Source organism: Schistocerca nitens, chromosome 2, assembly GCF_023898315.1.
Source record: "Schistocerca nitens isolate TAMUIC-IGC-003100 chromosome 2, iqSchNite1.1, whole genome shotgun sequence".
Lineage (NCBI taxonomy): Eukaryota > Metazoa > Arthropoda > Insecta > Orthoptera > Acrididae > Schistocerca > Schistocerca nitens.
Genome location: NC_064615.1, coordinates 54146871 through 54218959, shown reverse-complemented (window position 1 = coordinate 54218959; position 72089 = coordinate 54146871). Strand labels below are relative to the sequence as shown.

General features: G+C 44.4%; 1 protein-coding gene across 1 annotated transcript; it reads right to left on the bottom strand.

Moving 5' to 3' along the window:
* Nucleotides 1-21849: 21849 nt before the first annotated feature.
* Nucleotides 21850-68921, bottom strand: LOC126234832 (neuropeptide CCHamide-1 receptor-like). The gene is made up of 3 exons (XM_049943574.1): nucleotides 68343-68921; nucleotides 54566-54840; nucleotides 21850-22231 (listed from the first exon to the last, which is right to left on the bottom strand). The coding sequence occupies exons 1-3, from the start codon at nucleotides 68919-68921 to the stop codon at nucleotides 21850-21852; spliced, it is 1236 nt and encodes a 411-aa protein (XP_049799531.1).
* Nucleotides 68922-72089: the final 3168 nt, after the last annotated feature.

Sequence of the window (72089 nt, the reverse complement as noted above, 5' to 3'; positions counted from 1 at the left end):
AACGTTCTTTGCAAGCTTCTCGAACGGATGGTGAGCCGGCGCTTGATTTGGGAACTGGAGTCTCGGGGCCTTCTGGCTCCGTCTCAGGGTGGGTTCCGTAAAGGCCGCTCCGCCACCGACAATCTAATGAGTCTGGAGTCGGCCATCCGTACCGCCTTTGCCCGCCATCAGCACCTGGTTGCTGTCTTTTTCGACATGCGAAAGGCGTACGATACGACATGGCGTCATCACATACTTTCTACGCTTCATGGATGGAGACTTCGGGGCCCTCTGCCGCTCTTTATCCGAAATTTTCTGTCGTATCGTACCTTCCGCGTGCAAGTCGCGGCCTCTCATAGTTCCTCCCGAGTCCAGGAGAACGGGGCACCACAGGGATCTGTCCTCAGTGTCTACCAGTTTTTAATTGCAATAAACGGGTTCGCTGCAGCGGTGGGAAATTCTGTCTCCGCTTCCCTGTATGCTGACGACTTCTGCCTTTACTACAGCTCTACTGGCATTGCAGCTGTTGAAGGTCAGCTACAGGGCGCTATCCGCAAGGCGCAGTCTTGGTCTGTAGCGCATGGTTTTCAGTTTTCGGCTGCCAAGACCCGCGTTATGCATTTCTGCCGGCGCCGAACGGTCCATCCTGAGCCGCGGCTTTATCTTGCCGACGAACTCCTTGCTGTGGTGGAGACCCACAGGTTTTTGGGTGTAGTTTTTGATGCCCGGCTGACTTGGCTGCCTCATATTCGGCAGCTTAAACAGGCGTGTTGGCGGCATCTAAATGCTCTGAGATGCTTGAGCCACACCCGCTGGGGCGCCGACCGATCTACCATGTTACGGCTCTACCAGGCGTTAATCCAGTCCCGTCTGGATTATGGGAGCCTGGCTTATGGCTCAGCATCCCCATCTGCGTTGCAGGTGCTGGACCCAATACTCCACAGCGGGATACGCCTTGCCACTGGTGCTTTCCGTACCAGCCCTGTGGACAGCATACTAGTGGAGGCAGGTGTCCCTCCACTGCGGTTACGGCGCCAACGTTTGCTGGCCGATTATGCTGCACATGTTTTCAGCTTGCCCGGGCATCCTAACTATCGGCTACTATTCCCAGAGTCGCACGTCCATCTTCCAGAACGTCGACCCAGGGCTGGCAGTACGATCGCGGTCCGAGAGCTTCTCTCTGGGCTTGAGGCCTTATTTCTTCCGCCTCCTTTCAGGGCACCTCTGCGTACACCCCCATGGTGTGTGCCTCGCCCTCGCCTTCAGCTGAAATTGGCACAGGGCCCGAAGGACTCAGTCCCTCCGGAGGCCTTCCGCCACCGCTTTCTTTCCCTCCTTGCAATGTATCAGGGCTCTGGCATTGCGTACACTGACGGCTCGATGGTTGCTGGTCGTGCCGGTTATGCGCTTACTCTAGGGGACCATTCCGAACAACGTTCATTGCCGGCTGGCTGCAGCGTTTACACTGCTGAGCTGGTCGCCATCTTTCGTGCCCTAGAGTATATCCGCTCCTGCTCAGGAGAGTCCTTCGTGATCTGTAGCGATTCCCTGAGCGGTTTACGAGCTCTCCACCAGGGTTTCCCTCGTTCTCGTCTGGTGATGGCTATCCAGTTGTCCCTGCATACTCTTGCCCGTTGCGGCCGCTCTGTGGTCTATGTGTGGACCCCCGGTCGTGTCGGTATGCCGGGCAATGAATATGTTGACCGCCTGGCGAAAGAGGCCATCAGTAAACCATCTATGGACATTGGCCTCCCAGAGACTGACTTGCGAGCAGTCCTCCGCCGAAAAGTTTTTGCGCTTTGGGACGCTGAATGGCGCGATCGGATCACGCCCAATAAACTCCGTGCCATTAAGGAGACGACGACTGTGTGGCGGTCATCCATGCGAGCCAACCGCAGGGACTCAGTCGTCCTTTGTCGGCTCCGCATTGGCCACTCTTGGCTGACACACAGTTACTTACTGCGTCGGGAGGACCCTCCTCTGTGTCGCTGCGTGGCGGCTTTGACAGTGGCTCACATTTTGTTGGCCTGCCCCCTTTTAGCTGTGGTCAGGCAGACATTTGCGCTGCCTGATATGCTCCCTGCACTTTTAACTGATGACCCTGCTATGGCTGGCTTAGTTTTACGTTTTATTCGGGCAGGGGGTTTTTAATTTGAGTGTTTATGTTTTATTTTATTGTTTTGTGTTGATTCTGGCCTTTGGCCTACGGTTTTAAACTGAGTTTTTAATGTGTTCTCGGTGGTTGGCTTTTCCTTTTTTATTCTATGGTCGGCCAACCACCGCCACACTCCGTGCTATTTTAATTTGGTATGTCTGTTCTTTGTCTGAGTTTTTCTTGTCCTGTGTTGTCTGTTGTCTCTATTATCCGTTTTTTACTCTGTGTGGTAGTTTTAAAGTTTTGGAACAAGGGACCGACGACCGTTGCAGTCTGGTCCCTTTAATCCCACAAACCAAACCAACCAACGATGGTTGGACCTTTGACTTTTTCGGTGGTGGTGTATTCACATATTTCCGCTGTATGCTTTTTTCCTTTGTTCCGACTTCATAGAGACACTCCCAGCACTCGTACATTAGGATTAGGTGGCTAAAGGATTCATCTGGATTAATCTAATAGAGCTGGAGCTTTTCCGCTGCTGCCTCTTTTAGGGGCCAATGAATAAATCTTCAGGAAAATATTTTTCTACAGAGTTTCCTCTACACTAGAGCGAATTGAGGTTGTGTAAGATATCTATGATTATCTACCGATCATAAGTAAGCATATTTTTATCGAAGTGGTGCGTCCTGCGACAGTTCAATCCCTAGACTGTGGAGAGCAGCGGGATGTTTTTCCCATATTGTTCGGTAATTTTTCTCTTCCTTGATTATGGTACTGTCTTTTGATATCAGGGATATAATTTTCAATGAGGTCAAGTAAAGTCAAACGAAACCATCTGCAGCACCTTCTTACAACCGTAGGCAGATTCACTGTTTCTGAAAAGCATGGTTTATTGTATTATTAATAAATGTAAATATTTGTCATAGTTATTATACTTACTGTGTGGTCAATACTGCTCCGTCGACAACTATTAACTATAGATGAAATAATAAATAAATAAATGAATAAATCGAACAATAACTTTATCAGTCGAATTTAGGATCGACTGCCACGTCAGTAAGGAATCAAACTTATAAACACAACAAACTGAGGCTAAATTATTATCTGTATAGTAAGTGTTACAGAAGGTTCATAAGAAACAAGGTATAAAGGAAATTGGAGCTGGCTTTTGTTTTCAATTTGTCGATAAAGTACTGTACTTATCTATTAGAAACATTTATTAACCAAATTCACAACACACACTGTGGCACATTCATGCACATAAAACATTTACAGATTTTATAACATACAACAATCACGTAATTATATCTGGGCTTTTTTTGCCCTTGAATAATGAAGCTTTTCTTTTCCCCTTTGTTCTCTGGTTTCTGGAAACCAGTGTCTCTTATTATACAAGATATAACACGTTGAGAACTACAGATCTGGTAAAGATCATCACAATAAAAGTCTACAGAGATATTACACAAGTGACTGTGGCCTGGATGGAGATCGAGCCAAGACATAGACCTGGAACTATATACTGTATCAAGTGTAAAGGCTAACATTGCTGACAAAATGCGTCTCAAAAGTGTTTACGACATTGCATCAAAGATTTTAATTATGGAATACACAATGATGCAGCATAGTCTACCAACAAATAATTACTATACGAAAGATTTAATGTCGTTTCTAACATTAGAAATACAATTTCCTTGTAGATTGATCAAGGAAAAAGGACGGAGAAAGTCAACAGAACCGCCGATTAAAATATGAGCTGTTATTTCGGAATGATGTAATTCACAATTTTTACACTGATGATTAGACTTATTCAACACTCATATCATGTGAAAAGCAAGGCAAAAAATCTATACTAGAGTGTGTAAGACATGCAATCAAAAAAATGCATGAAAAACTTTAGAGACTATCGGTGCACATCAAAACAAGGGAAAAAGCGTCAGGTAACCGTACATCCGAAAATGATACGTTTCTAAATATTAAAAACATTATATTACTAATTAAAGTCAACACCCAGAATATTCTGATCAACACATACAGACATTAGACAAAAGAAGTATGCGGTTTATACATGGTGGGCCTTCAGTATATTTCAGTTCCTGCACAGGATGCTATTATCATAACATTTGGATGTGTAGGGGAAGACTATTTCTACGTCTCGTCTGTCACAAGAGCTCCAGTACCTTCCATTATAGTCGTTAGGAACATCTGTCAGGAGTCGTTCACGCAAGACGCGGTTCATGTGCAGATATGCAACGTTTGAAAACCTAAGAAAGCTTTTTAAGTCTTTGAGATGCTTCGAAAAGGCTATACAGTTCAGAAGAAAGAACATTTTGGATGAAAATCTGTTAGTTGTAGCCACAGTTAATAATTTCTATGAAGTAACAATTGGCAACTGATAATATGTACTTGTGATATGGTCTTGCATTACTAACCCTAACTCCTCCTTGCTTCAGTTTGTGAAATCCGATCCCAAATTGAGTCCAAGTGTTTTTTAGACACCCTCTGCATACACTTTTCTGTATATATGATGCGGTAAGATATACTTACTTCACGAACTTTTCTAAGCGGTACGTGCCCGTAATGTCCCTTGTTGTTTGTTTCTAGCTTGTAAAGCAGCATGTTCTAATTTAGAGGAATGATCACAGTACACAAGACCAAGCACTCTGTATCAATGCGAAGACTTTCCGATACTTTGTGACTCAGATACGAAGATGTTGAATGTGTTTCTATGGAACCACAATAAGTAAAAGAACTGTACTCGAAGAATGACATCTCTTATACACCTGGTGCTCGGCATGTTCTTGATATTGTAAATACGTCATATTATTAATTAACTGTTTGACAGAAATTGCTTTTTGGTAGTATTTGTTAATGAATTAATTAATAATATGGAAAAGTAGCAAGTTTCACACTTTATATATATATATATATATATATATATATATATATATATATATATATAATGAAGTTTTATAATTAACAACAAATATTAAGAAATCAGATTTCCAGAACAGCAATGCCATCACACAAATATCTATCGTTATCACCTGGATCACACGGACTACTGATGAATCAGACAACTTAAGTTGGTAGACAAATTTGTTGGTCGGAGTAATACACGGCTGAGCAAAATTAAATAAAGAAGCAGCGGAAGAATATTAGATTTCAGGAACGGAGAGACGATTCTAGGTTAGTAATAAAAAAGAAGAAAAAATCGATACCTTCATACTGTATGTGGATTCACGAAACCCAAGCGTAGAATGTGTGCGTTGTGCAGAAACATAAGTGCTATGCGCAGCATCTATAAATTTGAAATGACAGTAAGAATAATGGAAAAGTAGTAGAGATACATTCGCTCTCTAAGAAAGCAAGGCAGAGTTGTGACTTACCAGGATTGTTTCCTAAATTATATCTATGAAAAGGTTTATTTATTTGCACAAAATAAGTTTTGGTATTAAGAATTAATTGAAACTGCAGAATTTTTTTCCTGGAAACGTATTTCTGGAATTGCATAGAAGTAAAATGCAGACAGTGAAAACTTGGAGAAGCTAATGGAAGTATTTGAAGGCATTGTTACAGAATAATGCCATTATTAAGTGGACATGTAAATACGAATTGAGGATGTATTAAAACAAACAGAAGAGGGATTGTTCTTACTACAAGAAGAGCAGATCGGAAGAACACGTGCTAACGCTCCAGAGATAAACTTTGAATTGAAAGGAGAAGCAAGGAATAAAAATTGTAGAGAAGACAGAGAGTAGAATATGTAAAATTAACCATCAAGTACTTTGGGCGAAGTACTTGTACAGAATTGTAAAAGTTAGTAGAAGACCGGTTGAAATGAAGGACAATATCGACAATCGCAAGAATAAACAGAAAAAGTCGAGGAAAGGCTAAAAACTTCTGATCCTCTTCGTCCTTCTGCCTCGTTCATTCGAAAGTCACAGCCACTATCCGTAGAAAGCAATTCAACATTCGATGCGCAGTGATCAGCGAGTTCATCTGGGAAATTCTGAAAGATCAACGATATTGAGTGGGACAATAGTACATGGTTTCTCGTTCTGGATAGAAAACAATGGAAAACACAAGAGCTAGATGACTACTGAGGTACTTGCTCGTGAATGAGAACGACATGATGAAAGATAACATATTGTGAATCACTCAATGAACTATGTTTATCTTGTGGAAAAGAGAAAAAGGATGTTTTGCATTTACTGTAGTGATCATTAGAGACAAAGCAGAAGTTCAGAAACGCACAACGATGTGGGATAAAACATGAAAAGTATGCCAATAATCGTCTCGCATGTTTAGCGAAACCACGGTAAGCCTAAATCTGGATGGCCAGGAAAGGATTTACATCGTCATCTTCCGAATTCTCATTCAATGTCGTAGCTAGCTACCGCTGTGGCTCGCTCGAGCCGGCCTGTGGACACGTAGAAAAACAGTGGACCAGAGCGCTAGTTAAGAATTTGCTTCCTTGAAAATCGATTTATAGTCTTTCTCTTCATGGGAATACTTCGACTCCAACCCACACAGCTGATAACGTTAGGATAACATTAAAACTGACGTTTTTCGGATACACACCATTACGAAAATGAAGATACCTCATCATACATCATCATCATAGCTTTCAAAGAAACTTTTCTTCGTGAAGTTCCCGTCAGTCCTGCCAGGGTCCATCAATTCCGTTGTGACCCTACAGTACGTTGAACTGCGCAATGTTACTGGTCAATATTCGTCCCATCGTCGCAGAATCCAGAAATTTGTTCCATTTTCCGTCCAATAAACCAAGACCAAGCTGCACAAAATCTGTACACATTTCCATTTCAACTGAGCCACCGCAATTTTACATTAAACTGTGAGTCAGTTGTCACCAAAGACACATGAAACTTTTAAACATACTGTGACTGAATTGAACAGAAAATGAGTGGTCTGGTGTGAAAGTTGGTACCGGTAAAGTATGTAAGGAAGAATCCAAGCTGGCTGAAGTCGTAACATTTACTATGTAATCAACGAAATTCCTTGCAGAGTTCAGCACACTGTGTGGCCACGACGGAGGTAGTGCCCCATAAGAGGATTGCCAAAGTAAGTAAACCAAGAGGGATATTCATATTTGCCACGTTATTGGTTGACAGCATGTGAACACTTTACTTTTCACTATATAATATATAAAGGGATCGGCAGAAGAAAGTTCTAACCCTCAATACGGTAAGGATTAGTCTGGTAACAAGTTCAAATGTTCAAAAGTGTGTGAAATCTTATGGGACTTAACTGCTAAGGTCATCAGTCCCTAAGCTTACACACTACTTAACCTAAATTATCGCAAGGACAAACACACACACCCATGCCCGAGGGAGGACTCGAACCTCCGCCGGGTCCAGCCGCACAGTCCATGACTGCAGCGCCTGAGACCGCTCGGCTAATCCCGCGCGGCTGGTAACAAGTAATTCTACATGCACAGCTAGAAGGAACTCTCCTCTATAAACAGTTTTTTATTATTATATTTATGTTCCTGTATTCGAGTTTAACCTAGTGTATAATATGCAATACGTCCAAATACTCTAGTATGGTTCAGTACTTTCTGCTGCCTATTCCTTCAGTTTATTTCAGTCAGTGCTCACAAATTATTGAATGTCTAGACAAATTTCAGTTATCTAGTCATTAGCAAAAGCCCATAAGTATTTCTCGACCGATGCCTATGTCAAAACTTGCTAGGAAGCAACACTTCCTTGAGGCTCCTGCTAAAGGACGCTTATAGGAACAAATAATTTTCATCATATGTACCTCCGAAGCTGTATAATATATGTTAATAAGAGACCACCACTCCTTTGTACCAGGTTCGTTTATTACACCACAACCAACTAAACAATTCTATCATGACATCTGCTTATTTCTATCACTTTGAGAGAATTAGTTAAGAAGACTATTGGTGAAGTTTCAACATTAGTTCCATATCATATGAGCGTGTTTTAATAGCTTTTAGTCTAATATGTGTCTGCAGGTCATCTGAAGGAGTCCATTTGGAAAGAACCTGAGATCTAGCGGTGGTGGTTTTTATTAACATTACTTAACATAATGGAAGCTGATTCCAAGCACGTTTTGGCGTCACTATCGACCAGGTAATATTCATGGGCTCCTGATAACGTATAGACAGTTAAACAGGTATGTCCACGAAACACGCCCGGGTTCCCGGGTTCGATTCCCGGCGCGGTCAGGGATTTTCTCTGCCTCGTGATGACTGGGTGTTGTGTGATGTCCTTAGGTTAGTTAGGTTTAAATTGTTCTAAGTTCTAGGGGACTGATGACCATAGATGTTAAGTCCCATAGTGCTCAGAGCCATTTGAACCATTCCACTAAACAGTTTTGTGAGGATTCACAAAAACAAACTTCGTAGTAATATGATAAGTTAATATGAAAATTGTTTCGAGTATGAATTGATCTATGTGTTTCATTGGATGAGGTATTCTGATTGTTGTGATGGTGCGTGTACACAGAAAATGAAAGTTGCTCTTCCGAAAAATGTCAGTTTATTTTGATTATGTTTTAAAAGGATTAACTTTATGAATTTGGTTGAGCGGAAATACTCTCTTAAAATGTTAAATTAGAAATGCGACCTCGTTTGTGTCTGTTTACGGAAAAATGAAAATGATATCCCCGCTCTGCACAAAAATTTGCTGATTTGGTAATAGATGTTCGAAATCTGTGGAACAAATTTCCGAAACAAATATTCTCGTTTTTATCGCTCTGGCAACTAGAAATGTAACGCTGGAATATTTTCAAAAAAATTGTGCTGAGAATCGTGCGCGCACACCGTAATTGCCGATACGTGTACGTTTGACAAGTGTATCGCTGTCTACCATATAATAACAGGGACTTGCCGTTTGCTATTTGGGCTCGGCAGGCGTCGCGAGGTAGAAGGGAAGACGCAGTGAAAGACTTTGACGGCAGAAAAGCGGCACGCCCCTTGTGGTTAGTCTGGCCCGCAGCGCTCGAGTGCCGGGCCTCCTTTTAAGCCGTCACGCACACACAGCGCGGCCGGCTTTCAGACGGCATGACAGCTCCTCGCCGCGCCGGCTACGCGAGTGCAGGGGCCCGCGGCTGTTGTCGCAACCGCCACGCGGGCTCCGCCGCTGCGTTTATTCAATCGTCTGCGGGCGGGCGTGGGCGTTTACGGGCGAGAGCCGAGCGCCGGCCGGCTTTCTGTGGAACAAAGGCGCCCGTCCATGCGCTGGCCACGTCACGGTGCTTTTCCTCGAGCCACTTCCGCCCAGTTCACAATCGGGGTGTTGTTGGTGCACGGCAGGCTGCAGGGCGAAGGCGTCGTCGCGTATGATGTTCAACGGCTGTAAAATTCAGAGCTCGACACTTGCTACTTGCTCATGACATTAATTATATAGGGAGCATGGCAGAACCTCTGCGTAAATGAAAGGTGGCAAAAATCGGGTAACATTCGAGCGTGAAGTCAAATACGGTAATACTCCATCCGCAGACGGACTGCAAGCACTACTATGGTGGCCTCAATGTTTTATTTTTTCCTATATATTTATTTATTTTTATAGCGGTCGGACATTATCCTGTTACTAGTAAACCTACCCAACGGATAAACTTCGATGATGATCAGTTTTGAATATGTATAGTGAAGAGCAAAATAAGAGACACATACTTTCTTATACATGGCCATACGGCTCTTAAGTGGGTGCAATAGCACCTTGAAAAAATTGTGTTTAATTGTCCTGAATGAAATTCTATGGTTTTTAAAGTACGTCACAACTGTGCATCCATATTTGTAGGAAAAGTAATTTTTTCGAAATCCCCTCATATTCAGCAAATTTTGTGACCCAAACAGTTCTACACTTCATTATAACACAGATTTGCAATAACGTCACAATAATGATTTACAAACTATTTCTTAGCAAGACGTGGAATCCTGTATTATCTCGCATCAAAACTGAACGTTCTTTGGTGCGGCCTTGATTGCGATATATCGTTGCCAGCAGTGTTTCACTAAGGGCGGCGCCACCTCCCTGTTTTAGAAGGCAGAAACCGTGATGCCCCGTGTACTGAACGGTGGCCTATATAGGACGTCGATTTGCAACCTGGCGTCAGTTCTCAGCGGGACTCATCACCAGAAGCAGCATTTTCCTGAAGATGAGGACCAGTTGGATCGCCGAAATATCGAGTCAAGTTGATTTTAGGATCCGGCAGCAAACCCGAAGAGACTTTCAAGACTTATTACGCCGGGAAAGCCTACGTAATCATATTTCAAATATAACGTAATTAAATCCATAAAGCCTGCAACTTGAAAAAAGGCATAAATTGTAAAAAGAAAACACAAATACAACAAAAGATATTTTATTCAGTTAAAAGAAAAAATAAATATCGAACAATATAGGTAGAATATACATTTCGAACATGTTTATATGGGCAAGACTTATTGAACCCAACATAACAAATGGCGTTGAAGCAGACATATCCTGCTCACATACAATGATATAAAGATGTTTATAGCTTATGTCTGACAAATGCGTCTTTAGAATATCACTTCATCATATACGACTGAATCTCCTACTAATGCTATTAGTTAAATGCCTAAATGAAACCAAAATAGTGTTGGAGGACGGGACTACTCTCTGTCCATCCGAACAGGCCTTGGAAGGCCCAACGGTACCGACCGGCCGCCGTGTCATCCTCAGCCCACAGGCGTCACTGGATGCGGATATGGAGGGGCCTGTGGTCAGCACGCCGCTCTCCCGGCCGTATGTCAGTTTCCGAGACCGGGACCGCTACTTCTCAATCAAGTAGCTCCTCAGTTTGCCTCAAAAGGGCTGAGTGCACCGCACATGCCAACAGCGCTCGGAAGTCCAGATGGTCACCCATCAAAGTGCTAGCCCAGCCTGACAGCGCTTAACTTCCGTTATCTGACGGGAACCGGTGTTATCACTGTGGCAAGCCGGTTGACCAGGGCGGGGGGTGGAGGGATTTCGAAAAAAAAATGACTTTCTCGACAAATATGGGTGCACCGTTGTAACGTACTTAAAAACTGCTATACTTTTATTTGAAGTTCATTTTCATATCTGTTACTGTTTCAACGATTATTTGTCAGAAAAATTACACGCAATTTTTTTCAAGGGGGTGTTTCATCCCCTTAACGGCCGTATAGACCTGTATAAGAAATTAAGTGCCTCTTATTATCATCTACGCTACAACGTATTCAAAGCCGATCAAAATTGAAGTGTACCCCTCGGGTATTCGTAAACCAAAATTTAAACAAGTTCGTTGAAAAGCGACTAAAAGCCCAATTTACACGAGAGGCACAAGTGTTATCGCCCATGTCACCATGTAAAACCGAATCTGTTCGTTTTATTTATACAGTGGAGTACAAAACTTAGGGGCGGAAGTAACTTTCACACGCAAAGTGTCACCGCAAAGTAACATAGCTCGATGAAACATGAACTTTACATGGAAAGAATTGCTACAGTGTCGTACAGCGGTAACTGAAATACGCACTGAGACGAACAGAAAAGACATTCTTATTCAAAGACAATAATTACACGGAAGTCACTGCATTTCATGATGGACCTCTATAAAGAGGGGATATAGTCTGTGATCACCACAGACGACCGTGTGTGCTCTGCAATGTGCGCCTACGGTGGCCACGAGTTGTTCTTGTCCTACAGCGTTCCATTCCTCCACCTGCGCAGTTAATAACTGGTCGATGTCCTTTGGTACATGTGGACGTGCTGCAAAACGTCTTCCCAACGCATGCTAACAGTGCTCGATGGGATTTTAATTATGGGATGGGGGATGGGGGACGGGAGATGGGGGACGGGAGATGGGGGATGGAGACATGGGATGGGGGATGGGGGACAGGGGACGTGATATGGGGGATGGGATATGGGGGAGTGGAGATGTTGGAGGGGGGATGGGGGTCGGGGGAGGGGGGGTGACAGTCCATTCGCCAAATATTCTCTTGTTCCAAGAGCAGTTCCAACTGCGCAATTCGTTGCGGTCAATATTATCATTTATAAAAACCGGTTAAGAGCTTGTTGGACTCACTCTTTGAGTGTGCTCTACAAAGTTAATTACATATATATAGAATAATAACTTCGTGTGGCTCAATAGCCTAGTTGAAGTCTTCCTAATGGACGCCACTTTGGTAAACTGCGTTCCCTAACCTAAGCAAGGTATCCAACCGGTGAAAGAGGACCTACAGTTTAACATGGAATCCAAACCATATGTTGTTTGTGGCGACTCCCCACATCGTTGAAAGGTGAAGGCTACGTCAAAACTAAGACTGAAAAATCGGTGGTCTGACTGAGATTTACTTTTGAATACATTATTGGAGTGACAGTGATCAATGTGTTACAAATATTTACTGTCAAAAACAGTCATGATCACAATTTATTCATCACGGTGACCGGTTTCGACCACTACTGTAGTCATCTTCAGACCTACAAGTCGTATATAAAGCTTTAATTAGAGGGCTGCGTACATTAAGGAAAATACGAGGGCTATTCCGAAAGTAAGGTCCGATCGGTCACGAAATGGAAACGACTATGAAAATCCGATAAAGCTTTGCACAGATGTGTTGGGTAGTGTCTCTAGTATAACCCCAGTTAGCATCACGTCGCTCTTCTCATTTCTGAGCTCGCAGTGAGTGCGTAAAGATGTCTAGAAAATAGTGTCTGCCGCCAAGTACGGGGGCCTGGTGAGAAATTTCCCCTGAAGCTATGCAGCTAACATTACATAACTGTCGTGCTGTTTCGTCTTCAAGACAATTCTCAGCCGCATTCTGCAGGGGCAATGAAGATGCTCCTGCATCGTTTTCAAATGGAAATGTGAGATTACCCACAATACAGCCCGTAATTGTCTCCCTCTGAGTTTCAGCTCAGGTCACATGAACCGCTGGTTATGAAGACAACATTTCGGCACAAGACAACGAGCCGTAGGCCAGCGTAGAGAATTGGCGGAGAGCACTGGCGGCTGCCTTCTATAGCGAGGGTATGGGAAAGTTGGTACAACGCTACGATACACGTCTAAGTCGGGTCGGCGACTATGGAGATAAGTAGCTGCAAGGTGTATCTAACTGTTGCAAATAAAACATTTTTGATTTTTACCGTGGTTTCCATTTCGCGACCTATCGGACCTTACTTTCGGAATAGCCCTCGTACATAAAGTTATAAAGCTATAAAACGATGAATTACCAATGAGTAAGAACCTCCTTCTGCTGGAGAATCACTACTGGAGAAACCAGTATATACAATGAAGGCTCGGTCCACTTCTGACGGAGTGATGTCATTACTAACGATTTATAGCTTTACAACTTTATGTATTTTCCTTAACGTATTTAGCCCTCTAATTAAAACTTTGTATACGACTTGTAGGTCTGAAGATGACCACAGTAGTGGTCGAAACCGGTCACCGTGATAAATAAATTGTGATCAAGACTGCTTTTGATAGTAAAAGACTGAGATTTGATCCCGCGACCTCGGTTTCCAGGCGCGCGCACCCTTTACTGTTAGACCACCAGCCCGAATTGTGTGCGTATAGTTTATCCATGGTTTCTGATGAGTGAGTTTGCGATTGTGAGAATATGTGACACGTATGGTCATATCTTTTTCATTGTATTGACTTAGAAACTTCAGTTATTTGCAGTGCCAAGGGACCATAGACTGTACATAAGATAAATTTCAGCTTCATACCTCTACCTATGATTGTCATACAGACAAACAGACAGAGAAGAAGACAGATGGACAAGAAAGAGAACCTACAAAGATACCGTTTTTAGCGACTGAGGTGTGGAAGCTAAAAATGAAGTCAAAGCCGAATGCACCAGTGAAAGACGCACATAGGGAAGAATACAGTGTCACAATAACGTTGACGAATGAGAGTACCGTGTTGATCAGAGCGTATACTCAGAAAGTAGTTTCGTACTTAAAAAAAGCTCAGAAAGAGAACTGTTTACAGGTATGCACTAAACGCTCTGGTAGTGACGTCATTAGGTCTAAGGTGTGTTTTGAAGCGTGAAGTGTGAAACAACATTTGTATCGCTGAAGACTGAACCAGCATTATTCAGAAGCTTCCAACGTACTTTTCACCAGATAGGCATGCAGCTAATATTTATTGTCGAGAGAGATGTAAAATAATGGAGAAGACAGAAATGATAAACACACGGAGGTAGATATTTTTAACCGCACACGATATGGCTTAAAGATTAACAGAGCAAAGACGAAGGTAATGAATAGCAAATGAAATCAGGATAACAACTTACTTAATATAGTAACGGCAGAAGTGAAAGAATTTTCCTATCTACGTAGCAACATTACAGAGAATGGGAGTAGCGTGGAAGATAACGGGAGGAGGTTGCCACAGGTACAGAAATCCTTAATTAGTGAAAGAGTTCTACTGGTGTCAGATACTGGCATGCAAATAAGCAAGAAATTCCGAAAAAGGCTCTGGGAGAGGGAAAGTTAACGGTATATCTATTAAGGTATCAATGAGCAGTTAATATGGCGCTGTAAAGAACAGCACAGGCGAAAATAAGAGGCAGAACAAAGCATATTATACAAAAGAATTATACAAGATGTTGGGATTACTAGTTCCGGAAAGAAAGCAAGATCAACACAAGATAGGGATAGATGGAAGGCAGCATCAAAACAGCCGAAAGGCTGAGGAAATAAAAAAAAAAAAAGAAACCGTATGGAAGCTGGAGTAGGCATACGGCCCGTAATACTTGCGTAAGTTTTCAGCTTGAAGAAGTTCGAACCTTAGATCGTTTTTACGTCTACTTACGCAAATTATTGCCTTGCGTGCTTCACCGACACATGTAGCCATACCACACATGAGTCGTACTGTAGAGAGAGCAGAACAACATATGATTCCTGAAGAGAGGTAGCAAAGTTTTTAGTATTTACAGGAGCAACAGCCTAGATAATCGACCGATCAGGCTTTTTAACACTAGCCAACATGGCTTTGCTCTGTTGGTACTGCGGACGGCTGAAAGCAAGGGGAAGGTACAGCCGTTATATTTCAGGAGGAGATGCAGTGCTACTGTGTGATATAATGACGATGGCACGCTTCTAGGTAAAGTAGTCCCCCATACGGATCTTTCAGCGAGGAGTATTGGGAAGGTCGTCATCAAAAACAACAAATGTGACGTTCTACGGACAGAAATGTGGAATGCGAGATCCTTTATTTATGCTGGTAGAACTGAGAACTTGAAAAGAGAATTTGGTAGGTTGGAGGTAGATGTAATGGGAAAGAGTGAAGTATGGGGGTGGGTACGATTTACCATCTGGTGACTACAGGGTTACCAAAACAATAACTAATAAGGAGTATAAATGTAAAAGAAAATAAGAATTCAGAGGAACTACTTTGAACAGCATTGAGAACGTGGCATCGTAGCCAAGGAAGATATACCGCAGTACTAAGAGTATATTTACATACTAGCCTTGCAGATGACGAGACTGAAAAAAATGTACGACGAAGTGAAAGGAAAGTAGGATAAAAAAGAAGAAGCGCTGGAGTATGATACAGATTTAGAAACCATAATTTAAACTGAAAAACATTTCTAGTCCCGAAAGTACTCTGAACATAATTTATTAGTTTTGGGATGCATATTCAAGTTGAAGAAATTGGAGAAAGGGAGGAAACTAAGGCTACTGGATTTGGATAAGTAATAAAACTAGAGATCGTTGAGAGTGGCGAAGGAAGCATTGGAAGAAACGGACAGAAATATCGAGAAGGAATGCAACGAAAAAAGAATGGCTGTCTTTTAGAGATGAAGTAGTGAAGGTAGGAAAGAAACAAGTAAGCACGAAGATAAGGGTTAGCAGGAATCGTTGGATAACATATGACATATTAAATGTCATTGATGAAATGGGAGATTGTAAAAATGCAACGATCGAATCTGGCAAAAACGAAAGCATGCTTCTAAGAAGCTAGGTTGCCAGAAGATGCATGTGGCACAGAAGGAATGGCAGAGGAGAAATTCAATTCAGTAAAAGCATACATAGCGGGTAGATGCCACGAACAGGAAAACTTCGAGAAAAGAGAAGCTGCTGTATGATCATCAAGACATCAGACACTATGGCATGTCAATACGAAGAAAAGAACGGAAGACTGAAATGTGGAAGGAACATGCAGAACGACTATATAAAAGAACGGAAGTTGGGGACTATATAATGTAAAGGAAGTTTACGCAGAGGAGATGGTGGATACCATACTACGAGAAGAATTCGACAACACTGAGAGACCTATGTAGAAAGTAACCACCTGGAGTAGACAACATTGCCTCAGAATTATTGATATCCCACGAAGAAGCTACAACAACGAAACAGTTCCACCTACTATATAGGATACACGAGACTTGAGAAGTGCCCTCAGACTTCTGGGTAGGTATTACAGAAGTATCAGCTTAGAAAGTCATACTACACTAAATCATCCATAGACGGAGGGAATTATTGAGAGAAGCCGATCTGGGGAAGGGGTAGCTTGGTAAGACTCATTCTGAGGCACAGAAGTATAGGTTATTTGAAGGTGAAGAAAAACTGCAGAAAGGGGAACTGGGAGGTTAAAAATCGTAGAGGGAGACCATGACGCATCTATAGCAAGCACGTTGAAATGGAGACAGGCTGCAGTAATTACGCAGAGGTGAGCGATATAAGGAAGATAGATCAGCGTTGAGAGCTGCATAAAACCAGTCTTTGGATTGAAGACCACAATAAGTAGAAGAAAAGGAGTACATGCAAGTGATGATGTAGAAACCGTCCGTCAGTAGCACACAAAGCAGAAGCAAAACGCGTTGTCATAAAATTATAAACAAAATATTACAAAGAAAAAATGAATTTTAACTGATTCGCTCGTTTTTTTATTCTTCTTGTAATTCCTACGTGCAGAAGCGAGTCAAAAATCTTTTGAAAGTCATTTTTTAACAAGTTCTCCAAACATTAATACCATGTGGCTCAAGAGTTGTTGCAGGTCATTAAACTGGACACCACTTCGGCAACATGCATATCACAAATATACCTAGTAGTCCTACCGGGAAAAAGGGACTTGAAGATTAACGCGGAAGTCGAGCCGTGAGTCGTTAGTAGCGGATCTTCACGAATCTTCACGAATCTTCACATTATTTAGAGATGATGGCTAGGTTAAGGCAGAATGAAATATTCTGGGATTCGATACCACGGTTTTAGGGTGTCCAGGCACCTTTATCACTAGAACATCAGACCAGACTATATACAAGTGCAATGTACGCAAAAGAGCAATTTGCAAACCAGCAAACAGAAAAGCTAAAATATGGGTACGAATCGCAAATTTGATACGTATTCTGTTCACAAATGTGTAAAATCAAGTGAAACAGATACTTTATCATTTAAACTTCTAATCAGAAGGGTATCTATCTACAGTACGAGATATCCCTCCAAACCACAGTCACAAGAAGGAAAATTCAGACACACGTAGTACAAATTACTTAGCATTCCGAAAGCAAATAGCAATTTACATGTATTTCTTACTATTTACAAACGCATAAAGTTCGATTCAAGAGTTTGAGGTACGTTACTGGACATATTATGCCGTGAAATAACAGTTGTGTGAACTAATGTCAGGTGATAATCTATAATACTGTATTTAATACAAAATCACTTAATGAGCACCGCATTTTACAAGCAAAGTCTTTTTGGGTACAGCTGCCAGAACTATCCGCTCCAACAGCCGGTCGGAGCATAGAGATCATTAGATTTTGACAGCAAGCTTTGTTTTGCTCAGTAAGGAGATAGTTTTCACTTATGAATAGTGTTGTTACAGTCAGCTTACCGCAGAAATGGAATTAACACTGTGGCCTAAAACCGCTCTGATATGTCTCTCAAATTTGACTTCATCCGTGTGTTGCTGCAGAAATGAAATCTACTACGTCTCAGGAAACAGTTCAATATCTTTATCAGTGCTCAAAGAATATGGACGGCTCAAATGAAAACTGCTTCAGCCACGCCTGCAGTATATCTGGGAAGAGCTTTCAGAGAATAATGTAGCACTTTTCGGCGTACAGTCGCTTTCCCACATCGCTACAGGATGTCCGGAGGCTATAGAACCGAGATCCGTGCAGTAGGATACTCAGCAACGAACAAACACTTGGCATGTTATACGAAATGGTCCTCGTTTCCGAATTTTGTCCTTGTCATCTTACAGAATACAGTATATGATTTCATTACCACCTTATTTTACAATGAACAACTTTACAAAATATATGAGCAGCAAGGAGTGTGAGACAAAAGTGTTGTATTACATTGTATCGAGAAGGATAATATTATTTCATGAAAGCAAAAGCACTCCTTCCCACCACCAGTTCCACTTTTAACTAAAGGAGTGTTATTCTCACGAGGCTACATAGTATAATGTGAATCGCTTTTCAGCTTTTTACATTAACTGTTTTATAATGAACATGATCGAACGAAAAAATAAAGATGATGAAATGTCGAAATATTTGTTTATAAGGGACTGGTAGTAAATTTGGTAGTTGTAGTCTGTGTTGGTCAACAAAAAAAAAAGAGAACAAATTTCACAGCCCTTAAAATCATTCGAAACGACCCTCAGTCTGCAAGTGATTGTACTGCAAGAAAAACAAAACAATGCGTGATAGAAATTAAGATAATCATAAGATGACTAGGTTCGGTGTAGAAAATTTTGATTAACAAATAAATATTTGGTTTCCCGGTAGTATTTCCCACATTACCTCAGTTGGAAGAAACGTTTCGGGAAGTTTATTTGTCTCAGTGTCAAAGTTTTAGTTCGTGGGATATTTTCAGCGCTTGCTACACTAGTGTCCACACCTCGTTGTATCTGGAAATATGGAATACACGCTTGTCCATCGGCAATGAAATCTGAATAAACAGACGTAGATCGTGCCGATCACGAAACAGAGAGCCGTCTTGCACATTTAGGTTCGCTTTCGTCCTTCCGTGTGGGCACTACCGTTTATTACGAGAGATAAATGTGTGTAACATTGATTCGCGTTTCTGATTTGGTTTCGCGTTTAAAAGAGCTAGGTACGTCTGGAACTTCAGGTTCTCATAAGCAGAAAATCCACATATCATGTGAAGGTGTGTCAAATAACCTGAATTGAGGCTTACATTTCCTTAACAGCTCGCTCAATACAACTCAATGAAGTGACTGTGTTATATTCGAAACATAAATTAACTAATTCAAGTCAGTAGTTTCCCAGTCTCTCTTCACATTGTCACTTCAAATGTCGGAAAATTTGGAGCATGTGCCAAGAATTACAGTTTTTAATAGGCAAATAATTTGACGAAGATCTGCGAAGAAGGTTGCGTGCACCTGTCCAAAGGTTCCTAAGGTTGTGTGCACCTGTCAAAAGGTTCCTATGTTCCGATATTTTTGGTATTTGTAGGTGTTTCTTAATTTTGTAAAAAAAAAAAAAAAAGGTGGTGTCGAAATAAGACGTGTGTATAACAGACAGTTCAAAGAATGAAACGTCCAAATCTAAGATATATTACAGTCTGCAGGCTGTTTCAAGCTGAAATGGGCATACATACTCTTCTGAAGGGAAACACTTGTACATTGGTTTCCTAGGTCTGAAACTGCCAGAAACGGGAATGTCGTAGGTCAAAGTAAATTAACACGTTATTGCTGCTTTATTGTAGCGTTGCCTTTTAAACTCTTATTAACAAATGCCACTTGACGTTCTCCACTGTAAGTTGTACAGCCCACACATGAAGCCAATCCTAGGGGTTGAAAAGGTGTATGAGTTGATATAAGATTTAGATACGAGGAACCAATATCAACACATGTATCTTGCTACAAATGCTGCAAGAAACGTTGGGACAGTTTATTGAACAGTCATGGCTGCAGCCAACACTTGGCTTAAGAAGAGATATTGAATTTCTTACTCATCTTCATCTGTTCGTTGGTATTTGAATGCAAGACTCGTCTAGTACGTCGAGTCAGTTGGTAAGACTGTGAATGCACTGGCTGGAAATGTAAGCAGATTCTCACAAGTAACGTGTAAGGTTTCGGGTGGTCATAAAAAAGCATGATTAGAGATTTGTTTTTAACAACAAGATTATATCTGCAAAATACATCGAATTTGGTAAGAGACGATCTTACAGATCTCATATTTTGCACATTTTTATTCAATAATGTCAAATGGAATAATGTTCTGAAGAAACTCATCTGTTTCCAAAATAAAATCTACACCTTAAATACAGCTGGAAGAATTTCTTCAGTTTTAATATAAATTTGTACCAGCTGACGTCCCACTGTCCTCCATTTCAACTATGGATGTATGAAGATTTAAGGAGAAAGTCTTCATTGCGCAAAAACGTGTTTTAAGAGTAATATGTGGTGCTCACCGACAAATCACCTTGTGGATATCTCTTTAAGAAATTTGGCAATGTGACTGTGGCTTCACAGTATATTTATCCCCCCATGAAGTTTGTTGTAAATAATGCACTACAGTTCATAAGGAACAACGACGTGCATAATTACGATATCGGAAGGAAAAATGATGCCAGACTGAGATTCATTGGAAGAATCCTAAGGAAATGCAATCCGAAAACAAAGGAAGTAGGTTACAGTACGCTTGTTCGCCCACTGCTTGAATACTGCTCAGCAGTGTGGGATCCGTACAATTTAGGGTTGATAGAAGAGATAGAGAAGATCCAACGGAGAGCAGCGCGCTTCGTTACAGAATCATTGAGTAATCGCGAAATCGTTACGGAGATGATAGATAAACTCCAGTGGAAGACTCTGCAGGAGAGACGCTCAGTAGCTCGGTACGGGCTTTTGTTGAAGTTTCGAGAACATATCTTCACCGAGAAATCAAGCAGTATAATGCTCCCTCCTACGTATATCTTGTGAAGAGACCATGAGGATAAAATCAGAGACATTAGAGCCCACACAGAGGCATACCGATATTCCTTCTTTCCACGAACAATACGAGACTGGAATAGAAGGGAGAACCGATAGATGTACTCAAGGTACCCTCCGCCACATGCCAGGTGGCTTGCGAAGTATGGAGATGTAGATGTAGAATGACATCCATTTTAAAGTTGTCTTTAGTACAAAGAGGGATGCAGAATGCTGTAAAAATATTTTGGTCACTTACTCAGAGATATAAAGTGTCTTACAGATTGAGAAAGTTTCTCCTTGACAACGCCTTCTGTTCCGTAGACGAAGATGGGTAGGAATTACTAGCTCAATGTTTACTTATTGTAAAAAAAAAAAAAAAAAAATAAAGAAAAAAAGCTGAACAAACTTAGAAATGTTCAGAATGTTATCCATATGTAGAATTTAACTTGATATGTGGATGTGCAATGACTGGTTCCACGTCATTACGATCTATCGTGCAAAATGATCAATGGAACACGTAACTAACTCGTTCCTGTTCCTGGTAGTTTCATACTCTTAAATCCAGGAAACCATTGCGACTAAAGTATACTGCGTTTTGTCTTCAGAACATGCCGCAGCAACACCTGTTATCGCATACCCGTGTGCTGCTGTGAAACACCTGCATATGTTACAGTGACATGCGAGCTGTCCTTTTGAACGACAGGCCGTGAAATAGGAGCGAACTCCAACAATTTAGAGGTACATGCTAACACGGTCGCAGAAGAGAGCACCACCGTTGGTATAGCTTCTAATTTCACAAGCGCCGAGTCACTGTGCTTAGTTCGGGAGGACGACCGCTAGGGGCGCGTCCTTCAGAAGATGTTGTGCCTGCTCTGTCCCCGCGTGTCGCGCCGCACTTGGGCAGGCCGCCGCTAGAGGCGCGACTTGTCGAGCGGCGGCGAGCCGTCGCACGTCTTGTCGGTGTGGAAGAGCGCCGTCTGCACGGTGGAGTTGTGCCGCGAGCCGCCGTGGCAGCGGCCGCGCACCGTGCTGCGCAGGTGCGCCAGCGACGTGTGGTCGGCGCCGTCTGGGCGCGCCGCCGTGCACGAGCTGCCGCTGCGCGCGCGCGCCTGCCCCGGGCGCGCGCAGCAGCAGAACAGGTACTTGTTGAAGTGCTTGCGGAAGGCGCCGCTCACGCAGTACAGCGTGATGGGGTTCACGCACGAGTTGATGTAGCTCAGGCAGAAGCCCACGATGCGCAGCCCGTGCCACGCCAGGTTGTAGTCCAGTCGGGAGTTTGGATACAGGTGGAACCTGCAGACATTGACAGTTTGTTTTTATCTTGCCTTCTCACTAACACCAGTTATGTCATGACCTTATGAGTGACTCCACAGACTGAACAAAACATTGTACTGTCATAAAGAAAATCAATCTGAGAATGTACGGGGTGATCAAAAAGCCAGTATAAATTTGAAAACTTAATAAACCACGGAATAATGTAGATAGAGAGGTAAAAATTGACACACATGCTTGGAATGACATGGGGTTTTATTAGAACAAAAAAAAGTTCATGTGGTGTGCGTACTGTAAGACCTTCGGTACACGCACCATCAGATTATTTGACTTGTTCTAACGAAGTAGGCGAGTGTCAGCAATATGTCTCGTGGTCTTATCGTGGCGTGTTTATCTTCTGCCGTTAGGCCAGACGATAGAAATGCCACTTGCACGCTTAGAGTAGCAGATTGATGGTGACCAACTTTAAACAGAACTTGATTAATTTTCACACACATTTATTAAAATAATAAAAACATATATATTACGTAACTTGATTCTGGACACTGTATACAATTGACAATCTGAAGTTCCTTTGGTCTTGGTACGTTAATCTTATTCTCACATATCTTGATACTTGACAAAGTGTCTATTCATGGCTATGTACAGGAATGTGATAATCTTATTAGACGCAGACTGAAACTTGACTATAGACGGGTACAGACAAATGCAGACTAATGCAGACTGGTACAGACAAATGCAGACTCATACAGACTAATGCAGACTGACTAATCGGAGGTCTGTACACTCGTTATAATACTTGGAGCGTTCTTGTATCACTGCGCGAGTGTGATCCGCGAGGAGAAAAGTTTCTACGTTAGCAGCAATCTCATTGGCTGCATTACATATTAATACGCGGATCGGCGGAAGCAGAATTTGGTCCGTCTCTAAGACAGCGCCATCTCGTAGTGCGGAGACGGAAGAGCGCTGCGCCTGCGCTGTTGTGCTTAGCGGGGCGCGCTCTAGTGGGAAAGTTGTGTACGCGCTGATTACGCGGAACTATGTACACAACAGTTCACAAAAAGGCCGACAGATGGCGCTGGACAGCAAAAGTCAGTGACTGCTACCGTGACGGGTGAGAGGTACGCCGATATGTTACAGAATCGCATCATCCCCAGCCTGGCTGATAAACACCTGCTGGAACGTACGATGTGTATGCAGGATGGCGCTCCACCCCATATTGCTAGATGCGTGAAGGATTTCTTGCGCGCGTCGTTTGGTGATGCTCGTGTGCTCAGCCGCCACTTTCGTCATGCTTGGCCTCCCAGGTCCCCAGACCTCAGTCCGTGCGATTATTGGCTTTGGGGATACCTGAAGTCGCAAGTGGATCGTGATCGACCGACATCTCTACGGATGCTGAAAGACAACATCCGACGCCAATGCCTCACCATAACTCCGGACATGCTTTACAGTGCTGTTCACAACATTATTCCTCGACTACAGCTATTGTTGAGGAATGATGGTGGACATATTGAGCATTTCCCGTAAAGAACATCATCTTTGCTTTGTCTTACTTTGTTATGCTAATTATTGCTATTCTGATAAGATGAAGCGCCATCTGTCGGACATTTTTGAACTTTTGTATTTTTATGGTTCTAATAAAACCCCATGTCATTCCAAGCATGTGTGTCAATTTGTATCTCTCTATCTACATTATTCTGTGATTTATTCAGTTTTCAAATTTATACCGACTTTTTGATCACCCGGTACATTAGAAGACAGCAACAGTAAAAATACTCTAGAAATAACTTATTCTTTATAAATGATGACTTCAAATAATCAAAAAGTATAAAATAAATGGGGTGTCTCAAGCCTTTTGGGTCAGGTTGGAACAGGCGATAGTGTGTCCACAAACAATTATACTAAAATATGGAACCATCGCTCAGAAATACATATTTATTGCGTTATGGAAAAGCACAGCATACACCACATAACAAAAACATTCTTTTTCTTTCTCTTGTGCCTTTGTCCCGCAGGTACGCAGGGTCAGCATGGTTAATCGGATTTGGCAATGTTAGATTAAAGGGTGGCCGGATGCCCTTCCTGCCGCCACCCCATACCCCCCCCCCCCCCCCAGGACGGAATTAGTGTACCCCAACTGTCTGCGACTAGTGTAATCCGTGGAATAATGCGAAAGTGTTCAGATGTCTGCGAGCCATGTAACTGAGGCGGGACGTGGAGACCAGCCCGGTATTCACCTAGGAGGATGTGGGAACCGCCTAAAAACCACATCCAGGCTGGCTGGCACACCGACCGTCGTCGTTAATCCGCCGGGCGGACTCGATCCGGGGCCGGCGCGCCTACCCGAGTCCATGAAGCAGCGCATTAGCGCTCTCGGCTAACGTGGCGGGTACACCACATAACAAAAACATATCTCATAGTAATTGTTTAAAGTCACTACTGCTTCACTCGGTGCGTATACGGCACTGGCACATTAAGCTCTGCTGCACTTTCTTCTACAGAGATTTCATACACCAACATCTTGATGTAACCACAGAGGAAAAAGTCCAGAGGCGTGAGATCCAGCAGTCGCACTGGCCATGGGATAGTGGGATAGGACCTCCCCTTCCAATTGCTCAGGTGCTCGCAGATATTAACACCAAAGGGGGTTGGTACACCATTGTGCCGAAACCGTATACTTCTGTGGACAACAAGTGATATAGTCTCCAAGAACTGTGGCAGCACATCTCTCAGGAACAGTAGCTAAGAATGACCAGTCGTACAGGAAGGCAGTGTATAAGGTCTTATTAGGTGATCTTCGACAGTGCCCAGCCATACATCGATAGAGGATCGTTGCTGGTGGCTACCAGTGTTGGTGGCATGGGGATTGTCCTCACTCCAGACCTGCCTGCTGTGGTCGAAAACATCATCACAGGTGAATGAGGTGACATCGGTGAACAATACAAACTCTACGAAGTTCGGCACAATTGACAGAGTGAATGCAGGGTTCAAAATCCGTTGGTCCCAATGTTTCAGGCCGCCCGGCTAGCCACGCGGTCTAACGCACTGCTTCCAGAGCAGAACGTGTGCTGGTCCCCAGAACGAATCCGCCCGGCAGATTAGTGTCGAGATCCCGTGTGCCGGCCAGCCTGTGGATGGTTTTTAAGGCGGGCAGGTTCCCCTCATTCGGCCTCAGTTACACTATGTTGGCAATTGCTTCGCAAACACTATCTCGACATACACGTACACCACAGTTACTCTACCAAGGAACCATTTGGGGTTACACTCGTCTGGTATGAGATGTTCCTCGGGGGAGCCCACTGGTGGTCGAACAGCACAATAACCCTGGGTTCGGTGTGGGGCGTCCGTGGGGTGGGTGGACTGCTGTGGCCTGTTGTGGGGTTGTGATCCACTGAGGGCTATGGCGGGATGAAGCCGCTCCATCGTTTCTAGTTCCCCAGTTCAACACACAATGTTTTGACATGTGCTTTATGATAGGGGTGTAACACCTTCTCCCCAGTATTCTCCACACTGTAGTCTTTGAAGTTTGCGTTTCACGAACAATGTGATGGTTGCTTGTCCTTGGGTGGTCAGCCACATGATCCATCTCCACAGTCTGGTGATCAGACTTGGTGAGAACCTTGGCTGGCACTCTCTGACTTCTGCGACCCCATCTCTCGTGAGTTGGTATCCCCAGAGATAAACTTCTTCCAGTTAGCATGATGCCCGTTGAGAAAATGTTTTGTGCAAATTCGTGCTGCTTTATGGAAACTACATCCTGCGGCCCCATACATTAAATGGATGTTTGACAAATCTCATAAAAACTAAACTGAACTCCTCCTGAACAGGCCATGAAGGCCCAACGGTACCGACCGGCCGCCATGTCATCCTCAGCTCATAGGCGTCACTGGATGTGCTTATGGAGGGGCACGTGGTCAGCACACCGCTTTCCCACCCATATGACAGTTTCCGAGACAGGAGACAAATCTCATAATGAGTAATATTTCATCTTTGACTACACGCCATGCCAGTATGCAGTAAAACGCCTCACCATAGGCACATCGTAAGATGTCTGATGCAATGGACAACTAAGACTAAGGATAGTGCATGTGGCACAGGTTAATGAGCAGTTGCGATGGGATCGTCACATGACACATGGGCTACGAGTTGTGTACAGCATGTCTATTTGGTGGTCAGGGGTCTGCTCTGTTTGTCACCCGCTGCCCATTCCAGTGTACAAGAGGCATCCAGGATGTTCTCGAATGTTTGGCGAAACAGCATGCACCATTGCAATACACGCATCGAGACTGGCGGTCGTCGCTTTGAACAGTTACTATGAGGTACGTTGTTGTTGTGTAATGTAAGCTGTGTAGGTACATAACGCTATAAATACGCATTTCCGCCCGTTGTTTCCCTGTCTTAATATTAATATATTAATATAATCATCTGTTTGAATCTGACACATAAGTTCGAAACACCCTATATATTTTATGCAGGTGGTGCCTCACAGTTTTTATTTGGAAAAAAGGAGCTGCTGATAATTTTTTAAAACGATTTATACTGATTTTCGTCATTTGATCTACTTCAGGTATCATGATTCTGTTTACCATAGTCTACCTGTCAATGCCAGTAATAATGTGGCCATGCACGCTGTTTCACATAACTTTTTGATACTAGAAGACGATTAGATGAACGCCACTAGTACTAAATGAAAATTATTTTTTCAGTTACTTTTGGCTGTTTTGAAATATGACTTCTTACGGTATAAAGAAAGTGACAATACCACACATTATACTAAAGTGGTTGATCCATCCCTCCATTCGTCACACCAGGTTGAAGTAATTTGTAATACTAAAGCTGCTCCTCTTTCCTGAGGAATTTTTTCTTTACTCCTCGTGGACTTAATGAAAATCTGAAAAATGTTTTGTGTACTGCAGCTGATATAAGATACAGCACTCCAGTTATTCTCGAAAATGTTTCATTAATGAAAAGTTGTGTAACGAATCAGTTACTCTGAAACTATGTCGATCCTTCGTGGTATTGTCATACTCTGAAAATCAGTATATATTGAGGAAACACACCGAAATGTGGCAGAATAGTCCTGTGGGTCAGTTGTTCGGGTTTCAAATGAGTTTCTCAAATGCACTACACTGTCTTTGCAACCATAGACAGAGGCAGACAACCTATGATATAAGACCAGTATGTCATTGTTCAATGTAGACTCGACTGTCACGTATACGTGATGGTATCGGATTCCAGTGCAGCTATCATTGTGGAGTGGTGATAGTGAAATACAATGCATATGATTGATCTGTCCAATACTCATGCTCAAGCACCCACAGATCACAAATGCCGATGAATTGGGACACAATTACGGGTGGCGACATTCCACAGAATCTGAATAGATATCTGGGACACTGATTCCGCTAATGCTGTCTTCATTTGGTGGGGACTTTGGAACAGGGAAAATTATAGTGTGTCACGGCAATTTACGATGGTACGCTGAAAAGTAATGCTTCCGAATTTTTTATGTGAACTACACGAAACAAATGTTATTAACATGCTATTACTTTATTCTTCGTGTCTACATATTTTCAGCCCTCTGCCGCTAGAGAGCCGAGTTGGATGTGCGAGAAACAGTGAGCTGTAATTGAGTTTCAAATTCAAATAGTTCGTCCACAGACGGACCACTCTCTCCTTCAGCATGGCATGTCAGACCACACGCTAGCACCACAACATCTGCAGCATCCGACGCCTTGGCTTCACTGTCATCGGTCACCCTGCATACTGTCCCGACTTGACCCCATCCGATTTTCATCTGTTTCCAAAACTTAAAGCACACCTTAGAGGACTTCAGTGTGATAGTGATGAAGCGGTGCTAGCAGAGGTGAAGTTTTGCTCCATCCCGAAAGTGAACCGTTCTACACTGACGTTACGAACAGATTTGTCTTTCGTTAGGAGAAATGCGACCGTTGCCACGATAACTTTGTAGAGAAATAAATGTGTAGACATGAAGATTGCAGATTGTTAATAACGTTTGTTTTATTTAAAAAGCTTAGGAGTTTTCACATACAAAAATTCGGAGACATTGTTTTTAAGCACGGCCCCATATCTTCCTGTAGCTTCATACCAATACTTGTGTCACCGAGTGAAAGACCGTCGTCAACTTGTATGGTAATCACTGTGCCATCGTTCTCATTCTATGCCATTACGACGGGTATTTCATCTTACGTTCCACGCAGATTTGTCGAGATATATTAGGCTATCCGTTTCAAATGTGTCCATATGCTTAAAGCAAGAGTTTTTTCGATGGACCGCCGCAATATTATATTCTGATTGTAAGCATTTGGACACATTTTGATGGGCTAGTGAAATACATGTTGACAAAACTGCATAGTATATAGGAAGAAAATACCTGGCTTAACGACCCTGGAGAGAGAACAACGGCATAGTGCATTAAGACATGAGCAGTCAAAGGTCGTTCACAATCCAACAGAATCTAGGAGTATCAAGATACGACTTAAAAACTTCTTTGAGAAATTAAGCTTAAGAAAAAAACAAGACTTAAATCTCTGAATGTTTATGAGTTCTAACCAGATGAGATGCTTACATTTTGCTTACGACTAGGGAAGAGTGGAGAATAATCGCCGCATGATGCATAGACGTTGGACAAAAACATGTAAACACCAAAAACACAACACATTACCATGCCTAAGACAAAATAGGTAAACCGTTGGCAACTAAAAGAGCTTCTAATCATGTCGAAATGGATAAATACAGGATCTCTATGGTTTTCAAGGGAATAGTGGCGAGTTCAAATAATGATGATCCAAGTGGTTAACAATCATTTACCCTTCTCTCCTAAGCAGACACAAAGGCTCAATAATAGTGACATCTGGTGATTTTAGTGGTCAGGGAAGATAAGGCAATCCATCCAAATGCTCACAAAACCAGTTTTGGATTTTTGGACAACATGGTTGTGGAGAGAAGCAGCGATTAGTATGCTTAATCAATTGTAATTGGTATTATAACAACAATAAATGCGATTAACACTGTTCTTGAATTATTGGCAATTCTGGATGATGTCAGCTATGTGAACAGGTGCCCTGTCGTCCTGGAACCCAGCATCACCACAGGGAAACGAACATTTTACCATCGAATAGACCTGATCAGCAAAAGTTTCGGATAAGTATATCAGTAATGCGACCTTGCAGAGCAGCTATGGTGTCCATGGAATAGCACAGTCTGACAAGATTCTTGAGTGCGAAATTAAGATCTGGAGTGACGCCTGGAGCTGTCGTCCTCTTATTTTTGTCACAATACTCTTCCATGATCGTCTGTCACGCTATTTAGAACGCGTTGTGAAGCTAGCGGATAATGTTTTTCGGCCTTCGCTGCACGCGGCACAAATCTTCAACACGGTGTCTTCTGAAACACGAAACACTTCGGCTGCTTTACTTGCGGGACCACTCACCATACAACAAGTTGTTCTCATTTGAATTCGTTTAACTCCGACATAACGCGCTCATAACGAAACAGAACACTGTTGTGACCACTACTGACACTTGAAAAGTATTGAGGCCATTGCACATGTGCCGTTCGTGGTCAAATACAGCAGCGCAACCTGCAGGCGCGGCTAGGACTGCATTTATGTTCAAGCATGCAATTCTCGCGGTGTTTTCATATTTTTGGTCAACCCCTGTGCACTGCTAATCGTTAGTATTGGAGACAGGTTGAATAGGAAATGTCGAAATTTGTTTTACTGTGCGTGTACAACACGAGTAAGATTGTGTCATTAAATTTGTAGGGGCATAGAAGAAATTGCGAACTCTGATGGCAGCAACAGCCATAGCCCAGATGGCATCGTATCTAACTGAGCTTGGATGACAGATACGGGTATGTCGTTCAGTGTTGTTTCAACACTATGCCCCATGTCAGGAAACACAGTACCTGATGATTGGAGGAATGCTAGTTTCTGTTGACCAGGGCGACAGTCGAACATTCTCTGTACCGAGGTAAGACAGGAAAGCAAGGACAACATGCGCGCCTCAGTTTTGTTGAAGGGTAACGTAACAGGGTTGTAGAGGTAGGGCATAACGATCGGCCTTAAGGACACAGCGTACTTTTGAATAATGGAAAATATGTACTTTTTATTACTTTATTAAATTCTACAGTGTTTCCTGATTATCTTGATTTATTGTGTTTAGAATGGAACGTCAGCGCTACGTATTTAACTTCAGAGTCACAGTCGTGTAAATTGACACTTCTCCATTGTTTAAATTATAAAAGAACCATTAGTATCTCGCAAAACAGTTGGAAAGTTTTTGCTTCCAGCGTTTCTGTTAGGGATATACGGCATACGTTGGTAATACTGCTGATTTTCAGATCTTTGCTCTTGTTCATTTCCACGATGGTTAAGTGTTTTGTTTACATCCTGCCGAAATTTTGTCGCCGAAATGTTACAGATTTTGTGAGTCTGGATGTCCACTGGTGTGCAATAAATACTTACAGTGGCACACATCAACAAACTCCTTAAAAGAAAAGTCAGTGATAACTGTTGTAGAAACAAAGCAGTACATAGTACCGAGGGGAACCTTTGAGTCGGTTATTGAGGGATGATGCTGTTTGTTGTGGATCGTAAGCCATACCTACTAGTTTGTTGTTAAGTTAGTTTCAGGCAATCCATACCACTACATTGTTTACATTTCGCCACTTCAAAAAAAATGGTTCAAATGGCTCTGAGCACTATGGGACTTAACATCTATGGTCATCAGTCCCCTAGAACTTAGAACTACTTAAACCTAACTAACCTAAGGACAGCACACAACACCCAGCCATCACGAGGCAGAGAAAATCCCTGACCCCGCCGGGAATCGAACCCGGGAACCCGGGCGTGGGAAGCGAGAACGCTACCGCACGACCACGAGATGCGGGCATTTCGCCACTTCCTTTATCAAAGAAAATGCATATATAAGCTACAATAATTTAGTATGAAATTATATCAACTCCCCCCACCACCCCACCAAAATTTTACGCACAATGGTGAATTAACTGTAGAACTGTATTGCTAGGCACACATAATTTCTTTTAAGTAGTTACACATTTATTTACGTAAAATATATTTATCTCCCTAGTACCCTCATGCAACAAAAAGAATTTAGTAGTAATTTATGCTGAGGTATGTGGGCAAAAATATAACTCATACACATTCACCAATGAAGCAAAATGTACTAAAAAGAAGGCAAGAGCAAGTTAGGCGATGAAAAAATGCAACAGGATGAAGAGTACCCTTCAGTAATGTCGTGATACCCATTTTAATATGAGTGGAATCTTAATCTGTAATTTTCCACAAGTTGTACATTTGAGAATTTGGATACACATACATCCTTAACTTAATAAAACATTGCACTATTTTTTCTGTGACTTACAATTGTTTATATATATCTAAACACATAAGCTTTATTGCAGGTTCAACCAAGTTATAGAAAAACAAAATGTTTAATAAGGTAAAATATTATAAAAATTAAATAGAAGATGTGATCATTTAATTTTGGTTAATATAGCTAATGCGCGGAATTAAGCTGGTCTAGTACCTCAGCCAATATGTGATTCATACCTGATAAAAATTTGCTCCTTTCACATGTGTATTATTGGTTTAAATGGTACTTCAATCTGAAGAAGCATTTTAGAAAATCTTGTGCATCACCTTTGTTAATTATTATTCTTCATTAACATCAATACGTCCTCAATTGTTCAAGATACTCGCAAACAGTTTAGAAAGTATTCTGTATTTAGTGTTATGAACTACAGAACTGTAAAACATTTTCAAAAGAAATAGTGCATGAAAGAAACAGGTGCTGATTTTAGCAAAACGTGGAGCCATAAAAGTACCCTGCCTCCTTAACATGTTACCAATGTAACAGTTAATGTTCAAATCACTTGAAAGGCCAACCAGGGGTGATTGTCCTCTGTAGTCAGTGGCATTCCACATCGCGCCAGTTGCTGGGCGCATGCGACGAATGCGATCTGGAAACGTTCGTTCTCCTCAGATCTTGCACTGATACAGATGCGTCCGTTGTGATGCTGTACGCAGAACAAGAACTCGTGTGAAAAGACGAGCCGGTACCCGTCCTGTGTCAAATGTTGCTTCTGGGCGCACGACTGCCGGTGTTCCTCTCTACTGTCACGTCAAGGGGGAAGCCGCAGCGGTGGTCGCCCTGCTGACAGTCGGTAGTTCTTCAGATGTTGTCGCACCGTCCGAGTGGATGCTCGTCTTGCTGGAGACCGTTTCCCGACTCAAGGAAAATGACGTGGCGGTAAGATCCTACACAGTGGGACACACTATATGTCTGTCCTATCAAGCGCTAGTCACTTGGAGCCGCTGAGATCCAGCATGGCGTTGAATATGGCACTCCTGAACTGATCGATTCCATATTTGTGCGACAGTTGCTGTATTCCGGTCAACAGGTCAACAGTATCGTGGAACTATAAAAATGCGGTCTCGATAGATCGTGATCCTGCCTCTATCGATTCCCGACTCGTGCTGGTAGTCGTCTTCCACATAGAATTAATTAATGTCAGACCTATACACAACATTCTTAGTCGTAATATTTCAAAGTAAATAACTTTTCTACAGTGCTGCTACGGTCGCAGGTTCGAATCCGGCCTCGGGCATGGATGTGTGTGATGTCCTTAGGTTAGTTAGGTTTAAGTAGTTCGAAGTCTAGGGGACTGATGACCTCAGATGTTAAGTCCCATGGTGCTCAGAGCCATTTGAACCATTTTGAACCTTTCTACATTAAGTTCTGCAACGCTGCACATGACAAACTGTGAAAGGGAACAGGGAAACAAGTGGAATACAAAAGATTAAAAAAAAAACAGAAACCCGTGACTGGGTAAGAGAAGAAAAGAAAAAATGTCTTTTGCTCAAGGCGAACCCCTTCCAAAAACAAATTTATTTGTAAGCAAACACCGACCGAAGAGCTTCAACCTCAAGATGATTAATGGCATACACTTTCAGAAAGAGAAGTCCTATCTGTAATCGTTCTGTATTTAGGGAGTGTAGATGTACTGTCTACTACCTACTTTTTGAGGTTATGCTCAGTCGCTAACGTTACCATATCTTAACTTTTGTAGAACGCTTTAAGCCATTTTGATCCCACAGAATGCTACAGTTCTAACGGGCAGCAGCGTGCATCGTTGTTAGCATGTCTAAGGTAACCGCATGCCGTCGGCTAATAGAGTGCTGATTCTACACTGCTGGCCACCGTAAATGCAACACCCTGAAGGAAGCATCCGAATCAAGTGAAATTTACACCATGGGTTTTCAGCGATGAGATATGCAACTGATTAGAATTTCAGCGCAGACGCACATCACGCGCGCCTGTGGCGCCACCTCATAGCGCCATTTAAGGCTTGGCGATTTCGACGAGTGTACGTTCGGCACGTGTGTTTACCTTGTGGTTGTTTCACAAGACGATCAGTTATGCCTCGTAGACAACAGCGAACATCGTTTAATCAAGTATCCGAGTTCGACAGAGGAAGGATAGTGGCTTACCGAGATTGTGGATTATCATACAGAGAAATCGCTAGTCGTGTTGGACGAAACCAAACAACTGTAATGCGGATATGTGACCGTTGGATGCAGGAGGGTACGACGGACCGACGTGGTCGATCGCATTCACCTCGGTGCACCACTGCACGTGCTGATAGGCAAATTGTGCGCATGGCAGTGACGGATCGCTCGGTGACATCCCGAACCATAGCACAGCACATTGCGTCTGTAACGCATCATCCAGTGTCTGCGCGTACCATTCGACGCCGTTTACAGCAGAGTGGTCTGTCCGCAAGACGTCCATTGCTTCGTCTACCATTGACGCAGAACCACAGACGTCTCCGTCGCCAATGGTGTTATGACAGACGGATGTGGACGGCAGAATGGAATGACGTTGTCTTTACTCACGAGGCACGCTTCTGTCTTCAGCACCACGATGGTCGGAGTCGAGTGTGGAGACACAGTGGAGAGAGGATGCTGGACAGCTGCATTATGCACCGCCACTCTGGTCTTGCACCGGGTATTATGGTATGGGGCGGTATTGGATATTACTCTCGCACGCCTCTAGTACGCATTGCCGGTACTTTAAATAGCCGGCGCTACATATCCGAGGTGCTGGAGCCAGTTGTCCTTCCTTACCTTCAGGGCTCGGCCACAGCCATAATTCAACAGGATAATGCGCGACCACACGTGGCACGCATTGTCCAAAGGTTCTTCGTCAATAACCAGATTGAATTGCGTCCCTGGCCGGCTCGCTCTCCGGATCTTTCGCCGATAAAAAACATGTGGTCCATGGTTGCTCAACGAGTGACCCAGATTACATCCCCAGCTGCCACACCAGGTGATCTTTGGCAACGTGTGGAAGCTGCTTGGGCTGCTGTACCCCTGGAACACATCCAACGTCTCTTTGACTCAATGCCGAGACGTGTGGCAGCGGTTATCTCCAACAATGGCGACTACTCTGGCTACTGATTCTGGCAGGAACCACATGTCACAGACGTCTGTAAACGTAATCATTTGATACTTGGTCAACATGTTATCTACAAAATAAATTTTGTTGTGCTACCTCTTGTCTTTCTTGGTGTTGCATTTACGGTGGCCAGCAGTGTAGTTGGACACTCATAAAAGTAGCGCCACCACGTCCACTATCTGTGGGGTATGGCGCTGGATAAGGCTTAAAGCTGCAACATCAGCCTCAAAACCACACCACAGGGTCGCCTTGTACAAGTCACTGCGATGGTCGATACTAAAATAAGCAACCAAAATGTGACGAAACTCGGAGTATTTGCGTATTCAGCTCAGAATCGTGCACTGCGGTTGGTACACCAACTTCTGACGGAGTTCAAACACCACAGTTCCTTAAAATGACAAGCTCGCCCCACCCCTTGCTCCTCTCTCTTCTAAGGGGACTTTTCCGGGAGACTGCAAGTTTATTTCAGGAGACTCGTCATCAGGACACGAACGCCAGCTCAGTGGCAGTACGAGACTGCGAGACCTACTTCCCCGATCATCCGCATCTGATTATTGGAGGAGTTAAAGAAACTTAAAGACAAAAAAAATTTCAAATGTTTGTGAAATCTTATGGGACTTAACTGCTAAGGTCATCAGTCCCTAAGCTTACACACTACTTAAATTATCCTAAGGAGAAGCACACACACCCATGCCCGAGGGAGGACTCGAACCTCTGCCGGGACCAGCCGCACAGTCCATGACTGCAGCACCCTAGACCGCTCGGCTAATCCCGCGCGACGAAATTAAAGACAACTATACGTATTACATAAATTATCATTTCAACAAAACAGAAGAGCGAACGAAAAGGTTGGATACACAAGTCATACTGAAGAAGCCCCTGCAAGGCTTCTGCTCAAATCTGGCGAAATAGTAGGAGCTTTAACTTTTGCGTGGCGAATGAAATCCTTTTGCACTTGATGGCGCGAGTTGTCCAATCTCGGTGAAAGCATTCCTGCCCGCCCATCGGAGAGAGAGATTACAGCCTAGGCTGTCCAATATCGTTATCTACTACGATTGCCAGCACTGCGTGAACGCATCGATCCCCATCAAAGACAAATTAGCTATCGCAGTACACCTGGCTATGGAGAAGCATTACGTCTAATAGTGAGATCAACGGCTCGCAATATGTCTCTGACATAACTAAAGCAAGATTTTCGATTTATGATAGACCGCAAATTTTGATAATATTTTATTTATCGATGTACTGATGCAAAAAGATTTTCTTACAATGGGAACTAGGAGGAAAATTATGTAACGCTTCTTAATATCTGTAATTAAGTAATATTCGGGGAATGTGCTAAACATGATATAGAAATTTGGTGGCACAGCAAAATTGTACTAGGATTGCCAAGCGTTGAAACGTACTTTACTAGAAGAAACTGGTGTTACTGTTAGCAGCTAGATTCAGTCTTATGAAATATGTTTGTCACAGGGATCGTCGCCGACTATCATCAATTGAAGCAGTTGATAGACGGACCTTAGTGCAGCTTATCTATAGTCGTTTCCATTCTGGACAACAACAAACAATCGTAACTCATACCACCCAGAAACAGCGCCCTACAGTTTTGTATCTGGTCACCGCACGAACAGGGTAAATCTTAATATGTATACAAATTCTGCAACCCACACTACGTTAAATGACGGAGGGTACTTTGTGCCAACATTATCGACTCTCTGTTGTGTTCCATTCTCGAACTGCCTATAAATCTCCGTACGCATCCTAATCTCTGTTATCCTCATGATCCGTGCGCAAGACAATTGATGGTGGCAGCATAAAGCTCCCACTAATCTTCTTCGAGTACACGCTCTCTAAATATATTCAACAAGTTTTCGTAGGAACTACGTTGTATCTCTTTCCCAAGCACATCTGTTACGCTTTCGTACGGGCTATAAAGACCTGTTAGATCCTAGCAGAGTTTCTTTAATTTCCAAATTATGGAACAAAACTGTAAAATTGGTCATGCTAGCGCCTTGTAAGCGGTATTCTCTATAGATGTAGAGGAATATCCCAGAAAACTTCCATAAAGTGCAAGTCTTTTATTGTCCATTCTTAAAACTATTTCGATGTGATCTTCCCATTACATACTGCTTCTTAATATTTCCACACATACATATGCAATGGGATGGGCTCAATATTTTGTAATCAGGTATTGTCGGTTCTTGCTCTTTATTATGGGCATTATCTTGCGTTTATCCACATTGAAAGAGCGTTGCCATTCATTACACAGAATGGAAATTTTGCCCAAGTCTTTCCACTTTTCTTCGGCATATACTTTCCTGTTACAATCAACTGCAAATAGTATTTTGTTCACTTTCTGACCTAATTTTTCCATGAATCGTATTAAGCACTTTGCCACTAATAAAACGTTCTAGGCTTCCGTTAAGTCCAATTAACGCATGGGATATGTCTATTGACCTTGTATCTTGAAGTTCTTCGTCGTGTGAACAGTATGAATGGCGTAACTAGCCGGTGTTGGGAGCTAACTAACTATCCTTGTTGGAATAAAGTTCTTTTGTCCGTTATAGTAGTGCTGCGCGATTGTACAGAGGGAATCACTTAAAACTCTAAATTTTGTGAAACGTTCAAGACGTCGACACTAGGTTTGGAACGAATGATGGTACGGAGAGGGACACGTAACTTAGTTGCGTGTTTAATCAAGAGAGGTATTCAAGAAAGCAAGTTTTATTAATGGAATCCTTTTCTAACTTCCTAAAGTTTCTTGAGAGAGAAGTACAGTTAACGCTGGCGTTGAAACATTTTGCAGAAGTGTCCGAGAAATGAACAAGGAATGAAAGGCAAGTTTGTCAGTTGCAGTAAGACTGTGCGATTGTACAGGGCAAATCACTTAAAACTCTAAATTTTGTGAATCGGTGGTCTGTGTGGCATCTGGATCCTTTTCTGTTGAGACGCTACAGTATGTGGTGGGAAAATTCACGGTTCGTTCTCGAGAGCTTCGTACTGAGAGCGGCAGGCATTTCCAAAAGATTGTGATGTGACTGCCAAGACTGCTTGCAGAAGACGAGTTTAATTATGCAGCGCTGATACTGTACGAGCTGCACAGCGTACAGCAACATCTATTAGCAACTTTTCGAATTGTTTCGAAACTTCTGTATGACTTTTGTTCCCACAGATTTGACGATAAACATAATTTTTGTTGCACTCGTCTATCGATCTTAGTTTTAGAACTATTTCATTTCGAAATGGAGGTCTTCTTTGCTGGACACCCTGTAGCATACCAGACGGGAAGTGAAAACAATTTCAGATATGTGTACGTACTCATCTCTAAGCGAATAGCTTTTGCGAAAACGAGTAGACAGCCGAAAGTCGTGATACCATACAGAGCCTAGTACGAGAGCTCCACTTGGCTGTTAATACATTAGAACAGTCAGTTCTGACCACATTGGCTTCCAATATTATCTCAGCTCACGGATATTTTTTGGGACGTTTCAACACCAATATTAACAACCAATAAATCGCCAAATTCGTCTTTTCAAGAGCTTATGTTGGTATTGTCGTATGCCGAAAACCTAATTTCAATATCCTGAAAGGTTCACGAAGTGAAGACTGTGCAAGTTTTAAGTATTTCACGATGTTTTGGTGGAAATTAAGATCGCAGCTTAATAAAACAGATTCATCAGATTAATCTTTTTTTTTCCTTTTTTTATTGTCCGTTAACCACTCACTGACCTAAGGTGAGAAGATTGTTTCAATAGAATGAAATGAAATAATTACGGAAAATTCTTAAATGTAAGTCGGTCTCCTCACAGCATTATGATTTGAAATTTATTCAGAACTGCTTGGTATCTACACAAACTTGCCTTACATGAGGTTGTGGAAATCTCAGACCAGAGGCCTTCCCGTCTTTTGTTGTAATAATGAATGTTCCTGTTGACAGAAAGAAGAGCACGATAAACGCGCTGCTAATCCTGTTTTTGTAGACAGCAGGTCACAGCTATGATAATGGCCTGTTATCTCGCGTGGTCGCCCGTATTTTGGGAAAACTCACGTCTGGCATGTGTGCGGTATGGCAGGAATGCACGGGCCGTGGAATGCCACTGTATTGGGACGCGTCTGCGTAGCGAGCGCTGCGTCACATAAAAAAAGTTTGTTTCCCACAGTTTTTTTACAGTCTTCGCAATATCCACAGTGATCATGTCTGCAGCGTATGTCCACTCGATCTCAGATACGGACAAAATCGATGCATTGGCTAAAGAAACAACAATATCATGACGTTCTGAATTCAATAGGAATAAGGGACAAAAAAAAAAAAACAACAAATTCACAATCAGATCCTTCACCTACGGCAGAAACTACTGGATGATACCCAAACAGCTACGGGCACCTATAGTTTTCTCCCAGATGTAAAACAGGCTCGAAAGAGGCACATGAATTCCTCAAAAGCCTATCAGGCTGCTTGACTGGTCATAGACATTATCCCAGCTATCGCCATCATAAACTGGTCGAAGAAAAATCTCCAAATGTGTCTGTGGTCAAGAAAGCAAGCCTAGGGATATCCGCTGTATGCCTAAGTTGCTGATGATGATCGACATCAACAGACTGGGCACGGAATACTCAATGTCAAGCACACAGTGTGTTACGGGGCAGAGTTACAGATCCTGAACAATACTGTCTGCCCTGTTTCCAGAAAGGCTTAGGTGCTGCCTTACCTTATCAATTACCTGCCGTCTACTTCACTACTTGGAGGTTGCGACAGAAGATCCTGAATCAACGCAGAGAAGACACCTTACGTCAACCAGTCGCGGTAGACGAACAACCAACACCGCATGAATGGCAGTCGTAACAATTCCAGTAGTATGAAGTGCGACCGCGTCTTGTGTCTATCGCCATCCAAGGAACTACGAGGTGCATTCAAGTTCTAAGGCCTCCGATTTTTTTTCTCCGGACTGGAAAGAGATAGAAACGTGCGCATTGTTTTAAAATGAGGCCGCGTTCATTGTCAATACGTCCCAGAGATGGCAGCACCGTACAGCAGATGGAATTTTACCGCCAGCGGCGAGAATGAGAACTGTTTTAAATACTTAAAATGGCGACGTTTTCCTTACTTGAACAGCGTGCAATCATTCGTTTTCTGAATTTGCGTGGTGTGAAACCAATTGAAATTCATCGACAGTTGAAGGAGACATGTGGTGATGGAGTTATGGATGTGTCGAAAGTGCGTTCGTGGGTGCGACAGTTTAATGAAGGCAGAACATCGTGTGACAACAAACTGAAACAACGGGCTCGCACTAGCCGGTCTGACGACATGATGGAGAAAGTGGAGAGAATCGATTTGGGGGATCGCCGAATGACTGTTGAACAGATCGCCTCCAGAGTTGGCATTTCTGTGGGTTCTGTGCACACAATCCTGCATGACGACCTGAAAATGCGAGAAGTGTCATCCAGGTGGGTGCCACGAATGCTGACGGACGACCACATGGCTGCCCGTGTGGCATGTTGCCAAGCAATGTTGACGCGCAACGACAGCATGAATGGGACTTTCTTTTCGTCGGTTGTGACAATGGATGAGACGTGGATGCCATTTTTCAATCCAGAAACAAAGCGCCAGTCAGATCAATGGAAGCACACAGATTCACCGCCACCAAAAAATTTCGGGTAACCGCCAGTGCTGAAAAAATGACGGTGTCCATGTTCTGGGACAGCGAGGGCGTAATCCTTACCCATTGCGTTCCAAAAGGCACTACGGTAACAGGTGAATCCTACGAAAATGTTTTGAAGAAGAAACTCCTTCCTGCACTGCAACAAAAACGTCCGGGAAGGGCTGCGTGTGTGCTGTTTCACCAAGACAACGCACCCGCACATCGAGCTAACGTTACGCAACAGTTTCTTTTTGATAACAACTTTGAAGTGATTCCTCATGCTCCCTACTCACCTGACCTGGCTCCTAGTGACTTTTGGCTTTTTCCAACAATGAAAGACACTCTCCGTGGCCGCACATTCACCAGCCGTGCTGCTATTGCCTCAGCGATTTTCCAGTGGTCAAAACAGACTCCTAAAGAAGCCTTCGCCGCTGCCATGGAATCATGGCGTCAGCGTTGTGAAAAATGTGTACGTCTGCAGGGCGATTACGTCGAGAAGTAACGCCAGTTTCATCGATTTCGGTTGAGTAGTTAATTAGAAAAAAAAATCGGAGGCCTTAGAACTTGAATGCACCTCGTAGAACCGGCGCGATGTGGACGCCCTCATGCGTCTACACTTCTCACCTTCAGCAACGAGTCTTCCTCGGAACTGATGAGTCTTTCCCTGCAATTAGGAAGCCAACAGACAACGGTAGAGGGAGATGCAACAACAATGTCCTCTGCAGCGCCTAAGCAACAAAAAATGGTTCAAATGGCCCTGAGCACTATGGGACTTAACATCTGGGGTCATCAGTCCCCTAGACCTTAGAACTACTTAAAGCGGTTCCAGATTGACGCACCTAGAACCGCTCGGCCACATCGGCCGGAGCGCCCAAGCAACAGGTACAGCTGAGCCGTGCTGCGGCTCACGCTGGCGCTGTTGTAGGTTTCCGTCCTGTGTTGGAGGCCAGACTGTATCGTTTAGTTGACACGGTTGCAGTTCACTGGCGCCACTCGGTTTCGTAAGCGTGACCTGTCCGCTAGTGGCAGCAGCGGCATTATCGATGTGTAGTAACTGTGGCCCTATCTTTGGACTGACGTCGTTGTTCTTCCGGGTCGTGTGAGTGAGCAGTTTGGCTGGGAACGCAGGAGGAGCCAGGTCCGCACAGAGCGGGAACACGCCGGGACCACTGGCGGCGTGGATGGACTGCTCGATCGAAGGGCTGTGGTCACGAGGGAGCACGACCTCGTCGAAACCGGATCCTGCAAGTCTTAAGTAAAGTGCCTTTCAATTTGAGTAGAGAAACCTCCACTATTGTGAAATCTCGCAATTATCCAGCGATTTGGGTTTGTGTTGGTGCTTGTAGTGTCGCCGAGGCAAAGAGCAGTGAGTGGAGTGCTTGGGGAAGGCGGATCTGATTTGCTTTCCTGGGCTTCTAATTACTATTTACTACCTTCAGCTTGTTACTATTGTTAAGTTCGACCAACGGTATTTTCCTCCCAGGTGGCCGCAATCACCCCAGTTACCTGTCCTAGGGTTAATGTATGTAACGCCAGTGTACATTTCCTCGCCTTGCCGCCGCTGTCCGGTGACGCGTGTACGTTTGACAGCTTTCTTGATTGTAGATTAGTTCGCGATTCTTCTACTTTGGTGGTAGTGATTCCTTTCTTGTTTCGGGCGCTCTAAGCACAGTATTTTGCGGGCGGAGTCCAGACCACCGGTTCCGGCTTTCGCTTATTATTACATCTTTGCATTTGGTTTAGTGGACGTCAGGTAGCCTCACCAAGATTATCATTAGTCACTCGTTAGACTGTCACTAGGCTAAGTTATTATCTTGTGATGTGAACGCAACTCTTGGCTGCCTTTCTCATCGCTCGCGAAAGTGTTTTTGGCCTGACCTATTCAGAAGTCGATTCCTGGAGCACCGTCTGTGACTGGCCCTTGTGTTATTGTTTTATTATTGCATTACCAACTTACCATTATTTGTCTCACCTGTTTGGTGATCAGTTGCCTGTCTTTTAAATTAACTTTTACTATTGCATTGCTGTTTGGTACTGCGTCTGTCAAATTTTTTCGAATAATTGCCATTCTTGGCGTTAAAGGCCTTCAGCCGTGACTGTGGTCACTTGCCTTAAAATTCTAACTGCGACCACATTGCCTCGTTTTCAAAATATTATTTGCTGTTTCTGTATTTTATGTTCATTTGGTAAATTGTTATGTACTGAAAGTCCTATTAACTAGACAGTTGTTTCTTCCCTATTATTAACGTGCGATATTTTTATTATTTCTGAGTCTGGAATTATTGTCTTAAAATAAACGTGAGAAATTGCGAAAGCAAACGAATAGTAACTGATTCGGGCCCCGTCCACAATCGTAACTGAATCCTGCCGTCCTCGAGTAGCACGTTTCGACAGCGTACTTCAGGATCGGGAGCGATGAAGTGCATTATGGAACTAATGTCCTTACTACTTACAACTGTTTCACTTGTTACAGCGTATACTAGCAACAGACAGGAGGAAACAATCATATGTCAATAACAGTACTAAACATCGCTTCGATAGAAGGTGTAATCTTAGTAAAAATAGTAATAATAGTAGAAATAGCAATGGTGTTGGAAAGCAGTATGTCTTGGATGTAACAATGTATATTGTATAATTAGTTACCGGTGTGTATGAAAAATTGTTAGTGATAGTAACAGTTTATGTAACAACGAATACATCCTGTGTTTAAACTATACTACAGATAAGACGCTGAGGTGAAAAAAGTCATGGGATACCACGCTATATTATGTGTGACCTCCTTTTTCCCACCATAGTGCAGCAACTCGACGTGGCATGGACTGACCATGTCGGCCGGCCGGAGTGGCCGTGCGGTTCTGGGCGCTACAGTCTGGAACCGAGCGACCGCTACGGTCGCAGGTTCGAATCCTGCCTCGGGCATGGATGTGTGTGATGTCCTTAGGTTAGTTAGGTTTAATTAGTTCTAAGTTCTAGGCGACTGATGACCTCAGAAGTTAAGTCGCATAGTGCTCAGAGCCATTTGAATCATTTTTTGACCGTGTCGCTGGAAGTCCCCTGAAGAAATTCTGAGCCATGCCGCCTCGTGAAAGTGTTGCCGGCGCAGGGTTTTGTGCACGATCTGACGTCTCGACTACGCCGCATAAATGTTTGATGGGACTCATGTCGGATGATGTCGGTTGTCAAACCAGTCGCTGGACCTGTTCAGAACGTTCTTCAAGCCAATTGCGAACAACTGTGGCCCGGTGACACGACGCAATGTCATCCATACAAATTTCTCCGTTGTTTGGGAACATGGAGTCCATGAATGGCTGCAAATTATGTCCTAGTAGCCACACTCGGACCTACCGTCAGCTCTTACCAACTGGAATCGGTACTCATCGGATCAAGGCCCCAGTTAACAGTCGTCTAGTGTCCAACCAACATGGTCACGAGCCCAGGAGAACCGCTGCAGGTGATGTTGTGTTGTTAGCAAAAGGCACTTGCATCGGTCGTCTGTTGGCGTACACCATTAACGCCAAGTCTCGCTGCACTGTTCTGATGCTTTCGTCGTACGTCCCACACTGATTTCTGCGGTTATTTCAAGCAGTGTTGTTTGTCTGTTGGCTGGGAAAACTACGCAAACTTGGGTGCTTCTGGTCGTCGACCACTGCGTTGTCTGAGGTGAGAGGTAATACCTGAAAATTGGCATATTCGGCACACTCTTGTCACTATGGATCTCGGGATATTGAATTCCCTAGCGATTTCCGAAATGCAATTTCCTATGAGTCTAGCTTCAACTACCATTCCGCGTTCAAAGTCTGTTAATTCCTGTCGTGCAACGATAATCACGTCGGAAACGTTGTCACGTGACTCACCTGAGTGTAAATGAAGTCTCCGCCAACACGCCGCTCTTTTATACCTTGTGTACGCGACACTACCGCCATGTGTACAGGGTGGTCCATTGATCGTGACCGGGCCAAATATCTCATGAAATAAGCATCAAACGAAAAAAACTACAAAGGACGAAACTTGTCTACCTTGAAGGGGGAAACCACATGGCGCTATGGTTGGCCCGCTAGATGGCGCTGCCATAGGTCACACGGATATCAACTGCGTCTTTTTAAAATAGGAACCCCCATTTTTATTACATATTCGTGAAGTACGTAAAGAAATACGGATGTTTTAGTTGACCACTTTTTTCACTTTGTGACAGATGGCGCTGTAATAGTCACAAACATATGGCTCACAATTTTAGACGAACAATTGGTAACAGGTAGGTTTTTTAAATTAAAATACAGAACGTAGGTACGTTTGAACATTTTATTTCGGTTGTTCCAATGTGATACATGTACCTTTGTGAACTTATCATTTTTGAGAACACATGCTGCTACAACGTAATTACCTGTAAATACCACATTAATGTAATAAATGCTCAAAATGATGTCCGTCAACCTCAATGCATTTGGCAATACGTGTAACGACATTCCTCTCAACAGCGAGTAGTTCGCCTTCCGTAATGTTCGCACATGCGTTGACAATGCGCTGACGCATGTTGTCAGGCGTTGTCGGTGGATCACGATAGCAAATATCCTTCAACTCTCCCCACAGAAAGAAATCCGGGGACGTCAGATCCGATGAAGGTGCGCGACATTGTATGGTGCTTCGACGACCAATCCACCTGTCATGAAATATGCTATTCAATACCGCTTCAACCACATGCGAGCTATGTGCCGGACATCCATCATGTTGGAATTACATCGCCATTCTGTCATGCAGTGAAACGTCTTGTAGCAATATCGGTAGAACATTACGTAGGAAATCAGCTTACACTGCACCATTTATATTGCCATAGATAAAATGGGGGCCAGTTGTCCTTCCTCCCATAACACCGCACCATACATTAACGCGCCAAGGTCGCTGATGTTCCACTTGTCGCAGCCATCGTGGATTTTCCTTTGCCCAATAGTGCATATTATGCCGGTTTATGCTACCGCTGTTGGTGAATGACGCTTCGTCGCTAAACAGAACGCGTCCAAAAAAACTGTCATCGTCCCGTAATTTCTCTTGTGCCCAGTGGAAGAACTGTACACGACGTTCAAAGTCGTCGCCATGCAATTCCTGGTGCATAGAAATATGGTACAGGTGCAATCGATGTTGATGTAGCATTCTCAACACCGACGTTTTCGAGATTCCCCATTATCGCGCAAATTGTCTGCTACTGATGTGCGGATTAGCCGGACAGCAGTTAAAACACCTACTTGGGCATCATCATTTGTTTAAGGTCGTGGTTGACGTTTTACATGTGGCTGAACACTTCCTGTTCCCTTAAATAACGTAACTATCCGGCGAACAGTCCGGACACTTGGACGATGCCGTCCAGGATACCGGGCAGCATACGTAGCATACGCCCGGTGGGCATTTTGAACACAATAGCCATACATCAACACGATACCGACCTTTTCCGCGATTGGTAAACGGTCCATTTTATACCGTCCGCACTGGCGGAATGTTACGTGATACCACGTACTTATACGTTTGTAACTATAACAGCGCCATCTATCACAAAGCGAAAAAAAGGGTCCAACTAAAAGATTCATATTTCTTTACGTACTACATGAATATCCAATAAAAATGGGGGTTCCTATTTTAAGAAACGCAGTTTATATCCGTTTGACCTATGGCAGCGCCATCTAGCGGGCGAACCATAGCGTCATCTGGTTTCCCCGTTCAAGGTAGACAAGTTTCGTTCTTTGTAGTTTTTTCGTTTGACGCTTATTTGGTCACGATCAGTGGACCACCCTGTCTATGTGCGCTTCGCAACCCCATGACTGTTGTCAACTCAGTGTAGGCTACAATATAATAGCTCATGAAAAAGTTAAAATTCAATTTGTAGCTAGAAACTGTTTCACAAGAAGTCAATAATAAGAAATAAGTGGAGACATCACAACGTTTGATAAAGGCCTTCACACTTTTAAAGAAATCCTTACACTTTTTGTACCAGGTCAATGTTGAGCTCCATTACATGCACCTCGGCCATTTACTTGATGAACATCGCTGAGCGATGAAATTCCAGACAAGTTTAACGAGTGGAGTGACATGTCAGGTGGATGGCCAAGTCGCACACATCAAAAATATTTACCATTCGCTGGATGCTGAGGAGTATTTCCTAGTTTCAGTATTGCTCCAGATATTCTCTGGGTCTTCGGCCTCTACATCTTACCTTCCGCACCAGTCATTGGTGAGGGTATCTGCAATCGAAGCACGAACATCACATCCAGCGGGATGGGACATTCGAGATAAACGCGCTCCTTGATGAACCCAGCCTCCCAGGAAACAAAGAGAATTTGTTAAATAGACTGTTACCAAGTTGTTGTTGTTGTGGTCTTCAGTCCTGAGACTGGTTTGATGCAGCTCTCCCTGCTACTCTATCCTGTGCAAGCTTCTTCATCTCCCAGTACCTACTGCAACCTACATCCTTCTGAATCTGCTTAGTGTATTCATCTCTTGGTTTCCCCCTACGATTTTTACCCTCCACGCTGCCCTCCAATACTAAATTGGTGATTCCTTGATGCCTCAGAACATGTCCTACCAACCGATCCCTTCTTCTGGTCAAGTTGTGCCACAAACTCCTCTTCTCCCCAATCCAATTCAGTACCTCCTCATTAGTTATGTGATCTACCCATCTAATCTTCAGCATTCTTCTGTAGCACCACATTTCGAAAGTTTCTGTTCTCTTCTTGTCCAAACTATTTACCGTCCATGTTTCACTTCCATACATGGCTACACTCCATACAAATACCAAGATGCAGTTATAAATGGGATGTTGGAGACGAGCAAATTTATCAATTTGCTCGAGGAAATGGCCGAGAGATGAAATTCCGTACAAGTTTAATGAGCAGAGTAAATATCAGGCGGATGGTAAATCCAAGTCGCACACAGAAGAAATCTTTAATATTCAATGGATGGTGAGGAACATTTCCCAGTTTCAGTACTGCTCCAGAAATTCTCTGAACAGGAGGTACGTCTTCGGTTTCTAACAACTTCCTCTCTAACCATTTACTGTGAGAGTGTTTGCAATCGAAGCAACGGAGATCGCTCATGATATGCAGTGGGATAGGACACTGAAGATAAATGCACTCCTTGCAGAATTTAAACTTCTAGGAAACGACGACAGTTTCTTAAACAGGCTGTTTCTACGGAGCTGTTGAAAATGGGATGGTGAATGTTGGAGGTGGGCAGATGTATCAGTTTGAGATATGGGACTCTGGTGCAGGTATAAATTACACTACTGACCATTAAAATTGCTACACCACGAAGATGACGTGCTGCAGACGCGAAATTTAACCGACAGGAAGAAGACACTGTGATATGCAAATGATTAACTTTTCAGTGCATTCACACAAGGTTGGCGCCGGTGGCGACACCTACAACGTGCTGACATGAGGAAAGTTTCCAACCGATTTCTCATACACAAACAGCAGTTGACAGGCGTTTACTGGTGAAACGTTGTTGTGATGCCTCGTGTAAGGAGGAGAAATGCGTACCATCACGTTTCCGACTTTGATAAAGGTCGGACTGTAGCCTATCGCGATTGCGGTTTATCGTATCGCGACATTGCTGCTCGTGTTGGTCGAGATCCAATGACTGTTAGCAGAATATGGAGGATAATACGGAACCCTGTGCTGGATCCAAACGGCCTCGTATCACTAGCAGTCGAGATGACAGGCATCTTATTCGCATGGCTGTAACGGATCGTGCAGCCACGTCTCGATCCCTGAGTCAACAGATGGGGACGTTTGCAAGTCAACAACCATCTGCACGAACAGTTCGACGATGTTTGCAGAAGCATGGACTATCAGCTCGGAGACCATGGCTGCGGTTAGCCTTGACGCTGCCTCACTGACCGGAGCGCCTGCGGTGGTGTACTCAACGACGAACCTGGGGGCACGAATGGCAAAACGTCATTTTTTTCGGATGAATCCAGGTTCTGTTTACAGCATCATGATGGTCGAATCCGTGTTTGGCGACATCGCGGTGAACGAACACTTGAAGCGTGTATTCATCATCCTCGTACTTACGTGATGGTATGGGGTGCCATTGGTTACACGTCTCGGTCACTTCTTGTTCGCATTACAGCACTTTGAACAGTGGACGTTATATTTCAGATGTGTTACGACCCGTGGCTCTACCCTTTATTCGATCCCTGCGAAACCCTACATTTCAGCAGGATAATGCACGACCGCATGTTGCAGGTCCTGTGCGGGTCTTTCTGGATACAGAAAATGTTCGTCTGCTGCCCTGGCCAGCACAGTCTCCAGATCTCTCACCAATTGAAAACGTCTGGCCAATGGTGGCCGAGCAACTGGCTCGTCGCAATACGCCAGTCACTACTCTTGATGAACTGTGGTATCATGTTGAAGCTGCATGGGCAGCTGTACCTGTACACGCCATCCATGCTCTGTTTGACTCAATGCCCACGCGTATCAAGGCCGTTATTACGGTCAGAAGTGGTTGTTCTGGGTACTGATTTCTAGGATCTATGCACCCAAACTGCGTGAAAATGTAATCACATGTCAGGTCTAGTATAATATATTTGTCCAATGAATACGCGTTTATCATCTGCATTTCTTCTTGATGTAGCAATTTTAATGGCCAGTAATGTGGTAATTATAATTGACAGTGAGTTAACTCTGATAGGCTGACAATAATCATTGTCCAATAAGGCATATTTTTCTAAAAACTTTAGCAGCACTGATTTTGCGAGTGTATGGCACTGAATACACTAGAGCTGTTCTGACTGGCGTGCTGACATGCAACCATTGCCATCGTTCTACCATAAAGGCGACGGCGTGTCTCCAGGAGAAAGGAGAGAATTTCTGATAATTTTATGAAACAGCACAAACTACAAAAAGTATTTTTGTTGCAATTACGTGGCTATAAAGCCGATAAGATTTTGTTCAAGATTCCCTTGGTGTGGATCAAGGCGTACACGTGACTTAGCAAGTGCCTCCTAAAAGTCAGCAACGATCCTTGGACGTGTAGATTTGGGTTTTATATTAAGGATGACAATACACTGCCACATAGCCCTGTCGTAGTGTATGAGTTCCAGGTACTTCATAACATCACGCGTCTACGGTTGTCAGAGCGCTCTCTCATCGTTACTTCCGCCGCAAGTAACTTCAGTCGGAAGTAAAGTCCAGGAATATAGTAGTCGCTTGACATCACGAAGTTCCTCGTACTCATCCGCTACCACCAGGCCTGTATGGTCTGACATTATCCTCCATTAGATGAAACCCAAGTCCATATGCCTCATGAAACAATCGCAAACACTGTCACAATATTCCTTGTAGACAGCAGCCTACCCAGTTAGGAAACATAGGCAGCGACATAACTAATCGGAACTTTATGCCTCTCCAGACGAGAACATAGCGTCGCCTAATCGTCAGCTTTACATAGTAAGGTGGGGTTCAAAATAGGACTTAGGGCACACCAGCTGATGGGAAGACTCCTTCAGAGGGCTAAGCTGTGACTGACCCTTGACACTACCCTAATGTTGAAGGATCCACTCAAGGTGGGCAAGGCACCACACCTAGCGAGTGACAAGATTGCCAATTGCGTGGCTGGTGCAGGCAGGGAGGGGAGGGGGGAGGGAGAGGGGAGTAGGTGGAAGTGTATATATCTAACCACCTCTGGCGACGATGCACAGTCCTCGTCAGCGATCCCGACGCGAAAGCCAGCGTTCTGGCTGACGCATTTGCAGCGAACTTCACACCGGTGGCCGACGTCATCGACGACGACCACGTACGGCGGGGCCACGAGCAAGTACCAACCTTTCGCGCCGCAAGGGAGGAAGGCGACGTTATCGAGCCGATAACGGAGGAGGAAGTTGCTGTGCAAAAAAATGGCTCTGAGCACTATGGGGCTTAACTTCTCAGGTCATCAGTCCCCTAGAACTTAGAACTACACTCCCGGAAATTGAAATAAGAACACCGTGAATTCATTGTCCCAGGAAGGGGAAACTTTATTGACACATTCCTGGGGTCAGATACATCACATGATCACACTGACAGAACCACAGGCACATAGACACAGGCAACAGAGCATGCACAATGTCGGCACTAGTACAGTGTATATCCACCTTTCGCAGCAATGCAGGCTGCTATTCTCCCATGGAGACGATCGTAGAGATGCTGGATGTAGTCCTGTGGAACGGCTTGCCATGCCATTTCCACCTGGCGCCTCAGTTGGACCAGCGTTCGTGCTGGACGTGCAGACCGCGTGAGACGACGCTTCATCCAGTCCCAAACATGCTCAATGGGGGACAGATCCGGAGATCTTGCTGGCCAGGGTAGTTGACTTACACCTTCTAGAGCACGTTGGGTGGCACGGGATACATGCGGACGTGCATTGTCCTGTTGGAACAGCAAGTTCCCTTGCCGGTCTAGGAATGGTAGAACGATGGGTTCGATGACGGTTTGGATGTACCGTGCACTATTCAGTGTCCCCTCGACGATCATCAGTGGTGTACGGCCAGTGTAGGAGATCGCTCCCCCCACCATGATGCCGGGTGTTGGCCCTGTGTGCCTCGGTCGTATGCAGTCCTGATTGTGGCGCTCACCTGCACGGCGCCAAACACGCATACGACCATCATTGGCACCAAGGCAGAAGCGACTCTCATCGCTGAAGACGACACGTCTCCATTCGTCCCTCCATTCACGCCTGTCGCGACACCACTGGAGGCGGGCTGCACGATGTTGGGGCGTGAGCGGAAGACGGCCTAACGGTGTGCGGGACCGTAGCCCAGCTTCATGGAGACGGTTGCGAATGGTCCTCGCCGATACCCCAGGAGCAACATTGTCCCTAATTTGCTGGGAAGTGGCGGTGCGGTCCCCTACGGCACTGCGTAGGATCCTACGGTCTTGGCGTGCATCCGTGCGTCGCTGCGGTCCGGTCCCAGGTCGACGGGCACGTGCACCTTCCGCCGACCACTGGCGACAACATCGATGTACTGTGGAGACCTCACGCCCCACGTGTTGAGCAATTCGGCGGTACGTCCACCCGGCCTCCCGCATGCCCACTATACGCCCTCGCTCAAAGTCCGTCAACTGCACATATGGTTCACGTCCACACTGTCGCGGCATGCTACCAGTGTTAAAGACTGCGATGGAGCTCCGTATGCCACGGCAAACTGGCTGACACTGACGGCGGCCGTGCACAAATGCTGCGCAGCTAGCGCCATTCGACGGCCAACACCGCGGTTCCTGGTGTGTCCGCTGTGCCGTGCGTGTGATCATTGCTTGTACAGCCCTCTCGCAGTGTCCGGAGCAAGTATGGTGGGTCTGACACACCGGTGTCAATGTGTTCTTTTTTCCATTTCCAGGAGTGTACTTAGACCTAACTAATCTATGTTCATCACACACATCCATGCCCGAGGCAGGATTCGAACCTGCGACCGTAGCGGTCGCGCGGTTCCAGACTGTAGCGCCTAGAACCGCATGGCCACCCCGGCCGGCTAAGTTGCTGTTCAGCTTCGCTAGCTGAACCCCAAGAAGGCTGGAGGTAGCGATGGAGTCACAAACCTCCTGCTGAAGAACGTTCCGCCGGGATTACACCGGCAACTTGCAGATGTTTTCAACGAGATCCTCCGATCAGGTGTCTACCTTTCTGCGTGGAAACACGCGGAGGTCGTGGCCATTCTGAAATCCGGCAAGGACCCACGCCAGCCATCGAGCTACCGACCCATCAGCCTACTCCCGTCGCTCTCGAAAGTTTTCGAGAGGCTGTACGCGAGAACACTGATGCGACACGTCACCCAGGAGGGCATCATCCCGGACGAGCAGTTCGGGTTTCGAGAAGAACATTCCACTTCCCGCCAGCTCCTGAGGGTAGTAGAATCGGCGATGGGGGCACTGGAAACAAGGGAACACTTGGGGGGCGGTGTTGCTCGACGTCTCCCGAGCGTTTGACACGGTGTGGCACGACGGTCTTGAGTTCAAACTTTTTGAACAAGGGATACCGACGTCCCACATGACGCTACTGCTATCGTACCTGTCTGAACGAACCTTCCACGTGAGGGCTGGCGACGGTACGTCCACAGACCGGCAGATACGTGCAGGAGTGCCGCAGGGGTCGGTACTCGGCCCCTCGCTGTACTCCCTGTAGACTGCCGACGCGCCGAAAGTGGCAGGAGTCGAACTGGCGCTGTACGCGGATGATACGGCCCAGTTCACTCGCAGCACGAACGCCCAGGTGCTGAGAAACCGCTTCCTACGCGGGTGCGACGTCTTGGGCTCATGGGCAACAAAGTGGCGTCTGAGATTCAACGCCACGAAGAGCCAGGCAGTTGTCTTCACCCGCAGAATTCTACCGCCAGGGCTTACGCCAGTCGAAATCCTGGGAGAACCTATCCCATGGAGTGGGACGGCGAAATACCTACTGGTTACCCTAGACCGCAGGCTCACCCGGAATCAGAGTATGCCGCCATGGTGTGGGGGAAAGCCGCAGATGCTCGCATTGTGACTGCAGCGGACACAGGACCGCGCCCTGAAGACTGCTATGCGAGGCGCTTCTCGACGCGCTAACTCCACGAGGACACCGGGATCCTGCCTCTCCGAGACAGGTTTCGCGCCATCGCCAGGAAGAAAGCGGGACGCTCCCGCAACCGGCTCATCCGTGGACTGGGCCAACAACCTCATCACACGCCAACCATGCGTTGGCCTGACCTGCTGAGGGATTAAGTTTTACTAATCCCCCACCAGTGTGTGTCTTTCTCTTTTTAAGGTTACACCAGCTAGGACCAATCAACAAGAGTGGCAATATATCTTTCTCTCTTTAACAGGAACCGCAGGAATGACAAATTTTGTCCAAGCTGCACCACCTCGAGCCCAGGATAGGCTCGTCTTTTCAGCGTCAGCCACGATGCAGTCCCTCGTGAGGTTTGTTTACGTCTGAAGCGTAAAACTGTATGCAAACTGAAACATGGATCATGGGAAACGTGAAGAAACAAAAGCTGAGATAAGTAAAATGTTAAAGACATAGTTTGTCGAAATGTGTAATAACGATTTGATTAAAATAACTGCTGAGGATGTGCTTAAAGGTATTGGCGAGGATACATGTCTACACAGAATCCTTACTAAAAGAAGCCACGATTTTGTAGTTCATTTGCTGGTATAGGGATGAATAAAAATCATAAAGTGTAGAACAGATTTTACAGGCGGTAGGATGTATTACTTGTGCAGAGAAGACTTAAGACCAAAAGTATATTACGATATGAAAGAACAGTAACAGAATTGGCTTTCCTCTGTAACTTCATGAAAATTTTGTGCCAGCAATCCCAGTCAGAACCCATATCGAGACATCAGCAGGTGCTGAAAAGGAGTGAATGGCTGAACATGTGCAGCCAGCATGCTCATAACCAATGCCAAGAACTGTATTTCCATGATTACCATTCTCTTACTTTAGATATGTGGTCAGCTGAATATCGTTAGGTTTCAGTTATAGTATACTTCATTCTATACAGCACTGAAATAAAGGCTGTGTGAGTACTCCTAGTTTATCATGCTGACAAGTTAGCAAAAGTTCTGGTTTATAGCATGACCAGTTTTTTCAAACGTTAGCCTCTCTGCAACAAAAATTTTTAAATTTCTGAACTCCATATAACTGAATTTGTCACAGTCTCACATTATTCATTCTTGTATATGCTTACAGATTTCATTAGAAGCTTTTAAGTTAGATGAATCACGTGTGTGGATCTCCAAAGCAGAACTGCAATCCCACCTACGTTAATTACGAAATCTAATATACGGTAAGAAATATTTTTACAGTTAATAACCACTTTAAAATCTGAGAACATGACCTACCTACTGAAGTCGCTTGATGTTTGATTGTTACAGCTCTACTTTTACACATTAAGTAAAGAGATGTGTATTTGAGGCCATCTTGTAACTATCTCGATGCTCAAATTAAGAAAAGGAACTTAGAAACATTCAATCCCGTATTTAAATATCCTCATAAATAATTTCGCAGCGATATTCTGCCACTTACTGCTGTACATTTGTACAAATATTGCCCTAGTACCATAACTTTCTGTGAGAATGACGCTCTGTTATTTGAAGTACAGTTGAAGTTCTCACAGAAGTAAGGAAACGGAACCAAACTCGCGCAAAAGAAGCAACTTCAGACGGTAGATCAGGAGAGATAATGGAACGAATACGACGGAAAAGAAGGCGAGAGACCAGAGCATGAAGACGTGGTAGGGCAGGAAGCAGAGAAAGAAGATGGCGACGAAGGCGAGCACCATCTTGGCGACCTTCTTGCGCGCGCGCACCTGCGCGCTCTGGCCCTGCGGTTCTCCCGGCATGCACCGCGCCGCCGACTGCAGCTGCGCCGCCATCATGGTGTAGAACACGGTGATGATCACCAGGGGCACCGCGTAGTACGTCAGGAACTTGAACAGCACCATGAAGGCCGCGTAGCCCTCGCCCAGGTACTCGGGAAATGGGTTGCACACCTGGAAACATGAAACACATGTTGCCTGTTAATTACTCAATGTTGAAATCATTCATATGTCATCTAATGAACGAGCCACACGAAGTAATATGTAAAATAATTAATCAGTTCATACACTACTGGCCATTAAAATTGCTACACCAAGAAGAAATGCAGATGACAAACGAGTATTCATTGGAAAAGTGTGTCTGAAAAGTCTTGCCCTGACTACATAAATTGACAACTCAGGCTAGAAGTAAGATACAAATATGAAACTGGTGTCTAATTGTTTACAAACTATCAAAGGTTTTTTCACACATCAGTAAACTTCCACTTCCATTGTTGCCCAATGACAGTACACGTCGATATGACTTTGCGGTCGAAATGGTATCAAGTACTGAGGACAATGATGGTTATCTCAGACGAATTACCTTTTCCGACAAAGCGACCTTTTTTTGTCAGTGGAGTAGTGAATTACCATAATGTGCGCATTCGGGGTTCACAACCCCCTGGCGAGGTCATGGAGTGCACCAGAGGCAGTCCAAAGGTGAATGTTCGGTGCGCGCTATTGCACGATCGAATTTTCGGGCCATTCTTCTTCCCTGAGGCTACCATCATATCTGCAGTATCTGGACATATTGCAACTGTATGCTGTTCCTCAGCTGGCTCAGTATCACCCCGATGTCTTGTTTCAGCAAGACGGTGCACCGCCTCATTGCGGTTTGGACGTCCATGCCTCTCTCGATATGACCTTTCCTGGGCGATGGATTGGTTGTGATGGGGCAACGGTTTGGCCTCCACCTTCTCCTGACATGACCCCATTAGACTTCCTTTTATGGGGTTACGTCAAGGACGAGGTCTATCGAACAGTGTACCAGATCTTGAAACCCTGCGACAACGGATAACCACAGTCGTTGAATCTATCCCTCCAGTGATGTTGGCTAATGTGTGGACGGAAACTGAATATCGCCTAGATGTGCTACGTGCTACCAAGGGTGCTCATGTGGAAGTTTACTGACGTGTGAAAAAAACTTTGATAGTTTGTAAACAATTAGACACCAGTTTCATAATTGTATCTTACTTCTAGCCTGAGTTATCAATTTATGTAATCAGGGAAAGACTTTTCGGACACCCTGTATTATACTAGAACTAACATGTGATTACATTTTCACGCAGTTTGGGTGCATAGATCCTGAGAAGTCAGTACCCAGAACGAACACGTCTGGCCATAATGACAGCCTTGATGCGATTGGGCATTGAGTCAGAGCTTGGATGGCGTGTACAGGTACAGCTGCCCATGCAGCTTCAACACGATACCATAGTTTATCAAGAGTAGTGACTGGCGTATTGTGACCAGCCAGTTGCTCGGCCACCATTGACCAGACGTTTTCACTTGGTGAGAGATCTGGAGAATGTGCTGGCCAGGGCAGCAGACGAACATTTTCTGTATCCAGAAAGGCCCGTACATGACCTGCAACATGCGGTAGTGCATTATCCTGCTGAAATGTATGGTTTCGCAGTGCTCGAATGGGGGCTAGAGCCACGGGTCGTAACACATCTGAAATGTAACGTCCACTGTTCAAAGTGCCGTCAATGCGAACAAGAGGTGACCGAGACGAGTAACCAAGGAAACCACATACCATCACGCTTCCAATGTGCGTTCACTGCGATGTCGCCAAAGACGGATGCGGCCATCATAATGCTGTAAACAGAGCCTGGATTCATCCGAAAAAATGACGTTTAGGAATTCGTGCACCCAGGTTCGTCGATGAGTACACTATCGCAGGCGCTCCTGTCTGCGATGCAGCGTCAAGGGTAACCGCAGCCATGGTCACCGAGCTGATAGTCCATGCCGCTGAAAACGTCGTGGAACTGTTCGTGCAGATGGTTGTTGACTTGCGAACGTCCCCATCTGTTGACCCAGGGATCGAGACGTGGCTGCACGATCCGTTACAGCCATGCGGATAAGATGCCTGTCATCTCGACTGCTAGTGATACGAGGCCGTTGGGATCCAGCACAGGGTTCCGTATTACCCTCCTGAACCCACCGATTCCATATTCTGCTAACAGTCACTGCATCTCGACCAACACGAGCAGCAATGTCGCAATACGATAAACGGCAATCGCGATAGGCTACAACCCGTCCTTTATCAAAGTCGGAAACGTGATGGTACGCATTTCTCCTCCTTACACGAGGCATCACAACAACGTTTCACCAAGCAACGCCGGTCAACTGCCGTTTGTGTATGAGAAGTCGGTTGGAAACTTTCCTCGTGTCAGCACGTTGTAGGTGTCCCCACCGGCGCCAACCTTGTGTGAATGCTCTGAAAAGCTAATCATTTGCATATCACAGCATCTTCTTCCTGTCGGTTAAATTTCGCATCTGCAGCACGTCATCTTCGTGGTGTAGCAATTTTAATGGCCAGTAGTGTATCTTATTGGTATCTGAATCTGCTTTTTAATGCAACCTGTGAAATACACTCCTGGAAATTGAAATAAGAACACCGTGAATTCATTGTCCCAGGAAGGGGAAACTTTATTGACACATTCCTGGGGTCAGATACATCACATGATCACACTGACAGAACCACAGGCACATAGACACAGGCAACAGAGCATGCACAATGTCGGCACTAGTACAGTGTATATCCACCTTTCGCAGCAATGCAGGCTGCTATTCTCCCATGGAGACGATCGTAGAGATGCTGGATGTAGTCCTGTGGAACGGCTTGCCATGCCATTTCCACCTGGCGCCTCAGTTGGACCAGCGTTCGTGCTGGACGTGCAGACCGCGTGAGACGACGCTTCATCCAGTCCCAAACATGCTCAATGGGGGACAGATCCGGAGATCTTGCTGGCCAGGGTAGTTGACTTACACCTTCTAGAGCACGTTGGGTGGCACGGGATACATGCGGACGTGCATTGTCCTGTTGGAACAGCAAGTTCCCTTGCCGGTCTAGGAATGGTAGAACGATGGGTTCGATGACGGTTTGGATGTACCGTGCACTATTCAGTGTCCCCTCGACGATCACCAGTGGTGTACGGCCAGTGTAGGAGATCGCTCCCCACACCATGATGCCGGGTGTTGGCCCTGTGTGCCTCGGTCGTATGCAGTCCTGATTGTGGCGCTCACCTGCACGGCGCCAAACACGCATACGACCATCATTGGCACCAAGGCAGAAGCGACTCTCATCGCTGAAGACGACACGTCTCCATTCGTCCCTCCATTCACGCCTGTCGCGACACCACTGGAGGCGGGCTGCACGATGTTGGGGCGTGAGCGGAAGACGGCCTAACGGTGTGCGGGACCGTAGCCCAGCTTCATGGAGACGGTTGCGAATGGTCCTCGCCGATACCCCAGGAGCAACAGTGTCCCTAATTTGCTGGGAAGTGGCGGTGCGGTCCCCTACGGCACTGCGTACGATCCTACGGTCTTGGCGTGCATCCGTGCGTCGCTGCGGTCCGGTCCCAGGTCGACGGGCACGTGCACCTTCCGCCGACCACTGGCGACAACATCGATGTACTGTGGAGACCTCACGCCCCACGTGTTGAGCAATTCGGCGGTACGTCCACCCGGCCTCCCGCATGCCCACTATACGCCCTCGCTCAAAGTCCGTCAACTGCACATACGGTTCACGTCCACGCTGTCGCGGCATGCTACCAGTGTTAAAGACTGTGATGGAGCTCCGTATGCCACGGCAAACTGGCTGACACTGACGGCGGCGGTGCACAAATGCTGCGCAGCTAGCGCCATTCGACGGCCAACACCGCGGTTCCTGGTGTGTCCGCTGTGCCGTGCGTGTGATCATTGCTTGTACAGCCCTCTCGCAGTGTCCGGAGCAAGTATGGTGGGTCTGACACACCGGTGTCAATGTGTTCTTTTTTCCATTTCCAGGAGTGTAATATCTGTTCAGAGAAACAAAATGCGTGTACAGGAGCTTTTTGAACTACGAATTATTGAAGTCCACTAGGCGTAATTTAACCCCTTCATGTCTACAACCAAATATTAACTTCAGCCACCTGCAAGGAGTTTGGAATGATGTGAAACGGGATGGTGCCAGCATAGGATACTGTGATGTGTGCAGGGTGTCTGATGTTGGTACAGTGTGGAGCGACAAAAGAATATAGTGATAGCTCTTTACTTAAATTTCTATCAGAACTCAAGTGATTTATACTGATGACTAGTTTCTAGTGTAACCGTTCATTTTCATGCTTTGGTATCGTCTACATAACACATGATCATACAACACATATGGAGTGAAAACGAAACACCTGCCACGGGAGCATGGAATGGTTCCATTCGAAAGCAATCACCGCTCACAGTGAGACATTTATCCCACTGCGGGACAAGACTATCAATTCCTGTTCCGTCTGAGGCGATTGGCTTCTGAATCCACAACTGCATCCCAGTAGGCAGTATGGAGGCGGGCATTATCGTGCGCCACGATGAATCCGTGTGACAGCTTTCCTGGGCGTTCCACGTTCGATGAGATCGACGAGCAGATGGCCCCAGCAGTCGAAGAAAGCCATCAAGACCTTACTGGAACTTATTGAAAAAGCACTGGATTCATTTAGCGGGGGAGATGTAGGGTGTCTTCACTGTTGGCTTTGCTATTTGCTCTTGGACTGTGAGAATATTGTCAAACGGAATCATCTTATTGCAGTATGATGCCTGCTTCCACACTTCGGTTTCAAATAGCTCAGTACATGACCTGAGTTCACGGCTTGTAGAAGATAAACTAACGCTAAATCACAGTTAGACTCAGTTTTTACAGTTTCTAACACACAATTCAACAAAACCTGACATTTTAATTTCACAGAACGGGCATATGATTAGTGGAACTAAATAGTTCAAATTTCTAGGTGTTCAGATAGATAGCAAGCTGTCGTCGAAAGCCCACGCTCAGGATCTTGTTCAAAGACTTAATACTGACATTTTTGCTATTCGAACGGTATCAGAAGTGAGTGATCGTTCGACAAGAAAATTAGTCTACTTTGCTTATTTTCATTCGCTATTGTCGTATGGTATTATATTTTGGGGTAACTCTTCCCATTCTAAAAGGATATTTTTGGCTCAGAAGCGGGCGGTTCGGGCAATAAGTGGTGTTACTTCACGAACGTCTTGTCGACCTCTGTTCACGAGTCTGGGTATTTTGACATTGGCCTCCCAATACATTTATTCCTTATTGTTGTTCCTTGTTACCAATATTAGTTTATTCCAAAGAATAAGCAACTTTCACTCGGTTAATACTCGGGAGAAATCAAACCTGCATTTGTATTGGAGTTCCTTAACTCTTGTGCAAAAAGGTGTGCAGTATACTGCTGCATCCATTTTCAATAAGCTGCCATTCGAATTCAAAAATCTTAGCAGTAATTCGTGCGCTTTCAAATCGAAACTGAAGAGTTTCCTCACCGGTCACTGCTATTCTGTCGAGAGGTTCCTTGAAAAATTAAGCTGAGTTTTATTGTATTGCTGATAACGTTTACTTAGACTTATGGACTGACTTTTTTAAGGTTCATAAACATTTATTTTTATCTGTTATTACGTTTATGTTTTATTGCATCTACTGACACGTTCCATGACCTTGGAGATTTACTCCTCAATTTGTTCCTACGGAACTTGACGAGTAAATTAAAAAAAAACTGCCAATCGTACAAAGGCTACACTTCAGTGATTTGGTTGGGAAACACTACAATATGCTCTGCACAGCGCGGATCTTTAACTGTGTGATTTTCACATCTTTGGCGACCTGAAAAAAGACATGCATGGACGTTGCTTTCAATCAGATGAAAAAATGCAATAGTGGGTGATGTTGCGAATCCGTCAGTGGTGACCGCATTCTACAAAACGGAAACTGGCTCTCTCATCAGCCAGCGAGATAAATGTCTTAAAGCATGTGGTGATTACTTCTAAGTGTAACCATTCCTTGGTCCTCTTATGCTATATGTTCGGTTTTCATTTGACTGCCCCTCGTACATGCGTAATACACTCCTGGAAATTGAAATAAGAACACCGTGAATTCATTGTCCCAGGAAGGGGAAACTTTATTGACACATTCCTGGGGTCAGATACATCACATGATCACACTGACAGAACCACAGGCACGTAGACACAGGCAACAGAGCATGCACAATGTCGGCACTAGTACAGTGTATATCCACCTTTTGCAGCAATGCAGGCTGCTATTCTCCCATGGAGACGATCGTAGAGATGCTGGATGTAGTCCTGTGGAACGGCTTGCCATGCCATTTCCACCTGGCGCCTCAGTTGGACCAGCGTTCGTGCTGGACGTGCAGACCGCGTGAGACGACGCTTCATCCAGTCCCAAACATGCTCAATGGGGAACAGATCCGGAGATCTTGCTGGCCAGGGTAGTTGACTTACACCTTCTAGAGCACGTTGGGTGGCACGGGATACATGCGGACGTGCATTGTCCTGTTGGAACAGCAAGTTCCCTTGCCGGTCTAGGAATGGTAGAACGATGGGTCCGATGACGGTTTGGATGTACCGTACACTATTCAGTGTCCCCTCGACGATCACCAGTGGTGTACGGCCAGTGTAGGAGATCGCTCCCCACACCATGATGCCGGGTGTTGGCCCTGTGTGCCTCGGTCGTATGCAGTCCTGATTGTGGCGCTCACCTGCACGGCGCCAAACACGCATACGACCATCATTGGCACCAAGGCAGAAGCGACTCTCATCGCTGAAGACGACACGTCTCCATTCGTCCCTCCATTCACGCCTGTCGCGACACCACTGGAGGCGGGCTGCACGATGTTGGGGCGTGAGCGGAAGACGGCCTAACGGTGTGCGGGACCATAGCCCAGCTTCATGGAGACGGTTGCGAATGGTCCTCGCCGATACCCCAGGAGAAACAGCGTCCCTAATTTGCTGGGAAGTGGCGGTGCGGTCCCCTACGGCACTGCGTAGGATCCTACGGTCTTGGCGTGCATCCGTGCGTCGCTGCGGTCCGGTCCCAGGTCGACGGGCACGTGCACCTTCCGCCGACCACTGGCGACAACATCGATGTACTGTGGAGACCTCACGCCCCACGTGTTGAGCAATTCGGCGGTACGTTCACCCGGCCTCCCGCATGCCCACTATACGCCCTCGCTCAAAGTCCGTCAACTGCACATACGCCGGCCGGAGTGGCCGTGCGGTTCTGGGTGCTACAGTCTGGAACCGAGCGACCGCTGCGGTCGCAGGTTCGAATCCTGCCTCGGGCATGGATTTGTGTGATGTCCTTAGGTTAGTTAGGTTTAATTAGTTCTAAGTTCTAGGCGACTTATGGCCTCAGAAGTTGAGTCGCATAGTGCTCAGAGCCATTTGAACCATTTTTTGAGCCACATACGGTTCACGTCCACGCTGTCGCAGCATGCTACCAGTGTTAAAGACTGCGATGGAGCTCCGTATGCCACGGCAAACTGGCTGACACTGACGGCGGCGGTGCACAAATGCTGCGCAGCTAGCGCCATTCGACGGCCAACACCGCGGTTCCTGGTGTGTCCGCTGTGCCGTGCGTGTGATCATTGCTTGTACAGCCCTCTCGCAGTGTCCGGAGCAAGTATGGTGGGTCTGACACACCGGTGTCAATGTGTTTTTTTTTTCCATTGCCAGGAGTGTACATTCAACAAATAAATCTGCATTTTCATCTGTTTAGTCTACCAGGTTTTGAAATCAAAACTGAGACCAAGTATCTTGCTGAACCATCGTCATATGTATATCGGGAAGTTGACAATGAAGATTTGTGTTGGACCAGGCCTCGAATCCGAATTTCCCCTTCACACGCTTCGGCTATCTGTGCACGAATCATGACCAGATCCAAACTTCCGTATGTCATCGTCCTTGTGTCAGAACCTGAGCTCGTACAACACGTACATTCCCATCCAGGAAGGACAAATTTATTGAGAGTCGAGGGCCTGCTGTTGGCGAATAAATACGAAGTAACAGTGCCTGTGTTGCTGAGAAGTCGATGGAATGTTCCTTCAGACATACACGGATGTCCGAAGGAACGTTACATCGTTCTTGTTAATAACGAAGACACTGCTGTTTCGTACTAAGTAGGGCAAGTCTGTGAGAGTTGTACCACTTTTCTTCTTCAACATAAATTTTATGTTTTTCAACTTTTCTCGTCATCTGGCAGCATGTTCTTGTGTAGTGTCATACAAATTTAAGTACAATACATTATTGAGGCATTGTTACTTAAAATACAAGAGATGTGATGAAATGAAAATGTACCGATGGGGGTATGAGTCAGATGGAGCACAGTATTGGGAGAGATTGACCATACAGAACGGCTAGGTATGAGAAAGGAGACAAAATTACATATTTTTATTTTAAATATATTGTACAGAACTATAGTATTAAATATTACTCCAAAGTAACTTTATCAGTTTATTACAAATCTTGATTGAACGTTGGCTTTTCTGGTGAGTTGTTGTTTTCTTGAAGCAGTATCCTATCTTTCTCTCATCACAGGACTTGCACTTATTACCAAATTTCGAACAAAGTTCCAATCGTCAATTTTGTTAGTTTCGTAATAGGCTTGAGAATACTCAACACATTCATCTTGATCCCATTCATCAAAGTTATTCTGTTAATGCTCTACAATTCCTGCATCTGATGAACATGGTGAGCTAGTTAGATTATGTTTCCTTTTCAGCTTCTTCACTCTGTTTTTCTTTTGGTGACCTTTTTGTGCGTTATTCCCCCTTTATTTTCGTATCTCTCTTTTTCTTTACAGTTTGAATATTTTCGGCAAAATTTAGTCATTTGGATGGAGTTATTGCCTCTCTCTTGAAATTAATTGTTTTTCAATAGAAGAAACAGGTGCTATTTCTTGCAAATGTCGTGTCTGTGTTGGTTTAGGCGTAGACTGTTTTTCGTGGAAGTTTCAGGTTTAGCAGGAGTGTAGTCCGAAGGGGTGTCAGTGAAGGAATTTGTCTTGTACAGATAACACTGCTCTTTTGATGTGCTCGGCGTCACTAGACTTTTTGATGAGCTTTGGTTTGCAGGTCTGTGCGAGATTCTACTCTTCCGTTTCTTGGCACAGACGTATCTTCCGACAAATTAGAACAGTCTGAGTCTGCGATCATCTGCTTTGGGATTATTCCGCATGCTTCTAAACTAAATTTAATTACACTCCACCTCTCCCACATTAAAACGAGTGGACCGTTTCTCCGAAAATAACACTGGTCTATCTATTCCTATTGTCTTGTAGAGATGGACCTCCACGACTTCCATCTGCAAATAGCGAATTGGATGGCCATTTTAGATTAGTTCCATGGCCACATGTTTGCCAAGCTCTCAGTACAAAATACTAAATGAATATAGTGCAAAACATGCCTAAAAACTAAAATTATGTAGCTGTACGATAAGAATTTTAGGCTTATCAGAACAGGGAATTTGGTTTTTCTCCAGAACTAACAAGTTTTTTCACTAAAGAGCTTCCTACCAATTAGAGAGCCTATGTAGAGGGAGAGAGTGGCCAATGGTGATAGCGTCGCAGATTGGCTGAGAGTCGAGGACGCCATGTTTTTACCAAACTGACGCTGACATGGTGCGAGTATAAACAGATACTGTGTGTGATTCTGTACTATTGGTTCTCTTCAACGCTTCGAACACCAATTACATTATAGAATTATTCTATTGGACTTTTGCATGTTCTCTGTCGGTTCTATTTACGTAAATTACCTTACAGTCACTCTGTTGGTCGGATCTATGACGATACTTTTGGAACTTCACAGCAATTTTAGAGGCAAAATTTTTATTTAAAGTATTTTTACTGAGTGTCACTAATAACATGAATTACAAAATCATGAAGGACAGTTAAGAGGAATGCCTGGTTGCTCCGCTGTTCGGTGCAAAAACCGAAGTGAAGGTAGATATACAGTATGATGCTCGTTTTCCCAAGAAATGGAGAAAGACGTCAACTGTGGGCAGTGAAAGTCAACCGAGAAGGCGTGAATCGTAAAAGCGATTCAATGGAAACCAACAAATTATTCCTTTCTCTGGGAATTAACTAATTTTCTCCTGTGATATGCCGTTAGTAAGTCCCAAGCAATAACATTTTGTTTTGTGGTAAGTGAAAGGAACTCTTGCAGTCATGAAATGTCCCTATGTTACATGTGTTTCACTCACTGGTTGTCACTGTTAGAAAGTTTGGTTTCTTTGTGTATCGATCAAAGAATTGTTTTCTATGTATTTATAATGCCCACAAAACAAAATTTAAAAAAATTACGGAATATTATTTTTACTGATACATCCCCTCCATGATAGAAAAAGTAAAAGGTCACAGCAGTAACACTAACATGCCGTTGTAAAACGGGGGTAGAATTTCAACTTCGTAATCCGAAAGTCGTGATTTTTATAAACGTTATTTTGTAGACTTAATGGTTCTTTAGTGACAATTCACGCTACAAGATGTGTTTTAACATGTATACGGAACCGTAAGTACACATATTTCCGACTGGCGTCTAGCACTTGGCTCTGTAGTCTTAGCTGTTCCCATTCCTGTAAATTATAATTGTCGTGTGGATATTTAGTTACCTATTTTGCATTACTTTCTGCTGTTTCAGTAGAGTACCTAAGTATTGATATTTTTCCGATGTTCTGTGGCATAGAGTTCCTAAAGGTGTATACAGAATGACGTGTTTTGCCAGCAAAGGAAAATGTTATAAGATCGACACACACTTAAAATGCATTATGTGGGGACGGAAAGAGACAAGAATTTACCAATTTCAGCGATGAATATCCGCACGGAAAAGTCTGAAATAGCATTATGTACTCTGAGATACATTAAATGAAACTTCTTTTTCTTATTAATTAGTTGTCAATGTTTATATAGCATCATAAAATTTTGCTATTGAAATTCGGCAATTGTACACACTGCTTCACGATACTTCCATTTGCTCACAAATTTATTAGGCCCATATGAACATAGACGAATGGCATTTGTTTTAATCATGTACCGAGTATTAAGCTATAAGATCTGCCTTGGTCTCATGCGTCAAACAAATGCCTTATTTTACCCGTGAAGTGGCTACCTTTCAACTTACGTCGCTACCTAATGGCACGTCCCGCGCGCAATCTGGTAAAAACATGGCGGCCACGGGCTGATTGGCTACTCTCTCGCTATATAGGCTCTCTACTCCCAATTAGAAAGCCTGTATAGGGAGAGAGTGGCCAACCGGACGATACGGCGGCCATATTTCTGCCAAACTGCGGGCGGGACTTTTGAATGGTCAATAGTGGAGTAGTGGAGTACACACTCACCGAATCAAAAGGACAAGACAATATGGGGAAATCATTCGTTAAATGCCTTTCTTTACAGCTATAATATACTCATAGTAGTCTACTACGTACAGCACAGGAAAATTTGATACAGTGGCTGTAAAAATTATTCGTTACTTGCATTTATCTCCTTTAAAGTTCGTTTACTAGACATATTGCAATGAAAGTAACGTAAATAAAAAAAATAGTGTTGTTTACTTGTGACATGTAAAAAGTGTGAGACGTATGAGTACTTCTTGTCGCGTCTTCAAACGTTTTGCATGTTACAAGTAAAGAACTGCTTACGACTTTCTTTCACACACACGCACACACACACACACACACACACACACACACACACACACACACACATACATATATATATATATATATATATATATATATATATATATATATATATGTGTGTGTGTGTGTGTGTGTGTGTGTATAACGACTAAATATAACAAAAAAACTACCGTATCCCTTCTGCCCCAGAGTAAGTAGGCCTATTAAAAACTGTCTTCAAGAGTACCTACAATTATTTACTACGAATAATGTTACATAAAACGTGCTTACAACTTGCCTGCGTCAACAGTCAGGCAATAATACTGAAACGAAAATAATGCCTAGTGTTCTGATTCTGAACGAAATACAGTTTGAGGCTATAAAGTCGAATGAGCATGGCACAACAATTACACATGTCAAAAAAATACTGTACAATTACTAACGTGTTTACTTCAAACATGTAGGCCTACCGACTTCATCACAAAACGCTTCATTATTTCATCTCATATTTAAGATCGCAAACGCTAATTACGTACTAAAAACGATATACAACTAAATTGAACATGCACGCACAACGCATAACAAGTCTCTCAATAATTCAAATACCTTTTAATCGTTTCCAAACGTCCTCTGAACTTCAATTCAACTCAAAATCACGGCGAACATAGGAAGCACGAGAGACGTTTGGCAGAAAAATGGCGCCAAAGCTAATCAACCAATCACGAGCAACTTCACCTATGGCCACTCTCTCTGTATATTCGACTGGCCTTGCTGTGCAGAAGCTATATGGCTGGTGTGGCTCCAACATAAACCACGTGACTGTTGGCAAAACGTGGCGGTTTTTCAAATCAGCGGTCTGCCATCCTATGTTTGTATCGTATTTTACCCACATTTCTCAATGGACTTCCAAACGCTTCCAACAAAAATTACTTTTTTATTTGCGAAAAATTATGTCAGAACTACATTTGACCTGGATTTCTTCACAGTACCATTTATAAAATCTAACAAATACATCGAACGCCACTCTGGTGGGCAGCGGGACGAAATTACTAGAAACTATCAAAGTAAAATGTCGTTAAAATTCTTTTAAACAGTAAGAGTTGGCTCGTGTCAAAACTTTAAACATTGGATTCGCCGCGTTTTGAGCTCTCGTGAAAATGGGATATGGGAATTATGTCAACTATAGGTGCCAAATTTGTCGACTTTAGGAGCACTTCAAAGGTTCAGTTCCTACTATTTTTACAAAAGTATAAACTATCAGTTAAAAAAAATTCTCTTAATGTGTCGACTATAGGTGCCCTTACCTTATTATAATCTCACTTGTGTACACAAAAAGGCGCGTATGTGCAGATGGCTTAAAGTTTTTCCTTTTCAGGGCCTGTATCCAAAGCTGCCTTCGGTTTTCATCCTTAGGGAACGTATGAGTAGGGACGAGAGTTATACTTACTTCTGTAACAGAATTATCACAGATACTTTCCAAAATGTAATACGAGTCTGACTTTACAGGCATCACGTTCAACACATTAATTTACGTGATTCTCTATTTCAAGTGTAAAAAACATATAAAAGTCACTTCAGCAGATTTCAATAAACGCACCTGCACTATCATAGAAACACTTACACGTGAAATGTAATGCCATTTTCCCCGACAAAACGCTGAGTACAGCCATAAGCGCAACACGAAACAACCATGTTTTGCCAACATTCACGTGACTTTAGCCCAGAGATGTTGGAACCACGAAAATGACGTCAGGGCCAGTCTATTATATTTATGGTCGAAGCTCTGTATACAGGCTCTCTATTCCCAATTAGCGGTGGCTGCTCTCTAGCGGCGCATTTGTGAGATAGGCCTCTAGTCCGTGTCAGCCAGTGGTCCAGCTCTCCCGGTGTTACCGTATCTTGTTTCGGGAGACGTGCAGCCCGTCGCCACTGTTAACAGAGGATCGCCCGCGGCCCGCGCGGCTCACCTGTATGGTCCTGTTGACGGAGGAGAGGTTGACCTCGGGCACGTGCGAGTAGAGCGCGGCGGGCAGCGCCAGCAGCAGCGCCAGCGCCCAGATGGCGGCGGCCGACAGCACTGCGAGCAGCCGGGAGCCGAGGCGCGCGCCCAGCCGGCCGGCCGCGTGCCGCCGCATCGGGTTGACGATGGCGCAGTAGCGCTCTGCGCTCAGCGCCGTCAGCGTGAACACCGACACGCCGATCGACACGTCCTTGGCGCACTCGCTCAGCTTGCACACGAGCGTGCCCCACGGCCACGACTCGAGCGTGTACACGATCGACGTGAAGGGCACGCACGTGACGATGACCAGCAGGTCGCCGAGCGCCAGCGAGATGATGTAGGTGTTGGGCGCGTTGCGCATGGTGCGGTGGCGGGCGAAGATGACGACCAGCGTGCCGTTGCCCAGCACGCCCGCCAGGAAGATCAGCGCGAACAGCACCGGCACCACGTACGTCTCGGGCCGCTCCGAGTACGGCGTGTACTCCACCTGCTCCAGGTCGTCGCCCAGCAGCGAGAAGTTGCCCTCCTCCTCAACCACGCCGTCCATCCTGCACAGCACGAAACGGCCCGTTTACTGCAGACATCAACACGATACGGGGCTCGAAGCTCTTTTGAGTAGTACGACAGTCACTCCAAAATAAATTCATACTATCTTTTTTTTAAATCCATCTTTTATTCTACACGTTTGAAAGTTTCACAGTGTGTAGATACATCCTTTAGGAACAATATTTTCACTTCTCCACATAATTTCCATCCCTCTCAACTGCCTTACGGTATCTTGGAACCAGCGCCGTTGTACCCCCACGGTAAAATTTGTAAGTAGGCTGCTTACGTTTTTATGTTGGTAACGTCACGTAGAGCTCTCTATGAAAATCACTGACTGTGCTGTGTGCAGTCTGTGCCTGGTTTGCATAGTTAGAATATTCTAGTGTTGGGCAGTTGGATGTGAACAGCGCGTAGCGTTGCGCAGTTGGAGGTGAGCCGCCAGCAGTGGTCGATGTGGGGGGGAGAGATGGCAGAATTTTAAGAGCGGACGATCTGGACGTGTGTCAGTTCATGATATCCAGAAAGAGTAAATTTGTAATACTGGATATCATGAACTGATATATATATATATATATATATATATATATATATATATATATATATATATATATATATATATATATGGTGTTACAAAAAGGTAAGGCCAAACTTTCAGGAAATATTCCTCACACACAAAGAAAGAAAATATGTTATATGGACATGTGTCCGGAAACGTTTACTTTCCATGTTAGAGCTCATTTTATTACTTCTCTTCAAATCACATTGATCGTGGAATGGAAACACACAGCAACAGAACGTACCAGCGTGACTTCAAACACTTTGCTACAGGAAATGTTCAAAATGTTCTCCGTTAGCATCCACCCTCCGTCGCATGGAATCCCTGATGCGCTGATGCAGCCCTGGAGAATGGCGTATTGTATCACAGCCGTCCACAATACGAGCACGATGAGTCTCTACATTTGGTACCGGGGTTGCGTAGACAAGAGCTTTCAAATGGCCCCATAAATGAAAGTCAAGAGGGTTGAGGTCAGGAGAGCGTGGAGGCCATGGAATTGGTCCGCCTCTACCAATCGGTCACCGAATCTGTTGAGAAGCGTACGAACACTTCGACTGAAATGTGCAGAAGCTCCATCGTGCATGAACCACATGTTGTGTCGTACTTGTAAAGGCACATGTTCTAGCAGCACAGGTAGAGTATCCCGTATGAAATCATGATAACGTGCTCCATTGAGCGTAGGTGGAAGAAACTAAGCCGGCCGCGGTGGTCTCGCGGTTCTAGGCGCGCAGTCCGGAACCGTGCGACTGCTACGGTCGCAGGTTCGAATCCTGCCTCGGGCATGGATGTGTGTGCTGTCCTTAGGTTAGTTAGGTTTAAGTAGTTCTAAGTTCTAGGGGACTGATAACCACAGCAGTTGAGTCCCATAGTGCTCAGAGCCATTTGAAGAAACTAAAATGAGCTCTAACATGGAAATTAAGCGTTTCCGGACACATGTCCACATAACGTCTTTTCTTTATTTGTGTGTGAGGAATGTTTCCTGAAAGTTTAGCCGTACCTTTTTGTAACACCCTGTATATATATGACTTTTAAACACTACTAAGGTAAATACATTGTTTGTTCTCTATCAAAATCTTTCATTTGCTAACTATGCCAATCAGTAGTTAGTGCCTTCAGTAGTTTGAATCTTTTATTTAGCTGGCAGTACTGGCGCTCGCTGTATTGCAGTAGTTCGACTAACGAAGATTTTTCTGAGGTAAGTCATTCATGAAAGGTATAGGTTAGCTGGCCGCGGTAGCCGACTGGTTCTAGGCACTTCAGTCCGGAACCGCGTGACTGCTACGATCGCAGTTTCGAATCCTGCCTCGGGCATGGATGTGTGTGATGTCCTTAGGTTAGTTAGGTTTAAGTAGATCTAAATTCTAGGGGATTGATGACCCCAGATTTTAAGTCCCATAGCGCTCAGAGCCATTTGAACCAAAGGTATAGGTTATTTTTAGTCAGGGCCATTCTTTTGTAGAGATTATTGATAATCAGATTGCGTTGCGCTAAAAATATTGTGTGTCAGTTTAGTGTTGATCAGAATAAGTAAAGAGAGAAATGTCTGAGAATGTTCAGTTCTGCTCAGCTGTTTGAAAATGAAATAACGTAAGGGGTTTATCAGCATAGTAATTCACTGATTTTTCTAAGGGGATGCTTCAAATTCTGGACCAGCCTGTTGGAACCATTGTTTGGCAGCGTGCACAAGGGAGTCATCATCTACAAACGTTGTTCCACGAAGAGAGTCTTTCAGTTTCCCAGAGAGATGATAGTCACATGGAGCCATATCAGGACTGTAAGGCGGGTATTTCAGTGTTGTCCATCCGAGTTTTGTGATCGCTTCCATGATTTTTTTGACTGACATGTGGCCGTGCATTGTCGTGCAACTTCAAAACATCCTTCTTTTGTCGATGTGGTCGAACACGACTCAGTCGAGCTTGAAGTTCCTTCAGTGTCGTCACATATGCATCAGAATTTACGGTGGTTCCACTTGGCACGATGTCCACAAGCAAGAGTCCTTCGGAATCGAAAACCACTGTAGCCATAACTTTTCCAGCAGAAAGTGTGGTTTGGAATTATTTTTTTTTTCTTGGGTGAATTTGCATGATGCCACTCCATTCATCGCCTCTTCGTCTCTGGTGAAAAGTGATGGAGCCATGTTTCATCACCTGTCACAATTCTTCCAAGAAATTCATCTCCACGATTCTCGTACTGTTCCAAAAGTTCGCTGCATACCGTTTTTCTTGTTTCCTTGTGAGCCACTGTCGACATCCTGGGAACCCACCTGGCACAAACCTGTTTTAACGCCAACACTTTCAGTATTCCGCAAACACTTCCTTCCCCTATCCCAACGTAGCGTGGCAATTCGTTTACTGTTTACTGCGTCCGTCAGCAGTCACCACAGTCCCCAATATTACTGTGCCCGCTTTCATCACGTAACCTGCTTGCCCCTCGACTAACTGTACTGCGATCGACAGCAGCATCTCCATACACCGTAATACAGAAGAAAAGCTAATGGTATTGCGTGTAGCCCAGAGAGGACCCATGATGGGCATCTTGTAAAATTTAGAGATCTTCCTGCACAATAAACAGGATCCAACGGCAATTCTTAATGAGCAAGTAGTAAACTGTGAT

What these genes read in the sequence shown, in the direction of transcription:
- LOC126234832 (XM_049943574.1), bottom strand. Translation starts at nt 68,921, where the DNA reads ATGGACGGCGTGGTTGAGGAGGAGGGCAACTTCTCGCTGCTGGGCGAC. An exon ending in CCGTCAACAGGACCATACAG is followed by an intron (nt 54,841 to 68,342) that starts GTGAGCCGCGCG and finishes TCATGTTTCCAG; the next exon opens with GTGTGCAACCCATTTCCCGA. An exon ending in TACCACGTCTTCATGCTCTG is followed by an intron (nt 22,232 to 54,565) that starts GTCTCTCGCCTT and finishes CAATGTCTGCAG; the next exon opens with GTTCCACCTGTATCCAAACT.